The sequence below is a fragment of the Quercus suber genome, unplaced genomic scaffold (genome assembly GCF_002906115.3).
Source record: "Quercus suber isolate HL8 unplaced genomic scaffold, Cork oak 2.0 scaffold_218, whole genome shotgun sequence".
NCBI lineage: Eukaryota > Viridiplantae > Streptophyta > Magnoliopsida > Fagales > Fagaceae > Quercus > Quercus suber.
The window spans coordinates 601501-673589 of NW_027069676.1; the positions used below are offsets into that span (position 1 = coordinate 601501).

General features: G+C 32.8%; 4 protein-coding genes, 1 long non-coding RNA gene and 1 pseudogene across 7 annotated transcripts; 3 read left to right on the forward strand and 3 right to left on the reverse strand.

The window, feature by feature from the left end:
• Nucleotides 1-11065: 11065 nt before the first annotated feature.
• LOC111992618 (U-box domain-containing protein 35) lies at nucleotides 11066-13345 on the reverse strand. Its single transcript, XM_024024487.2, has 4 exons — nucleotides 12731-13345; nucleotides 11845-11963; nucleotides 11633-11748; nucleotides 11066-11517 (listed from the first exon to the last, which is right to left on the reverse strand). Exons 1-4 carry the CDS (start codon nucleotides 13116-13118, stop codon nucleotides 11253-11255), a joined length of 888 nt encoding a protein of 295 aa, XP_023880255.1. The 5' UTR covers nucleotides 13119-13345; the 3' UTR covers nucleotides 11066-11252.
• A 7696-nt stretch (nucleotides 13346-21041) lies between these two features.
• Nucleotides 21042-29236, forward strand: LOC111992606 (phosphatidylinositol/phosphatidylcholine transfer protein SFH2). Of its 3 annotated transcripts, XM_024024477.2 has the most exons (11): nucleotides 21043-21250; nucleotides 21411-21439; nucleotides 24115-24198; nucleotides 24318-24371; nucleotides 25490-25567; nucleotides 25743-25796; nucleotides 25920-25979; nucleotides 26146-26241; nucleotides 27252-27353; nucleotides 27560-27640; nucleotides 28586-29236. In XM_024024477.2, exons 1-11 carry the CDS (start codon nucleotides 21196-21198, stop codon nucleotides 28901-28903), a joined length of 1011 nt encoding a protein of 336 aa, XP_023880245.1. In that variant the 5' UTR covers nucleotides 21043-21195; the 3' UTR covers nucleotides 28904-29236. The 3 variants fall into 3 exon arrangements, with proteins under 3 accessions (XP_023880246.1, XP_023880245.1, XP_065635884.1); XM_024024478.2 differs by lacking the exon at nucleotides 25490-25567 and having other exon boundaries at nucleotides 21042-21250; XM_065779812.1 differs by lacking the exons at nucleotides 21043-21250; nucleotides 21411-21439 and adding an exon at nucleotides 22849-23024.
• Nucleotides 29237-29491: 255 nt separating this feature from the next.
• On the reverse strand, nucleotides 29492-32944 carry LOC111992602 (WEB family protein At1g12150). Its single transcript, XM_024024474.2, has 3 exons — nucleotides 32763-32944; nucleotides 31829-32027; nucleotides 29492-31524 (listed from the first exon to the last, which is right to left on the reverse strand). The coding sequence occupies exons 2-3, from the start codon at nucleotides 32006-32008 to the stop codon at nucleotides 29971-29973; spliced, it is 1734 nt and encodes a 577-aa protein (XP_023880242.2). The 5' UTR covers nucleotides 32009-32027; nucleotides 32763-32944; the 3' UTR covers nucleotides 29492-29970.
• Nucleotides 32945-38421: 5477 nt separating this feature from the next.
• LOC136070202 (uncharacterized) lies at nucleotides 38422-39798 on the reverse strand. Its single transcript, XR_010631486.1, has 2 exons — nucleotides 39591-39798; nucleotides 38422-38817 (listed from the first exon to the last, which is right to left on the reverse strand). It is a non-coding gene; the product is annotated as an uncharacterized LOC136070202 (long non-coding RNA).
• A 15234-nt stretch (nucleotides 39799-55032) lies between these two features.
• LOC111992615 (cellulose synthase-like protein E6) lies at nucleotides 55033-57093 on the forward strand (annotated as a pseudogene).
• Nucleotides 57094-60136: 3043 nt separating this feature from the next.
• Nucleotides 60137-68491, forward strand: LOC111992614 (cellulose synthase-like protein E6). The gene is made up of 8 exons (XM_065779813.1): nucleotides 60137-60412; nucleotides 61119-61440; nucleotides 66218-66358; nucleotides 66464-66595; nucleotides 66740-66952; nucleotides 67060-67284; nucleotides 67378-67725; nucleotides 67818-68491. The coding sequence occupies exons 1-8, from the start codon at nucleotides 60141-60143 to the stop codon at nucleotides 68361-68363; spliced, it is 2199 nt and encodes a 732-aa protein (XP_065635885.1). The 5' UTR covers nucleotides 60137-60140; the 3' UTR covers nucleotides 68364-68491.
• The last annotated feature ends 3598 nt before the right edge of the window (nucleotides 68492-72089 follow it).

Consider the following 72089-nt stretch of genomic DNA (forward strand, 5'->3'; position numbering starts at 1 on the left):
AATTTAATTAAATTTTTAGATTGATCCAATTATAAAATCCAATCCAATATAGGACTTTTTTTTTTTTTGGGAGGAAATTTTCTTATAGTTGTTTATTATTATTATTTTTAAATGTGAATATTTTATTGAAAGAGAAAGAGATACATCATACATCTCTTTCCCAAGCCTCCATAACAACATGAGGAAGGCATACACAATTACAAAAATATGAGATATTAAGTTGAGTACAAAACATACCTGCTTAGTTCATGAGCCACAGAGTTAGTATCTCTTTTTTTATCCAAGTATCCAACAAGGATTTAGTTTACTTTCAGTACTTTTTTAACTGAACATCACCTGTTATTTTAAATATATAATGACAAGTGGTAGTGAGTTTTAATTTCCATATTTTATTTAGTTAATAGTTAGTGTGACAGTTTCTCAATAAAATAAAAGAAGATTTCAATTAAAAAAAAATACTAGAGGTAAGTCACACCCATCCAACAAAAACAACAACCCACAAAACAATTTACCATGATTAATGCATCATTTAATAGCGGCTGAATCTACCAACATGCCTCCTCCAAATTCTTATCTAAGGCATTTCTTATAGTAGTTTAATAATGAGTCATGATGTAACCTTATTCTCTCTCTCTATTTCTCCTGTGAGGGAAATTATACTTTGGCTACTTTAGGAAAACTCAACACACTAGATTGTACTGTAATAATTAATAATAATTATCAATTATATTTATTTCCTACCAATTCTAATATATATTATTAAGAAAGGACTCGACTTGTATCTAATGACCAGTTTCACTGGACACGCTGGGATACGGACATGTGTCCGCATCGCAACGTGTCCAGTAGAACTGGCTACCAGAAACAAGCACAACCCATTAAGAAAAAAAACAAACAGACTTTATTATTAATTATTGAAATCTTTTTGGAATACAGCCTCTAAATCGGTTGGCAATTCTTCCAACCAAATGTTTAAATCTTTGTATAAAACAACTCTTCTAACAAAGGCATGAGCTGATGAATATGACCTTCCTCTTGGTCTGAATATACCGCTGAAGAAAACTCAGCTTGCAATTATATGAGTCTTGATTTATTCAGCAAAAAAATTATATGAGTCTTGATGTTGTATGAGAATTGTGAGACACTATCCGAATGGTAAGAGGAGGATGAGAATTGTCTAGTCTTAGTATTTTTTGTTATTATGGGTCCTTTGACGATACCTATGTTTTTAGGGTACTGTAGTGTTCAAGGGGATGTGATTAAATTGTACGGTCTAAGATGAGTAGACGACCCCCAAAAAAAAAAAAAGGATTGCCACATCACATGATAAGTTTTTTTTTTTTTAGAATCAAATCCTATCACAGTTTAATATGAAAAAAAAAAAATAAACACAAAAAAAAAAAAAAAAAACTACTGAAAAACTGTAATTACTAATGAATGTGACAAAGTTAACCCATTTTATTACATGTACTATACTTGTCATTTGTCATTGTCGATCACCTTGTAACCTATTTTGTTGGTATTTTTTAATGTTTCCAATAAGATATTTTGGGTTCCAATTTTTATACTCTCAACTATCAAATATTTTTAATAAGAAAAAAAAAAAGTAAAATAGACCTTCTAAATTTTTTGAATAACTATATATATATATATATATATAAAGTAACTTGTGCAATATACAAAAAATTTTAATATATAATTTTTGTTCTTTTTCTTAATTTTATTTTTAAATATGAAATATGATAATTATAGTAATTATTAATAGACATTCATGATTGTGTTTGTATATAGAGTTCTATGGTTTAGCATTATTATGATTGTATTCGTATATTTTACTAGTTTTAAAGAAAATATGATTTACCAATATTCTAATGGAGAGTTTAAATATAGAATGAAATTTAAAAATAATTGAAAACTATATATTAGAATAATGACATTTTTTTTAGAAAGAAAAAATAAATTGAAATAAAAATGTACCAGGAGACAGGTAGCATAGTGCCAAAAAAAAAAAAAAAAAAAACCGCATTGTTTAAATACTCGCAAATTATTAATCTATGACATGTTAATTAATTGTGAGATCTTGAAAGCGTATGCGGCAGAATATTCTATGATCAAACAAAAGTCAAATGTCTTAGATTAAATATATATTACTAGTAGCAATATGAGCAATGTACAAAAAATCAATAAAATATCATTTTATCTAAAAGAAACTATTTTTTTCTCTTTTATTTTGTATATAAATATGAAATATGATTTTTTTTTTTTTTTTTTTTGGTGGGTGCGTGAAATTTGCAGCCCTTCACCCTCAATGTTCAAATATGAAATATGATAATAAAAAAAAAAAAAAAAAAAAAAGCACAAAAGGGGTAACTTTAAATAACCATCCTAAGTCTAAAACCCCACCTGGTTTCCCCTCTCTTGTCAGGCAGGGAAAGCCATTGTGCCATTCCCCTAACACGATCAAGAAGTCCTTTTTGAGGCCCTTGTTGGATTTAGGGAGGCATTGAATGAGCCTGATCTCAGGGTACCTAGATTTTAGGTAATATCCCTACCCTGTTAGATGATGAAGGTTGTAAACCCAATTGACATTGTGGTCTATGAGGTTTAAGCCCATCCTCTCATTAGGGGCATCTACAGAACCTAAGATCCTAAACATATTAGGGGCATACTGGGTAGGAGCTAATCTATGGGCCCTAAGATAATCCCTGGTTACAGTGCCCATGGGGATTCTCATCCTGCCCTCTATGAAGGCAATCATCGGGATCACTACCTCACCTTCTTGCCTGTCTTTGTGCCATTACCTCTCTTTACAGTACCTAATGCCTACTCTTGGAGGGATCCTATACTGAGCCCTAAAGCTCTCTATTCCCTCCTCGGAGTCTACCAAACCTTTGAATCTACCCATTTCTAGAAAGATATTGGGGGAATTAGAAAGATTGAGAGGAGAAAATGGAGATGAGGAAAGGAAAAGTACAGAGAAAAGAAAAATGTATGGAAAAACAAAGTGTAGAGATTTATGAAGACTTACAGAAAGAAGAAAGGTGTCCTTGGATAGGCTTTTCGTATTTGTAAAGGCAGGAGTGAGTTGGAAAAGTTGGCAGATTCAGTGTATGTGTGCTAGAGCTAAATGAATACTAAAGTGAGATGAATGATTGATTTGGGTGATATTTATATCAAAGAGAAAGCTACAGAGCGAGAAAATTCCCGTTCAAGCCCTAGCAGAATCCTAAGTCATTGGATCAACATCGCACCGTAGAACGTGGGGGACAGGGAGTTGTAAAAATTTAATGAAGAGCGTGTCCTGTATGCCGAAGCGTCAAAAGAGTGGCTTGGGCAGTTAAAAAGGCGTCTACACAGGCAGAGGTTATGTGTGATGAGCATGGATTATCTAGGGTGACATCAAAATCCTCCTTTCTTCCTAAGGAGCCAGAAAGAAGGATCTTGAGGGGCTATTGTAAGGGTATTGGGCCAAAAGCTCATTATCTATGTAGATAGTGGGCCTGAGGATGAGAGTTCGTCCGAGAGGGAGTAAACATTGTCAAGGGAGCCCGTGTCAGTAAATGAAGAAGTTAGTTTTGATCATAATGGCCTAGGAGGTTGGACCCTGTGCTTCATGCCTCGCGTGTTGCCTAAGAAGGTCTTCTCCGGGTCAGATATTTTTTACTTTTTAATAATAATAATAATAATAGAGCTCTCCAAGATGTTGCAATTTCTAAGACCCTTAACCTTATAAATAACAAACATCTCACTTCAATAGCTACTAATAACCAAGATCAAAACCTTGATTCTTTTGTACCTATTACTCCTTCCATTCCTGATGATTCTTTTGGCCCAATTCAATCCCAAACATCATCACAAAAGAGTATTTGCTCCATAACATCTCATGCTTTAAATAAAGATATGCAAATTCATGATATTCATCCTTGGCAGGATAAAGAGCAAAAATCTTATCCCACTACAATGTGGCGAAAGTTGACTTCTTCGGCAGAGAAGAAGAATAAGGGGAAAGCACCTGCACAGGGCTATCCTCAAGACAAAAGACTCCCAGCAGTGGGAAAATCGTCTTTTGTAATGCATGAAGGCGCATCCTTTAAGGGAAACCAAAGAGGATCAACATCCCTTCAGGATTATGTCCCGGCAGAGGTGACATACTCCAGTGGTGACATGGCTATTATTTTACAGGAAGTTTTATCAAATACACTACAATGGAGAAAAGGTGCATATCAAAACTTACCACCTTCCATTAAATTTATCCTTGATAACCTTCAAGCAGCCTGGACCCTAAACAGAAATACCCGTTTCCAAAAAACCCTTCAAGCCCTAGAAATCCACCTAGTTAACCTTGAAGTTGGAAATGAAGTCTTTACTAGTCAACTCTTTGGCAAAGAGGATATCCATTCAATGGGTAAAAAGACTATCATGGGCATTGATTATGTAAAGTTTAGCCTTAAGGCTCAAACTACCTTAAGAAGTGCTATTGCCAACTTGCCACCAGAAATACAAACCAATATTCTTGGCAGCAAGGCTATGTTTGAATCATTTGACAGATGGTTTGAATATTTCAAAATATTGGTCACTACTCGCTTCCCAGTCTTCAGAGAATCAGATGATGATCCTTTTGAAGTCTCTGTTAATCACGCCCTAACTTAGGCTGCATGGGAAGACTACTTTGGGAGCAGCCATAGGGTTTATGAGAAAAAACACCCTTTCCCTGGTCTTATAGTCAATTATGAAGATGGATACGATGATGATGAAGTGGATAGAAATTCAAGCTGGCTTTCGTAAATGTTTAAGTATGGTTTTATCAGATTAATCAAACTAACTCATCATGGCCAACTCAGTCAATTCCCACAAATCATACAATAGGTTGTCACCAAGATCAAAAGTCCCTTCGTGTCAATCAGATGTTGGAGTACTCTCCCATAATGGGATGGTAGCAATTGGATGGATGTTATACCATCTAGACACCTGGTACTCATCAATGGTTACACCCACCAAGGACCTTGGTATGAAGGAAATTTCTATCTTTCATATAGCGAGCCCCATGATCTTGCTGAATGTTGGAGGAATTACTTCAGTAATGAAATCCTCACAATTACCCAAGACTTATGGAAAGATTACCATTTTGTTGGTAGTACTGGAAGAATTTCAGTGTTTACCACCAAGCCCCGCTCTACCGCTGTAATGGACCTTCGCTGGATTAACCACAATAATGATCCAAGAAGATTTGTTACAAGGGCACCAGAATATGAAGCCCTAGAATGGTGTGGTGTATGTGACAAATTCACCACCTTTCATGAGCATGATTACCATCATAGTCCTCCTTCGGAGTATTATGATACAGATTAGCAACCCCTCTCACAACATGAGTAAAAGATCTTGCCCACTAGTTGCTCCTTCAGTCAGAGAAATTAGAGTCAGTAGAAAGGAATTCTCCTGCCTCCTCAGAAGCCTCAGTCAATCGAAATTAGAGTCAGAGAAATTAGAGGCTTCTGGGTTCAGGACTTCTAAGAAACTTAAACTTAACTGGCTGACTAAAGGGATGGGTAGTGATTCCTTCACTATCCGTGGTGAAAGGATACAACGGACACATAAAGGGATTTCCTAAGATCACTCTATCTGTCATATTCTTAACAAGGACAAATGTGGTTTTGAAGCATGTGTTGTCCTAACACACATGAGCTTTTGGAATTTTGAATTCAACCTGCATTTTTCCTCCACTTGCAGAAGTTAACATTTCTCTGGTTTTTCTGAAGTATTTAAAGGGAATGATTCCTTCTTGAATGCAGTTGAGATCAGCACCTGAATCCATTAAGGCTATGACTTCGAATTCAAAATCTTTGCTAATGACAATCTTGACTTTGGAGTGCCATTTCTGGAAGTTAATCCTACTATTGGCTTGTAAGAAAAATTTATTGGAGGGATCTTAAACCAGATTTCGTTCTTGAACTATATCTGCAGTGGGGTTAATTGTTTCGTTGTCTTCATCATCAGAAGGGTTCTGAAATGAGGTTCCTTCCTCATTGCCTTGATGAGAAGAATTTTCCAAATGCTTGAGTCTCTGATCCAGGAAATTGGGATCAACTTTAAGGATGGTTAGCTCTTGCTTAAGGGTTCTAACCTCAGATTTGGTTTCCTTGATTTCTTTCTGAAGGTTGTTGACAATAACTTCCTTCTTGGACTTGGTAAACCTAGTGTAGATTTTTTCCAAATCAACTTTTGGCTCTTGAAACTTAGGTTTGGGTTTGCTGGTTTCCCTAACTAAGGTTCTCTTGAATTCACTAAGCTTTTTGGCTTTGATGACTGGGTCTTCGATCTGTTCTATGAGATCTAAGAGGAGCTTGATGGGTTTTGTTCCTGCAACAACTATCCATGCAAGGTATGGGTTCATCTAGTCCATTAGAGGTGCTAGAAGAAACTCTAGAGGGTTCAGAGGATGACTGGTAGATCTGTCGGATCTTACTGCTAGAGGACTCACTATCTGAGCGGTCTAGTTCTAGGAGTTTAAAGATCTCATCTTTGCTGAATTAGTCACTAACAAGGGTGTTGATAAATATATATATATATATATAACCGAAACTTTTGAAACTCCGACATTTTTCCACATCAGCATTATTTAAAAAAAAAAACTATTAAAAAAAATAAAACCCTAAAAACCGTAACTATTTCTAACCCAATAACTATTTCTCCCCAAAACAAACCCGATAAAACCTATTTCTTAGCCTTTGTCTCTCTTTCAAACGCAAACTTAGCCCAACTAATATCTCTCTCTATCATTCCCCCCAGTACTCCTCTTCTACCTGTGGCTTTGCTAACCCAACTAGTAAGTTTTTCTCTTTCTCTTGGCAAACACTGTATATCCACCCTCTCCAACACACCATAATCTCCAATTCTCACCATATGACCTCCTTAGAAAATCACCCAAATCTTCAATTGTCAACTAACCCATATAATCAGGATGAGATTTTGATTGGTTTATCATGTTAGGTAATTCTCCCAATTCTTTTCAAATTTGTTTTCCTAAATTATATCCGTTTGTCTTTCTATTTGTTTGTAAACTCTGCCATTACCACGTTGCCTCAATTCTCACCTTTGAATCTCTGTACACATCTATTTTTTCCTCTCTTTTCTCCATATGGATTTTTCTAATTTTTCTTTTATTTCGTTTGGTTCCCTATTGCTTGATTATTTTTCATGTTTTTTTATTTATTTATTTATTTATTTTTTTATGGGTTTCCTTTGGTTTTGGAGGATTGCAAGGAACATAACCTAGAAGGTTTTAATTCTTCTACTATTCCATTTTGTTCCTTTTTCTACTATTAAAAAAAAAATGGGAACAAAGTTCTCCATTGTTCTATGGTTCATTGTTTTAAGTTGTATTTTTTTTTTTTTTTTTTTTTTTTTTTGTTATGGTTTTTTTCCCCTAGCTTGTGTTTATATTAAACCTGTTGATGAAAGGGTGCTTATTTACATTTAAAGCTTTTTTTTTTTTTTTTTTAAATGAGAATCACAAAGACATCTAAAACTGAAAAAGAAAGTATAAACTCCTAGGGCACGTTTGGTACACTATAATGATTATTACATGAGAATAGAAATAAGTATTACAAGGAATACATTATGTTGGAATGTAATAAGTATTACTATTCATTAGTTTGGTGACCATTTAAGAATAGAATCCTATATATGCATCCACAATTTAGTAGAGTATAAAAAGAAAATGTAATTAAATCATTTTTAAGTCAAATTTCCTAAAATAAACTTATTTTAGAGTGTTCAAAATAGAGCTAATAATTAACAACAAGGAAAATTTAGTTTCTTTCCTTTTGATGATGTGACAATTAATAGCTTTTTAGGAATTTTTTAAAAAAAGTTATTACATTAGATGAAGGAATAGATATTTAGTACTTTTGATAAGGAATAGTTATTTCTCATTTTGAAGAATAGCTATTCATAAGGAATAACTATTCATTGTAATAAAAACATAACCAAACAACTGAATAGTTATGCTATAGGAATATCTATTACAATCTACCAAACGTGCCCCTAGAGTTTAATATATAGATTGCTTAAGTTGAATTCTATGCCCTAAGACTTTGGGGTTACACATCAATTTTTTCATCTTTGTTGAAAATCTGAGCTGGATCATATTTTGTTCCTGAACCTATTACTGTTTTAGAATCCAAATTTTGGCTTGGAATCATGCTTTTCTATATTACTTGCAATTAATTTTTTAACTCAAATTTGTAGTTGGATTGTCATATCTTTTGCCTCACAGAATGTTAAATGTTGTAGGTGGTTTCTTTTATCCAAATTTGTGTTGTGGACTGTTATTACCCATAATCCATTCTATGATCCTTGCTTGACACTTTTGAGGTTGGAAGAAAAGGAGAGAGCCCCCTTTTTTATTTTTTTTATTTTTAATTCCGTAGCTATTTTCAACCAGATAAGACTTGGTTTTTGGGCATTAATTGCATGGCCATGAAATTTCTTAAATTAAAGGATTTACATCGGCAACTGTTTTTTCTTAATTTAAATTTGTTAAGATTCTCATCCTTTTTTAGTCAATTTGTATTCTCTTTATATTTTCCCCCATTTTGCTATTGGTTTAACATTATGTACTATTATGGGCTAAAAAAAAATTTATAATATGCTTTGAGCCATAATATGCATTGAGCCAAATTATAAAAATTATCAAGTACATTGCACGGGTTAGTGATTAGTATTATTATTATTAGTAGTAGTATTATTTTTATTGTTATTATTATTAACAGGATTTTATGTTTGAGTTTTAACATTTTACGTACTAAAATACTCTCACACAAATTCTTAAATACTCTAAAATACCCATTTCTTTTAGTTAAATAATTTTAAATTAAAAAACACAAACTATTTAAAAGAATAATTTACTGTTTAGTTAAAAGAGTAATTTACTTTCCCTAAGTTTTAGAATTTTTCCTTTATCTTCTCCATTCAACCTAAAACTTAAAACACTATCTCTATCTCATTTTTAAACATTATTTCACATTACCTTACTTCTTTCTTTAAAAAAAAATTAAAAAAAATTATTTATCTATCACTTTTAAACATTATAACACTAAACAATAAATAAATAAAAATAAATAAAAAGTATTATTACACGTGCAAAGTGTGTGTAATAATAATAATAATAATAATAGTGAGTTCATGTAAATATGACAAGCAATCAATCATAGTTTGTCACATAAGATGTGAAAAAAATAGTAAATTGTTGTGATCGTTCTATAAACAAATAGGTCAATAGTAACACAAATGTGATACAAATAGGGTTTTTAAGACAGGTAGCCCGTTTAGACTTAGAGTAGCTCAAATAAAACCTTAATCTACATTGAGGATTTTGTGCGCGAACGCATGTTAAGTGATTAAGAGAAAGAGATGAGTAGATGAAGTTCTTATAGTTGCTCCTTACATCTTATATATTATCACTAACTAGAACATGTACAAAAGTTTGGGGTAATTTGAATAAGAGAAAAATAGATGAAGCATTGAGGTTTTTCTTACACCTTATTATAGCTTAGTAATGTTGTATATATGTACATATCAGCATATATTTGTAGGTTGTAATAATATGTTAGCGATTTGACTTAATAGTAGAACGAAGAATGAGAAAAAAAAAACAAAAAAATTAAATCGGTATTTTTTGCACTGAAATCGTGCGTGTGTGCAAAATGGTGTGTAATTAACACCTCCTTTTTAGAAATTGTTATCACCAGTCGTTGTTGCTATTGAAATTTATTTTGCCATTCCTGCTTGGTCACATTTTATGTTCATATTTTTACATACGAATTATTCAAGTTTCTATCTTGATTTTTTGAGTTTGAGGTGAGTGTAGATCAAGTAAAGCAATCATACTCGTAGTGTAAATATTAAAACACCTTAGTTACTATGCATACCCTACATTGAGCTTAAGGGTGTCCACGGGTTGGGCTGGGTCAGGTTTGTGCCCAACTTAGACTCAACCCGACATTATCGGGTGGGGAAAATTTCGACCCGCAACCAACCTGTCGGAAGTTTCAGATCAATCGAGTTGGGTCGTATTGGTTTTCGGGTGTGAATTGGTCGGTTTTGGGTTTTTCGATTCCTCGGTTTTTGGCCAAAATCTAGTCGGATCTTGACAGATTTGGCCAAATCTAATGAGAGTTGGGCGAGATTCCTTTGGATCTATGAAAATTTGGCTAAGATTTGGCTGAGTTGGAGTCAGGCTTACCGAAGTTTTGGCTAAGTTTGAGTTGATTTAGGTTGGATTCGCTGGAATTTAGCATATCTGAGTAAGGAAGATACTAGATCTTGGTCGGATTTGAGCTAATCTGAATGAAGGAAGCCCAAACGTGGCCGAATCGGAGCTGAGAAACGCCAAATTGTCGCTGAATCTTGGTGATTTTCGTCGTTCTTTGAGTTTTTGTTGGGCGGGTCAGGTGGCTCGGGTTTTTGGGGACGAAACTCGCTGGAGTCGGGTTCTGATGGTTTGAGACCTGTCACCGACCCGTCGGAGGTGTCAGCCTGGCTGTGACGGGTCGGTTTTGGTCGAGTTGGTTGGTTCTGGTAGGTCTTCGGTTTGCATGGACACCCCTAATTGAGCTCATTGTAAATATGGTTCCATATAATAAAAATGTAACTGTTTTAAGGGGTTTTTGTTGTGGGGGGAAAGTGTTAAACTGAGAGGTCGTTTGGTTAGAGATTTTTAATATCGTTGCTTAGTTTTTAGTGTTATGGAAATACATGTTTGAGACTTTGAGTATTATAGAAATACGTGTCAAAAGCGTTATTATTATTTAAACACTAAAAACTGTTGTTTAAACATTGATACCAAACAGCCCTTGAACTTCATTAATTCTATAGCCGTTGGTCCATGGTGTTTGGAGTACTTACATGTGTTGTATACATACATGGTACGCTCATTTTAAATCTAAGAGAGTGGCTTAAAAAGTCACAGGGTTGTTCCACAAGTTGCTAGTCTAAATTCGATCGTAATCTACAATTAGGGACTACCACAAAAAAAAAAAAAAAAAAAAAAAAACCAAGGAAAGCATATCAAAGCCAGAGGTGGAATTAAATCAATTAATGGGCAATTGGGAATTCCCTGTGAAAAGAGGATTTCAAAATCAAAAGGAGCGTGGTGAGTATAACTTAACTTTCAACCATCAGACATTCATTCTGATTCTATACAACTCTGTTGCAGTTCTGGAAGTGTTTCGTTACAAATATTGGGAAACTAGTTACTCCTTGGGTCTAAAGCACAACAACCATTTAAAGGAATCAGTGCGTTGAAATTTTTTTGAAGTACTGCGTCGAACTGGAGACTTTTGTGCAGGCTTGGGATTGATCTCATCATTGCCTCGCGCACGCGGTGAAGGTGTTGGTGATTCACTCATTAGGTCAATCACTTCCTTTCCTTCACAAATGATCTTAACTTCACAACTTACTGGTGCACCCTGAAGCACTTGATCGGCTATCCCATTCCCTTTTCTAGACTTCAATCTCCTATACATTGGAAAAATATATGCCAGAATTTATTTGAAGATGAGAAAAGGGTTGCTTAGAAAAATCGGAATTGATTTCTTAATTGCTCTTGCCTTTAACACACTTATGATTATACCTTAGGCTGGATTTAGTGGTTCCTAACACCAGCTTTCTTACGTTGACAATAGGAATGAGGTCCAGGATTGCCTTTGAAACCATCTCACTCTCAATAAGAATGGTATCTACCTTAACCTGTTTGATCATTAGTTTTTTTTTGTTCAAATTAAAAAGATTAACCCAGAAACATAAACATGTTCCTTTAAAATGATACATTGGAGGTTTATGTACCTTGGAAGAGGAGCATGCATTTAGAAATTTTTGGAGTAGTTCTCTCCTCTTTTTTCTTTCTTGGTCCATGTAACTCTGCACCTGCTCTGGACTCACCTGATTCTTTGGAATCTTTCCTACTATAATCACAAAGATACATCAGTCATTTAATTTGATCACAATGGCAACCTTTTATTTTATTTTATTTTATTTTTTTTACTAACACAGAGACAATGAAAATGTAACCCAATTATTAGATTCAAACCGATCATGGATAAAATCCAGTAACTCCATTATTTAAACTCAGGCTTCTCAATTCTAATGATCTAAATTATCTAAACCATGGCTTAATTATGATGATGATCTCCATTCGCAAAGAAATAATTTCATGATTTTATCAAGTACTATATCATTGAAAATCCTAAATAATATATCACTCCATACATTATTAGATTCAATAAATAAATAAAAATCTGTCCCTCTTGAATGATCAAACTTGGCTCCTCAAGAGTCAAACCTCATGCCTGAGAGTTGAGACAATCCATTATCCATCTACAACTAATTACATCGAACCTTTCAATGTTGATTCTCATAGAAAAATTAAAGCTAAGCACAAATCTAGGCCCTTAAAAGAATGAATTACAATTTAAAACCAGGCATATGTGATTACTGATTAGACACAAATCTCAATCGCTTTTCCCGTGAATCATGCATGGTACTAGGATTTTGTCAATTTTTTTGTCTTTGTTTGGAAAAAAAAAAAAAAAAAAGCCATTTGGTGGGGGTGGGTGGGTGGGTAAAGAGTAAAGACCCAAGCTTTTAGAGGCCCAGGTTCCAATGCACCAAATATTTGACCATGACTCACCAACCAAAGAGAAAAAGAAGGAGAGAGAGAGAGAGAGCTTACATGGACTGGGTATGTACAGTATCTCAGGGAAGACATGAACGAGATAGACCATGGTGGAGGGAGAGGTAACAGCGTGCTTTAACGCCCAAACTAGAGCTTCCATGCTTGACTCGCTCTTCCCCACGCCCACATACACGCTATCTCCCAAGCTCTGAAGATCCAACGAATACAAACTACCTGCCTCAAACGACTCTTCTTTGATCGTTTCCATGCGTACCAGTCCATGATCGTTGACCTCAGTGATCTCGCTTGTACTACTACTCTCTTCCTCAATCTCGCTCACGCTGCTATATGCGTTAAACTGGTTCCTATACCCAACAGTTGTAGATGCACTGGCTTCATCATGGGATTGGATATGTCCTATCTCTGGTGACAGTGACACAGACATCTTAATTTGGCCTCAAAGAACGATCAACATGACATTGTTTTTGAAGCTATTATATATCTTCTTGTTTGACTCTTTCTCTCTGAAAACTACATGACAATAAAGAATACAGGGGGTTCTGTACTTGCAAACTTTTTGCCATTTATTTCAACGCTAATTTTGGCTCAGCCACCATAATGTACGATCCCTATGAGCTAAAAATCCAGAGACTGCACCTAAAGAATAAGTAAATATTAACCACGAAAAGAGGCTGTTAGTTTCTTCTACTTTGACTTTGCCAGTATGCTCTAGGACAAAAACAATCAGCTTTGTTGGCAATACGTCATGCATTGATATATTTACATGTGGGTCGATAAATGCGGTAAAGAAAGAATGCATATATCAAACACATAAGACCATGCATGGTCGATTCGTAACATGTCCCAACAGTTTCGACCTTACCTTGTTGGCTTATTATAATAATAATCTTCATAACGATTAAGGAAATACAATGATTTCTCTTATATGAGAAATAATTTTAATTTTTTTGATAGATTTTGGAAATAATTTGAATAGAAATGGTAATTAAATGTTTACCCATGTGTGAAATATATTTAATTTATTTCACAATATAAATTAGGGTCATGCTAACAAATGCCCTTAGGATACTTGTTAATAATTTATTTTAGGAAAGTTTTAATACCATTTTTATAAAAATAAAAAAAATTATCAAAATATTAATTACTTTTTTCTCATTTTTCATAAATTTTTTTTAAAATAAATTATTAATAAGTCCACTGGTTAGTATTTCCTTTTATCATATAATTATCATATAATTATAATGATAATGACAATGATAGTGATATTCTTGGTATGGGAAGGCACAATTTATTGAATTCTGATCTACTATCTGAGGTGTGAACAGTGATTCACACTTTTGAATAATTTTTTATTGTCGTCTAACATAATTATTGGAGTGAGAGGAAATAATAATACATTATCGCTATTATATATTTTTGTACATGAACCACGTATGGAATATCCAATATATGTGAAGGAATCTATTGGGAAAAAGATATATTCAAAGCCAAATGTAGTTCTCACACAAAAAAAAAAAAAAAAAGAAAAAAAAAAGTAGAAACATGAAGTATTTTTTTTTTTTTTTTGTGAGGTCAGATTTGGGATATTCGATGGATATTTTTGTTTTATTCTTGGCAGCTTCAATGTCACTCGTTCAGGAGATTTTTATTTTTATTATTTGTTTTCTGCACTTCATAAAGAATTAAGACAATATTGTACGTGAATAAACAAATTGGAGGAAAAAGAAAATTGAGTTCACGCCCTTTTTTTTTCTTTTTTTTTTAATAAATTGTAAATTACACCCTTAAATTAAAGTTTGAAAATTGTTGGATTTTACACTTTGAAATTTTAGAATTTGAATTTTACCTTTTATATTTTAGAAGTGTTTGAATTTTACTCCCTAAAATTTTAGAATTTCAGAGTGTAAAATCTAAACAACTCTAAACATTATGAGGTAAAAATTCAAGTTATGAAATATTATGGTGTAAAATCTAAATACCCAAAACTTCAGGGGGTAAAATATAAATTTTAAAACTTTAGGGTGTAAAATTCAATTACCTCCAAACTTTAGGGGTGTAATTTACAATTTACTATTTTTTGGAGAAACAAACACACAAAAGCCATGGTAGTTCACGCCCTTCAATCAAGTTCTTAGATGTTTATTCTTTCTCAAAAAAAAAAAAAAAAAAATCTTAAATGTTTATCTAAACTCTAAACCAAGGTAAGGTGGGCATAGATATGATAATATTGGACCGGGCCTATTAATCCATCCTGATCCAGATGATAAAAATGGATACAAATAAGGGGTTTTTTTTTAACCCATAAAAATATGGATCAACCTGAACTTGATTCGGTAAAAAACAGGTTGAGTCGGGTTAACCCGTGGGCAAACTAATTGACCCCCTTTCAGGAAAAAAAAAAAAAAAACATTTTTTTTCTTTACTAGGTTTGGCTTTGTTCAACCTCCACAACTTCAAACTTTCAAATTTTTTTCTCTAATTCTCACTGTCTTAGTTTTTCTTTTTACTCTTCTTATTCATTTTATTTGATTAAATTTGGTGAGGGCAATCTCTCTATGCTAACACCACAACTCATTTTTGCTAGACCGATCTCGCATTCTTGCTTAGCAATTATCAATTGGTTAATCTCCGATCTCCCCCACTAGGACTATCACCCACTGATTATCCAATATCCATTTGTCATTACATTCACTCATTAACCTATATATAGCTCATTGTGTAGAAAATATATAATTCACAAGGGCTTTACTCACAATATTTCTCTTTTTCTCTATTTATTCTCAAAATGGTATCAGCCACGTTCTTGTAGCCTTTAATAGTCAATGTTTATCATCACTATACAACCTTGCACATTGCTGCTCAACAGCGTTACCCTCAAACTAGTGCACATTCCTGTTCAACAATGACACCCCAATTCCCAGACCAACTTGCTCGACAACACAGATCTTTGCTTTTCTCTTATCCAAAGATATCAGCCAAACGACTCAAACCAAAGTCAATTCCAAGCTCACACACGTCCCAACTAGTGTTTCCACATGCCTCACGAGCCACCATGCATGCGCCACCTAGAGTTCTCGTTAGTCATCTTTTTTCTCAACAAGTTTGATCAATTTTAGTTTGAAGTATATTTTCTTATGAAACTAATCATTGTGCTGATACTTCATTCCGAATAAGGATGCAACTAGATTGTAGAATTTTTCGTTTATTCTGATTCATTGCCTGAAGTTATTTTGTTATTGAACTAGATGCTTCTCGTTTGTACTCGGACTGATTGATTAAAACACCGATGATTTTTTAAGGTCCAACTAAAGTCTATATGAAAAAAAACAAACACACACGCAAGGAATGATGTGTTTCTAATAAGACCGGGTGCATAAAAATTGCGTGTCAGAATTTGACTCAGACCTGATTCTAGAGTTCGACGAGTCACACTCCAAGATGGCGTATTTATCTTGAATATTTGTGAGCTTCCACTTGACTTTGAATTTTCAAAGTATGTAATGTAGGGGACTCATTTATATATACTGGGGATTGGGGAAGGTTAAACTGTATTGGTGTAAATGATCAGCCCAACTCTTCACGAGCAAACCCATCAAACTATGACTAAATTTGGTCAAATTAATTGTTCCGCTCGCTTGGGCCATTATCTAAGATATATTAACAAGCCAAATAATTCAAGCACAGTTAGCTAGCTAGGCTTGCGAGTCATAATTAAATTGCATGCCTAGCTCGCATTCTTTTCAATCTTTTCCCACTTAAAGACAAAGTTGGGCTTTGAACAAAGCAAGGCTCAGCTTGACTAAAACTCATTCATATGCAGTTCACACCCAAAAGTTGAAGTAAAATTTGTTGGGTTACACGTGTGAGTGAAGTCCCACATTGAATAAAGATAAGAAGAATAAGTGGTTAATATAACATAATTGAGCACATACCCATTGGGCTTAGGCCTTTTGGGTTTAAGTGTGTCTCTATATGTTATATTAATTACTCAAGGAAGCTCCCCAAGGTATTTATCTCCCCAACAAGTGGTATCAGAGCTCATGGTGGTGTGCGGCGAAGGTGGTGAGGTGTTCATGGTCCCTACCCAGCAGGGACAGAGAAAGCCTTAATGGTCCACACACAAAAATCCTAGAGAAAAAGAAAAGCCCAACAAAGGAATATTGCAAATGGTGCTAAAACAATGATGAGGTGCGAGGTTCCCATGGACATGGACGTGCGGAGTTCCCATGGATGTGCGTGCAGGTTGACACGTGTTAAAGTGTGTCTCTATATGTTATATTAATTATTCAAGGAAGCTTCCCAAGGTGGTTATCTCCCCGACAATATGTACAATTATTTTTGTCGGTAAATCAATCTTTGAACTTAAGATCTTATCACCATTCATCTCAAGACTCAAGAGGTGTTTGAGATTCTTTTTTTTTTAAATAAACAAGAGGTGTCAGTTAAATCTCATCGCCATTTGCTTTTTTTCCATTTGAATAGGTTACATTGACAGGAGAAAAAGTCAAAGAAACCAAAACTCACAATAACTTCTTAACAAAGTGTCAAATAATAGACAGAAAGCATTACAAACTTGGCTTTGAATGCTTTTGCAAGAATACTTTTCCCAAAAGTATGAGAACCCCATTACTTTAGGCATTAGACCATAATGCATCCTTTTTCTACGGAGAAACTTCGTCGAACACTCAGCTCTCAGCATTGTCATTCAATGATCTTTGTAATGTAACACATGGAAAGGAGAATGAAAAAGTGTCATCAGAGTTTGGTGTCCAGCAATATGTAGTACCCAATTAGTGACATTATGGTCCTGTATTCCAAATTTCCCACGCTTTGTGGACCACGTAGACATTTCTGGAATGCAGTACATTCCAATGTGCTTTACANAACACCTCTGAGTCTTGAGATGAATGGTGATAGATCTTAAGTTCAAAGATTGATACCGACAAAAATAATTGTACTAATACCATACATAGTTATAAGTAATCATATATCAACATTATACATATCATATTTTTGTAAAATATCTCTGGTAACAATTAAGCCAATGACAATGAGTGAATTGTGAAAACCATGTGAATGGTTGGTAGAACAAACTTTAACAAACAATTAATACAAAATTAAATTATATAACACTTATTTATGATCTTGTTAAATAACTTACTTGATATGTCTGTCATAAAAATATTTTCTCCATTTTTCGTCAAGATTCTTTAAAATAAGGTTCCATGAGCCAAATGCCATATAGCTTAATTGACATCTTTCCACGCACAAAGTGCTTAGGAGTCGAAGGAAAAGAATTCGAGTTATGCAGCATATTGTAATTATTTCTCAAAAGAAGAAAAAGTTCTAGTAATAATTTAGTGGTATTGTATGAGTTTAGTATTCCAACACGTGGGAGGGGTGTCTGAAGAGGAAGAACGGAGTAAATAGAATAGTGTGAGAATTTTTCTCTTTTCTAATAAATATTAATGAATATATTGAACATGTCGGATAGTTTCCATTTTTTTAATATAAAAATGCACTTATACCAAACACACAATTGTATTTTGTTCACTTATGAAAAAAAATGTTATTAAAATTAAAATATGGTACCAAATAGATATATATATATATATATATATATATATTTTGCATTATGAGTACTTTTTTTAGAGGGTTTTATCTTATGGTATTAGCTTCTGATGATAACTCTTTATTATCAAATTAAAATACCAATAAGTTTTTGATGTATTTTCACAACATTTTTTAAACAATAGTTTGCACATCATTTTAAAAATCAATACCTGAACTCACATACCAAACAGACCCTTAATCTTCAAAATAAGGCAAGGTTGAAGAGGAGATAATGTAGGCTATCAACCATAAATTAGGGTGCTAATGACATCCACTTACTCATTTTATAAAGAGAAATGTTATTTCTACAATATTTTTACAAAACACAGGTTTTTACTTTTTACTAATAATTTTAAATTAAAATTAATAACAACGTTGTTACTAATTAGACTTTGTTATAAAAATGCCAAAATAGCACTTTCTTTACGTAAAATTCAAGTCTTACCTATATTTAGGTGTTGGTACAGAAATACTAGCGAGATAATTGAATTTAGCAATAACAGAATGGAAAAGGGACCCCCAACTAATGTACGGATGCATTAGTCTAACATAAATTGAAAGGCTTGTTTTGCAATTTAATACTGATCATGGATCTGAGATTCAAACTTAAACTAATTTACAATTAATTCACTATGTACAAAATAATAAAAAACAAAGACTCAGACTGGCGGACCCATATAGGTAAAGAACAAAATAAGAAGAATAAAGAGTCGGTTATTCGTGGCACCATTTCTATGTTCTTAGGATCTTAGCCTCTTAAGACGGTTCTAGCTGCATGCTCTAAGGCCACTCGATTTTCTTTGTCTCTAAGGGGAAAGTATATTCCAAAGCGAAAGAAACGTTGAAATGAAGTGCTGAAAGAGATATACCGACTTAGGACCACCAATAGGGTAAATACACCATCCAAATACTTTGGTGGTGCGCATTAATAGGAGTTTCGAACTTGGTCACACCTACGAGTCTAAGAGTTATCGAGTTCGAGTCATGCATTTCGCAAAAATGTTGTGCCATGACGCCGATAGTCCTAACATGCTCAGGGATGTCCCACACCATCAATAGCGGGTTTAAGTGGATCAGGTCAATGATCACATATGTGTGACCTTTTTTTTTTTTTTTTTTTTCATAAAAAAGAATATTCTTCCAAAAAAAAGAATAAAAGAAAAGAAAAGAGAATATTAAAAATTGATTTGTGAGAATTTATTTTCAATTTATTTAGTTTGGTACAAATTTTTGAATTTTTATTTTTTAGGTAAAAAAATAATTTTCAAAATTTATTTTTATTTTTTAAACTTTAATAGGCTAATTAAAATAAGTTCTCCCAAGCAAGTGCTAAGTAGTAACTAAATGTATCCATCTAAAAACAATATAAAAGAAAAAAAAGGCAAGCTTAACGGGTTATTATAAATAAATAAATTTAAAGAGTAACCAACTAAGCATGTATAAAATTAAGGATCAAGCGACGAAACCTTATTTTTATGTGATGTAGTTTGGTTGGAGTCAACCTTTTAACCTAAAGTACTTGTTTAATGATATATATTTGTTTTAACTTAGAACTCAAGTTTTTATTTTCAGTCAATTGTTTACCCTCTTTAAAATCCCAGTTTGTTAAATTTAATTTATACATCTCATTGGCAATGGGCTTACCTATTGGCACCTACCCTTTTTAACCAACCCCCATTCTCTTCTTTAAAAGGAAAAACCAAAAAAAAAAAAAATAATAAAAATTTTATTTTAAAATAAAATAAACCAATAAAAATAAGTTCATGCAAACAAAATTTGGCTGTTCTAGGTTTAAAGTTTTTTATCTTTTCATATTTAGTTAGATTTTATAAAAAAGAGAGAATTATAATTTATCTCTTTGTGATTTGGTACTGTCACAATTTATTTAGTTTATAAACTTTATCACAATTTAGTTTATAAACTTTCAATTGTTATGTTTCAACCCAAAAGTTTGGAATAAAATAAAGTACTCATAATGATTTTATTTTAATCCAAAGTTCTAAACCTTAGGAACCAAATGTAGTAATTGAAAGAATTTGTTGAACTAAATTGTGATTGGATCAAATCACAAAAATTATTTTTTGTTGAAAATAAATATAAAAATCAATTAATAAGGAATAATCTAGTTTCATTTGAATCTATACTTTGGTTAATGAAAAGAATATATAACATAAAATTAGATAATATGGATTATGCATAGAAGAGTTCCATTTGAATCTAAACTTTACGGTGATAAATATAGCAATAAAATATTTGTTTTTTTTTTTTTTTGTTGATAATTTGATAGTTGGGAGGAGAACGATTTGAGCTATAGAGACATGAGATGAAACACAATGTTTGTAAATAAAATTGTCATTGAACCAAACACAACTACAATCACAAGGTTTAATTGAAAAAAAAAAAAAAAAAAACCAGCGCACGCAGCAAATGAAAGTTATCTAGGAAGCATGGAAGCTTGTTCTGCTTTTTACAGAAAAACAACATAACTAGTTTAATTACATATAAGCAAAAGCAAAAGCAAAAAAGAAAAAGAGAAAATAATGTTATCATTTTATTTCACAGAGAGAGAGAGAGAGAGAGAGAGAGAGAGAGCTTCAATTTCTAGGTAGAGAGTGAAAGTGGGGTGACTGTTTTGTAGGCCCGCCTTTGTTGACCTCTCTCTCTCTTTCTCTCTCAAGTTATTTTTTTTTGGTTGTTGTGGTGTACTTTTTAGCTGGTAAGTTGCCTCTGTATATCACCAAGCTCTAGTATTAAAAAAAAAAAAAAAATTCCAAAAAGAGTCAAAGAAGAGAGAGATAAATAGAGAGAGAGCGAGAGAGAGCTTGAAAAGTAGTGATTTTTTTGGGGGTGTGCATTTGGCATTTGTGCAAATTTGTGGAAGAGAAGAAATGGGTATTGCTTCTCAGGAAGTGATCAGGCAGCTGCAAGCACTAATAGATCAAGGTCTCTGCTTCACCCAACTTCCTGCTCTTACTTTCTCTTTTTTTTTTTTTTATTATTATTATTATTTTTATTTAAAGATCACTTTTTTATTTTATTTTTTTATTTTTTTTAATGCTATTCTTTTGCATTATTATTATTTTTTTTTTGGGAATAATGGCAGTTGAGGAGCCATTGAAGAAAACATATCAGGTTTGCATTTCCCTTTTCCTTTATTTATTTATTTTTTCTAAAATTTATATTTTTGTGTATTTTGTTTAGTAACTTTCTAGTTGCAATTGAGCAAAAATGAAAGCTAGATATATATTTTTTTGGGTGAATTTTGTGAGCAATAGAGTTTGATCCTGAATTATCTTAATAGTTGGTTGGCTGCTTGAATGGTTTGATCTGGCAACTGGGTCTTCTTGGTGCCTACCAGCTCTTTTTTGTGTGGTGAACTGAATGTGATGTGATTCAGAACAAGGGTCTAATATGAATTAATTCCTGGCAACACAGTGTGATTTGAATTCACCAGCTGAAGTTCATTGCTTCTCTTTCTTCAGAGTCATAACTACAATAAATTATTCGTGTGGAGTTTAGATAAGATTCAATTGCCACACATTCCCATTTGGCTAAATCATTTCATGTTTTATGGGGGGGTGATCAAGGAGAATAAAACCTGAAGGAAATGTGTGACCATTCCCAGAATGTGATATGAGCAAAGAGTACTTGACAAGGCATAAGGTCTGCTTTGTGGTCTGTGTAAGGCTCAATGGAAGTGGTTATGCTATGCCCTTACCACAATGCCTCAAAGATTTTGTCAGCTATGATGGGTGTCCACAGGATTTGGCATATTCTACAATACTTGGTCATCAAAAAAGTAGTTCCTGGAAATATTCCATGGGTTGTCATTTAATGTGGTGTTTGGCTGCCAATTTGGTAAATCTCATTCATATGAAATGGTATTTCTCTAAAAAAGCGCAACAGGTCACAAGCTTTTCTTAATGGTGTCAAGAATTCTTGATTCTCGTATCGAATGTTGGGCAAGTTTGGAGGGTGAAGTTAGAAATGATTGCATTTTGCCTGCATCAAAGTATCTAGACTCCACCCACTGGACAAGGTCATTATATCTTCTCAATTGAGGGAAAACAAACGCTGTACTTTCCGTTAGAATGATTGCTGATTTCTACTTGTTAGGTTTTTAAGTGTTGGCTAATTCCATTACAAAGGTTGTATTCAAATATTTGGATGTGTTTCATTTATTGTAAAAGTTAGTCCTAAGCTGCCTTGAAGATCTCAAGAGAATTGAAAACTGAGAATTTCACTCAAACATTAAAGCATAGCCTGTCACTCGCTTGAGGCTTGCTTGAGCGAGATTGCGTTGATCATAATTCTGTTTCTACTTTCATAAGGGCTTTCATGACCTGCTTGCACACCTATAATAACCATGCCTTGCATGGGCTTAAATAGAGAAAAGTGCTGCTACACCCATAGAAACACAAAACCTTTGCCTTTTTCTTCCTTCAGCAAGACTGAAAAACCTTTATATTCTACACACTCATCTTGTGATCCCAAATAAAGTGATTTAGAGGTTGTTTTGAAAATCTGAGAGCTTTTACAGTGAGTCCACTCCATCAAATCTTTAAGGAGGTCCTTGGAGTTTCAAGGGTTCTGGTTCATGTAGACGAGGTTTGTTTGTGGAGGATTTTGACTTTGGAAGATTCTAGAGGTTCTATGGTTATTGTGGTAGGAAGGCAAACAAGTCGTTTCAGAGGTTGCTGCAGATTCTAGTACCAAGGTTTTGTGAATAGACTATTTGTAACTGCTTTTTCTATTGTGAATTTTCTGCAGAATTGAATACCTGGAGTGTTTTTTACATTGAAGATGTTCTTCACTGGTTTTCCGCTTTGTTACCAAATATGTGTCCTTTTATTGCTTTTTTTTTTCTTGCTAATGTGGTGTCCAGAATTCACCGAGCACCTAAATATTCCTCCGGGTATGTGTAGTCCCCGAGTCCCACAGTAGCTAATTACAGAGAGTAATTCCTTTAGGATTTGGCCCAAGATGTTGGCTAAGAATTTTGAACATATGATCTCATGAGGCTTGGGAACCACTAGACCATTTCCTTTCATTATATTTACTGCGTTTAGATTTTGTACTTGATAACTGTGGTTGAATTATCTATATGTGTGGATTAATTCACAATAAACTTGTCCAATCAATCACTAAATAACTTGTTAAATCCCCAGTGTAAAATACATAACGGTCTGCATCAGATTTTTCACTACTGAATATTTTGGAATAAATTATTGGCCAAAATGCAAAAACACACCCAAGGGTTTGGGCCAGTTGCAAAAACACCCCCCAGGGTTTCAATTTTTCTTTATAACTCCCTGAGGTTATCATATTCACCAAATTGACCTTTGGAACTAACTTTTGTTAGCTCTCATGGACGGAAATATCACACGACCACATTAAGAAGCCTCACCAACTGATTTGCAGCACTGATATATGATGCTCTATTAATTTTTCCATAAGAGCTAATGAAAGTCCCAAGGGTCAATTCGGCAGATATGAAAACCCCAGGGAGTTATAAGGAAGAATTATACTATAGGGGGTGTTTTTGAAATAGACCCAAACCCTCGGGGGTATTTTTGCATTTAGGCCTCCATTATTTATTGAGATAGTTTGTCTTTAAGGGTTGGTGGGGATGGAAGAAGTTTTCTTCATTTTGTTCCTTATCTTTTCATGCAGTTGGTGAAAAATTTAGTGTAGTTTGTAGGTAAGAGATGCTTGCTTTGAGCCTCACTTCATGCTATGCTCTTAATCTAAATTAATTGATATTGGTGTTTATTGTATGGATGGAACAATTATCTTTTTATCTGCAGAATGTTCATCAAGGGTATCCAACTGAAAATCTAGCACGTTTCCTAAAAGCAAGGGAGTGGAATGTTGCCAAAGCCCACAAAATGGTTAGATATTAGTCTTTGGTTGAAAACTTTTGCAAATCTTTACAATTACGTTTTTAAAACATTCAACTATGATTCTTGTTTTAATTGTTGACATACTTTATGCTTGTATGATGTTCCAGTTGTTGGACAGTTTAAACTGGAGGATACAGAATGAGATTGACAACATCTTAGCAGTAAGTTTGTATTTTTTTCTGCTTAAGGTGTCACATTTTCTTGAAGCTCATAATTTATCCAAGGATGTTTAATTGCTGATTATTTTTCCAAATATATTATATCAACTGATCATTTTCGTAAGATCTTTGATTAATTTGATCTATCAAGTTAGAGATCAGCTCATAGAATCCTTTCTGTTCTTTTTGTTTAAGGCAAGGTGGTACCCAATGTCATATTGTGTGATTTAATAAAAGTAAAAAAACTTTTGCGTGATGTAAAATGTATTAATCCCTTGTCTGCAATTTACCTTGTGTACCAATTTCTGGTAATTTTTGCTTTTATTCATAAACTAAATTTATCATTAACTTTTGTGGTTACCTAGCCTGAGTGCCTATATGACCAATATGGTTATTGAAGCTACCATGGGTGGGCCATCATAGTTCTAGAATTATAGAGGCCACATTTTTATGTTATATCCTTTAATCTTTTGGCATAGCAGTGGCTTCTTGATCTGGCCAATGTATAGAAAACCACTATCTATAATTTCCCATGTTATAGATGAAAATCATGTTAGAGCAGCTGGACTGTCAAGTTGTTAGACTCCAAGCACTATTTTTTTATTTATTTTTTATTTATTTTTTATAAGTAATGCAATTGTATTAAAAATCAAATATACTTTATGTTCACAATGATGAACACAAAGTGTCCAAAAAGTACAAAAGTCTCAAAAGGAAAATCTAAGAGAAACTTGAAACTCTAAATTAGAAGAACATTGTGTGAAACCCCAAATCTGGGACCAGTCAAAAAGAGTCTGAGCAACCAAAGTTTTCAATTGATCCAAGTGGCTCTCCATGTCTTCAAAAGTATGCCTATTCTGCTCTTTCCAAACAATCCACATCAAACAAGCTGGCACCATGTTCCAAATATCTGTTTCTTGTTTGCCAAACCAATTTCTCGTAGCGCTAATGTTTCTTACCATTAATTTTTTTTTTTTTTTTTGGTAATACTGATAATGTTTTTGTCAAAAATTGTGTTAGCTTATTGGTTTTGTGCAAAATAAAAAGAAACTATAAGCATAGTATTGGCCATTGCCAATGAATTCTTTTGTTTCTCATGTGGATGCTGTTTCTTTATACAGAAACCCATAGTCCCTACTGAGCTGTACAGAGCAGTGCGTGATTCACAGCTCATAGGACTGTCAGGTTACTCAAAAGAGGTTCTCATTCTCAACCAAAAAATTATATTGTTTACAGCATTTACATTCTTTATTCTTTAGCTAGCATAGTGTTTATGTATTAAATACTGCAATATGTTGCTCCATGGGGATCACCTAATTCAAAGTAATGATTGTAATTGCATTACTCACGTGTTCTTGTCTTATTACTCTCCAGGGACTGCCTGTCTTTGCAATGGGTGTTGGGCTCAGCACGTTTGACAAAGCATCTGTAAGTATTATGATAAAATTCCTTATTTATGTTTCATTGGTACCAGTTCTAATATGAAACTACAATTTCTACTGCCTGGTCTTAATAATGTATTTTTATTTATGATCCTTTTTTATTTTACAGGTAAACTACTATGTACAGTCACACATTCAAATCAATGAATATCGGGACCGTGTAATTTTGGTAAGCATGAAAGTTTGGAATCTCTTAGAAATTTCTTCTGCTGTTGTTTTAGCCTCTATGCTCTTTTTTTTGGATAAGTATTTTAGCCTCTATACTCTGTTATAGCATTTTGCATTATAAAAATATTAAGTCACTGTGTTGATTCATACATAAACTGCGTTTGTAGCCTTCTGCATCTAAAAAATATGGGCGGCCTATTACCACTTGTGTAAAAGTTTTGGACATGACTGGCCTAAAGCTTTCAGCACTGAGTCAGATTAAGGTAAAATAACTTGCCACTGTTGATGTTTTATGTATTTTCTTCCCTGCTGACCCATTTAACTTTGTGAACAATCTTCTTATTACGCCCATAAATTATTATATATATTTGTTTTATTTGGATACTTATAATGTTTTTCTATTAGTATCAAAAACAAAAATAGTTACTGCATTACTCCTGTACTTGGATGGGATGGATTTGTAACCAAGCCTTACACATTATTAATCTACTTTGAATTTTTGACCTACATTCAATGATTTTTGGACATTCTCAAGATACATTAATCAGAGTACACAGGAAGGAAATTAAACACTTAGGGAATTTATGAGTGGAAAGTATGATTGTTGGAAGACAAGCAACATATGATTAGCACTCCGTAATAAGTTTCTGTGTAACATCAAAAGGGGAAAAAAATAATTCAAAGGATGATGTGGCTACTCAAAGAGCACATCATTTATTGGTAAGGGAAAATCTTAGGTATAATTCCTTAAATACTGTACTTTAGGTTCCCAATTAAATTCAAACACATGGCAGCATTGATCAAGGCAACATGAAATTGCTATTTTTCTCAAGGACAATTAAATTCGATGCAGTGATGTGTTTGAATTTAATTGAGAACCTAAGGTACAACACCTAAAGAATTCTTTTTTATTTTTATTTTTATTTGATAAGTAACACCTATGGAATTCTACCTAAGTTTTGCACTATTGGTAATATGAATGTATGTTCTGATACTCATATGTACCTTCAAAAAGCTCAGAATTAAGCAAATGTTTTTTGGCTTTGGGCATACTGAAACAACAAATTTTAAGTAACTAACTATCCCTAAGAGAAGAACTCCATATATATTGTCTGAAGCCCGGGAATCTGAATTAATCTTATATTGGATGACACATATTGCAAGGGCTACATAACAGTCAAGAACCACTGCACTTTTTCTGTTGAGCTTTGTAGTGTATAAATTTTTAAAGCCATGTAACATTTACTTGGTCTTGTGTTTTCTGCTCTTGCAGTTATTGACAATTATATCAACTATTGATGACTTAAACTACCCAGAGAAGACAAATACATATTACATTGTAAATGTTCCGTATATATTTTCAGCATGTTGGAAGGTAAGCCTCAATGTTGTTGATCGATACAATTTAATATTCTGGTTTGCTATAAACCAGTGTTTCCCCTTGATGCATTGGTTCAATTTGAGCACTTGTTTATATATTAAGCTCATTTAGGAGTAAATGCCTTCCATTTTCTTCTTCATCTTCTTTTCCCTGGACAAACCTTTTTGGTATGGCAACAATGTAACTTTAACTATTAGCAGGTTGTCAAGCCACTTTTGCAAGAAAGGACAAGGAAAAAAGTTCAGGTCTTGCCAGGTTGTGGACGAGATGAGCTCTTGAAGGTCTGCCCCCATTATCCAAAATCTTTTGTAATACTTGACTTAGATATCATTTGGATGCTTATGTATAGCTTCTTTCACCACTGACTGTAATTGTCAGTGTTCCTCCGTCTTTAATACAATTAGTTGCTAACCCATGTGATACATAGGAAAGTTGATAAAATGATATTTATTTATATATATTAATGAATTAAAAGTCAAATTACCGAATTTTAAGAAATGATGCAATCTAATTGAATCAGAAATGTTTGTTTAGCAAAGGCCAAATGTAATTTAATCAGAATGTTTAGTGTTAGGTTGCTTTTTATTCTACTAAAACACTGAAAAAACTCACATATTAAAAAAATCAATTGAAAAAAAATATATATTATAATGATGATGTGAAAAAACGTAGGATTCCAAAACTTACGTGGCAACATAACAAAGAGTCAACCAAAAAATCTAGCCAACTACAAAAAATTTGCAAGGCACGGTTGTTGTATATAGAATATACAGATATGGATTTCATGGTCATGGTGTCCCAGAGATCATTATTGGAATACTCTTATAATAACTAGTTGTTTTGACCCAGTATCTTTGCTGATGTTAGCAAAGCTTTGTTCAGATATTGAATAGCTTGCATAATCAATGTTTAAGTAGCATTATTGTTTTAGGCCATGGGATGGGGTGGAATATTCTCCTATTCATGGATGCTGGAGTTTCAGCCTTTTGCTCTGTTTCAGTCAATAATCAAGCCTCCTGTATTCCTCTTCTGACGTCAAGCACTTGTTGAAAGATGTGTTAAAAATACTGGCTACGGATAAAGGATGCAATGGCAAAAGTTCTATGTTTCCTTACCACTAGAACTCAAGTGAATACTGAATATGCAGAATAACTGTTGAATGGTTTTCAGTCTGCTGTTCTCTTGTTTCAGATGACTAATCTTGTTGGTTTTTGTGTTTGATGTAGATAATGGATTATGCTTCTCTCCCACATTTCTGTAGAAAAGAAGGCTCTGGATCATCTCGGCACTCAGAGAATGGATATGAAAATTGCTATTCGTTGGACCATCACTTCCATCAACAGCTCTACAATTACATCAAGCAGCAAGCTTCAAAACGTCAACCTGTTGCGCCCATAAAACATGGTTCCTTTCACGTGGATCTGCCTGAACCTGTTGCAGAAGGAACGGAGATTGCTAAAACCATAGAATCTGAGTTACACAAGTTTGGGAACGGGAACGGGATATCTGGCTCGCTAAATGGGCTCAAGATTAACAATGATTGAAATTGTGTAACTCAATTTCTTTCATCATTTGCAGTGATACACGTGAAAAGCCTTGATGAATGCCCATTCACGTTTTTGGAGCTGTGGAAGAAGGCATATGGTCTTCCTGATCCACCATTCTAGTTATAATACCGTATAAATGTAATAGTAGTGGCTTATGTTATCCCAAAATTAATTCCAATGGGAAAATCTATATGGTGTATGTAACTTGACATATTGGCTGGATAATCAGTTTATAAGATACCCTCAGCCTGACAATTCTCTAGAGAATTGCATTTGTAGTTTGCACAGATTTAAGTCTAATATTAAGGACAGAAGAATCTGTTTCAGAAATTAGCAGTTTGTAGCTTTGACTGTTAACTATTGGTTTGATTTACTTCATTGTTTTGGCTGCTGGCTAATAATTAATTGTTTGAAAATTCGTTTTTTATATTTAGAAAGTCAAGTTTTTGTTGAAAGCAATTTCTTTTACCAATGCAAATGACCATGGAGTGCGCTGCGTTGATTGGTTCTGAGAATGGGAGATTATCAAATAGTTTGGCCCCTACTGGCCCCTCGTCCGGTCTGGTGCCATTCTGTCCTTTGGATTACTGAATGCTTTCAACAGCCATGGGTCTATAGTTTCTATTGATTTATTGACTTCATAAACGGCCATTCTCAAAATATGAAATATGTGTCAACTATATGTCTCTTTTTCCCTGTTATATTCATCTCTTAAGTTCTGTATTGACAAACCTGATGATCCATTAGGGAACACCTACATAATTTGTTAAACATTTAGCTATTGCTACTGAGAATCCAAGAAATTACTATGAAGGATTTTTGGCTACACAATGTCAGGGTTCAATATTTTTTTCCCTGTTTTTGAATCTCCCAAATTTGCACAATTTTTTAAGGAAGACACTTAACTAACATGGTTGCCTCATCTGGGAAATGAGGAGCTCCAGTAATTCTAGTTTATCTTCAAATGCAAAAGTGTCATTGAGACTGAGCAAACGTGATCTTGCAAAGCACATATTTTCTCTTGGTTCATCCTGATCTCTCTAGCAGGTGCTGCTTTTAGAATCCTAAAGCAGTAGGGGGGTTGACCCTGACAACCTCCCTGAATCCTCTTTAAAAGAAGAAGCTTCAGAACTCCCAATTTTTTCTTGCTGTCGCCACCTCCGTAGTTCACCCTCGACCATTGTTTTTGCTGACTCTGCCATCTCTGCTTTTGTCAGAGCTATCTTGGTTGCAGTCTTCATTTCATCAATTTCTTTCAAATTGGCCCCCAACTTTCTATCTGTTTCATTTTTACTTGCATTGATTGCTTCTAACTGAGCCATGGCAGCTAGCTCTTGCTTTTCAGCCAAATTTATTGACTCCTGGGCTTTCCTACTCAAGGAGTCAAACCGCTTCAATGACAACTTGATCGTGGGAGCAGAATCTGAGTTCAAAGAGTTAAGAGTATTCTTTTTCTCAGATAAAATCCTCATCTCATCAAGGGCTCTCTTTTCAGCTGCCTTTGCTTCCTCAGCCTCTCTCAAGGCAAGTTCTAGTATTTTCTCTGCTTCCTCTGATGCAATTGTGGCGGCTTCAGCTTCTTGCCTCAGCACATTAGCATTTCTCTTCATCTCTTCTGCTTCCCGTTCAGCATTTTCAGCTTCTGATAATAGCTGCTGGAGTTTCAGTTCTGCCACTGCCTTGCTATTCTGTACTTCAGTATTCAGTTTAGCAGCTAAGGATTCTTCTGCCACTTCCTTCTCCTTCAATTCAGCCAGCTCTTTCTTCACATCCTCCAGTTCCAGCCGAAGGGAACTCACTGATTTTCGAAGAGAGCTTTCTTCTTCAGCAAGTTTCTGCAGTGTCTTTGTGGATTCGTTGAGCTCTGAGCTTACAACTCTCACACTATCCATTTCAGAAGCATGTGCCTTCTTCATTTCCTCTTGCAGGACTTCAATCTCTGCACTTGTTTCTGCAAACTTAGCCTCTAAATTTCTATCAGATTCGGGATTAACCTCTTTTTTCAAGGACAACACTTTTTTCTCTACTTCTCTCTTCGCAGATTTGAATGATTCTATGCAGGCATCCTTTTCCGCCACAATCTTTGAGTGTTCTTGTTGGGCTTGTGGGGTGGCATGCTTTAGATGTTGAATTGATGATTGCATTGCTGCAATTTCCTTTGAAAGCTCCCTAGCCTTTTTTGTGTTAATGTTTACAGAACGCTTAGCTTCTGCTCCTTGTTGGAATGCAGCCAATTTTGCTTCCAAGGCAGCATCAAAATCCTGCCGAATTTTGTTGAGCTCTTGCTTTGCAGAATCAAGTTCAGTAACAATGGTTGTGTACTCCTTTCTTGCATAATCCAGTTCTTGTTTCCAAGCTTCACGTCCAATTGCATTTCTTGATTTTGCCACTTGAAGGTTCTTGGGTTTATTCTTCACAGCTTCTGCAGCTTCAATTGCTGATTGCTTGGACTCATTTACAGATTTGAGCCTGGTGGTCAAATCTTTCACTGTTCTCTTAGCCTTTTCAAGCTCTGTAAGTGCCCGAGTTTTTGTACATTGTGTCTTCACTAGATGTTGCTTAATCTCGTTTAGTTCATTCTGGGCCAATAGAAGTTCTGTCTCCTTGTCCAGTACATTCTGGCAAATAAGGAAAGAAATAGATCACATCTTTATGACATTAGGCCAAGAAGATGCTACATAAAAGAGAGATCATCATATCTTATGTTCACCATCATTGTCACTTAAGCATTGCAACTTTATAGTTTAGATTAAAGGTTATTTGGGTTTTCATTAAGACATATTCCAGAAAATCATTGGTGGCTATTGCACTATCTTTGCATCACAGGCAATGGACCCTAGCCTCTAATTCACTAATAATAACAAATAGTCCTGGTGTTCAATCTCTAACAACGTGGCTTGGCAATGGAATAATCATATGTACCTCTGAAGAAAGTTTTGACTTCCTGACAGCAGATTTGTCCCTAGAGACAGCTACTTCACCAAATAGACTAACAGCAGCTTTGACAGATTGGAAAGGTGCCCTGGTGTCGATCTCTCCCACCTCTGTCCTCGAAGAATCTAGAGGAACCTTTTGGCGATCTTTCATGCGGATATTGACCATCTCTTCCTTTGGAACTTAGCTGCAAAATCATTTGAAATTAACATCATGCAGAATTGAGACATATATAATAGCAGCAGAAAAGTTTATTACTTTTGAGTTTTCAAGTCCAATATTATAATTTGATTAAGAATTTTTATCCAAATTATAAAGATAATTATATTGAAACCTCATGGCATCCTAGAGTTATTGGAAAGGATCATAATTATAAAATTTCCACTTTATTTAAAAAAAAGAAAAAGTCATTTTGAACATATAAAACTAAAAATTTGTAAATGATTGAGAATGTTTATATAGAATTCAAGACTAAGATCAGAGACAATTGGACAATTCTACAAAAGAACAAATGCATGTCTTCAATAGAGTCGAATAATTCAAACTACATATCAAAAATTGGATAAATGAAACTGTCAAATGCCTTATGATATCCCCAGGCATAAGTTGATGTAGCACAAATTCTTCCATCAATTACCAAAGACAAAGAGAGAAACATATACAATCTATCAGAGAATGCAATATCATATGCCTATTTCTACAGCCAAAACACAATTGATATTATTGGTTGAATTTGGCTAGAATAATAAGATTGTAGCATGTATCATCTAATTTTGCAAAACATAAAGTGCAACATTAACATTAATCAAACTAAGGAAGAACAACATGGTTAATATTACAAACAAAAAAGGCATTCAAAAAATTGAAAACTTTGAATACATGAACATTATTAGATATGAACTGAAAATTGCAAAAGCCTTACATGAATTGAAATTGCATAATCATTAGAAGAAGACCACGCACCCAAAAAGACTTTGAAATAAATTGCCAAGCCTGAGATTGAATTTAAGAGATGCAATTTTTTTTCTTTTAATGAAGATATATACAAATTTTGATGGACCTTAAAAGAACAAAAATGATAATACAGGCTGGATGGTATTTGAAAACAAGAACATCCCAAGATTAAGGTTATAGTTTTTATTAGTTAAAACTTAAAAGCCTTTTTTACCTAGTACAATTAATTGTCCTGATATAGCGGGGAAGACAGATCGCTTTGAGGTGGATTTTTACGGTACATTCCAACCGTTTTGTTGTTTTGAAAAGACGAGATTGTCCTCAACTATAAGAGTCTGCGTCAAACAAATGTGATAACTCTTGGCCCCTTGGGGGCTTTAAGAAGGGCCTATGTGGGAAAGGACAAGAAGTTATGTTGGGCAATTTAAAATATTTTTCAGACAACTACTGCGCACACTCTGGACATGTTGGTCTTTCTATAAATATAAGTATTCGTGAAATAGGGGTACAAGGATTGGGGTTTAAGTCTCCACGTGAAAGTTTCACACACATACAAATGAAGATGCCTGTTTTTTGTTAAGATGACCAAAAACCATCTTGATGCACCTTAGTTAAGAGTACTGTAACTTAACTGGTACAAAATAATAATTACATATATAATGACATTTTTCGGTGTTTCTAATGGGAAAGTCCAGGGTTCAAATCCTCTCATAAGCAAAACTAGAAATTTTGCTTGAGGACAACTATTAATCAATAATACACACACTTTCGTCTTTACTTTAATGTGACAGAGTAATATTTTAGGATTCACAAGAATGTTAAATGATTTCCATGTTTAGTTGCAAATCACACTAGAGAATTAGATGCTAGGGTATTTGGATTCCTATTAACCCTTTTTTGTAGGAATGTGAATTCCTTTTAAATAGGGGTGTGCAGCCAACCTGCCAACTCGCCAAAACCGACTCGACCCAACCAAACTTGCTGGGTTGGGTTGGGCTACAAAATTTTTTTTGATAGCGGGTTGGGTTAGGTTTGAGTCATAAAATTTCAAACCCGCCAAATCCAACTTGATCCACCCATATATTTAATATATATATATATATATATTATATAATTAATAAAAATTTTAAAATAACTAGCTCTTCCTATCCTATATAAAAGCCAATTAGTTCACACAAACCCTAATAAATTACTATTGTTGTTTAGTCATTAGTATTGTTTGCCTTTAAGTAGTTATATTGATACTAATCTTTGGGTTTTTTTTAATATATTTATATTTATATTTTTTCTATTCAATTTAATAATAATAATAATAATAAAAATTTGTCTAACCCATGGGTTCAACTCGACACAACAGTTGGGTTGAATTTTTTTTACCCACCATAATGGATTGGGTCAAAAAATCCTCTCAACCCGATCCAACTTGACTCATGCACACCCCTACCTTTTAAACAGGTAGGTAGCCCATATTCCCAAACTTAAAAGAAATTGTATTTTTTTATAAATTGATAATTTTAGCTATTTTTCCTTATCATTCAAGTAAATTAGATAAAACGCAAAACAACTCGTCAATATCTCTTCTCATGTCTTTATCTCTTTTCGCCAAAACAACATAAATAGGATATACAACTCTATTGATATATTCGAAACCTGAGTGGGTTCCAGTTAGCTCAACTAGTAAAGTTTCTGATGGTTGTATAAGAGATCTAGGGTTCAATCTCCGCCTATACCAAAATCTGATTGATGTCTTGGTTTGATGATAAAGAGCGCTCATCAGGAGCGGACGCTATAAGTTAAAACTCTCTCTCTCTCTCAAAAAAAAAAAAAATTGATATATTCATTAAAAGTTTTTTATTCAGATTTCACGTGTAGAAAAAAAAAAAGTTTGAAGGAACCCTCTATTGTTTTTAGGTAGTCACTTTTAGTGTTGTTGTGTGTGTTGCTTAATAAATTATTAATGAGTCTATTTTCATGGAAATTTGTCAATGTATTTATTCGTATTTTAGATTTTGGTTTTGTTTAGTTGCTATAAATATAGATTTGAATTGGTGGCTTTGTTTGTTTGTTTGTTTGTTTTGTTTTATTTTGTTTTGTTTTATTTTGTTTTGTTTTGTTTTGTTTTGTTTTGTTTTTTTGTGTGTTTTTTGTTTTTAGATTAATGGCTTTGTTTGGTTGAACTTCAGAAGTTCCGAATTTTTTTGAGTTTTCTTAAATGTCAAGTTTTTATTTCTTGAGTATGATTGCAGTGATGACTCGACCACCACTAAATCGTAAAAAGAAAATTTTAGTTGCGTTGCTTCATCAATTAGATTTACTCCGTCAAATGTGAATGATGTTAGTGTATATGTGTGCAACAGAGATTCTTTCTAGGAACAGAAGAGTTAGAAGAATGGGAGATTAATACTCAAACTTTCTAGCGAAAGTGTTTTATGAGAAATGAGTAAAACTAACACCATATGAAGATTAATACTCAATCTTTCTTTCCAACTTCTTTAATTATTTATTTATTTTATTTTATTTTTCGCAATTAATTTTTTAACATTATGAATTTTAATTAGAAGTCATTCTTTCTTGTAAGATTATGTAAATCTCAATAAGAATTAGTCATGGAAAATTGAGAATTTTAATACTTTTATTTTATACTTATGATATGAATGAAAATCACACATTTGTATAATATACTTAATATTTGTATTCTTGTTTATGAGATAATTTTTGCTTCATTAAAAATGATCCTCTTGAATATTAGAATATAAAATATGTAGCACTTATTTTTGAAAGGAAGGAACTCATAACTTGGAGGGGAAGCACAAAATTAAAAAAATTCATCATTTTCTTAAGTGAAAGTGACCTTATTCAAAATTTTGGTCCCACACCCTTGAATCCGCCATCCCCCACCATCGAATATCCCCAAAAAAAAAAAAAAAAAAAGAAAAAAAAAAGAAAAAGAAAAAAAAGGAAAACCCCCCAAAAAAAAAAAGAAAAAAAAAAGAAGAAAAAAGAAAAAGAAAAAAAGGAAAGAAGGTTAAATTAGCTAATAGGTAATTTTAGTCTCATTAAAATATGTTGCATTAAATTAGCTAGGTAGTAGTTAAATTTTCCAATTGTTGCAATAATTGGTCAGGTTTGGCATGAAAGAGAGATTGAAATATTTTGTAGGAACAAACTAGAATCTTGAGATTGCAATATTATATTAATTTTTTTTATACTATTTATAAGAGGATTTCTCTCTTTGGGCTTTTATCTGATTCAAAAATATTTCTAAACCTTAGCTTTAATGGGGAAAAAACTTGAGGACAATTCCGTAAAAATATATTTCTAATTTCATGTAAAATGCTTACAAAATAGAACACTTCCCTATTAATCCATATCTTCAAAATAAACTTATCTATTAAAAAAAAAAAAAAAGAAACCTCATTGCATGTACAAGGCGCATGCGACGAGACAATGGTTACATTCTTAAAAGAGGTTGCATATATAGCTCAACCATTCTCATGTAAGGGCTGGATTAAAAAGATTAGGTGACAGCTTGGATAAAAATTGAATATTACTAGGCCAATATAGGCTTAAAATCATTTTAAAAGAAAGTATAGGCTTGCGATTTCTTGGGCTCTTAACAAGGGGAAATTCTTATTTAGTCCCGTATTACAAGGTCACCAAACTGATTTTGTAGTCCCAACCAATAAGAACAACACAAGTTAAATAAAAATGTTGACATCATTTAAATTATCCAGCTCAGCAACCATAACTAAATGACGTTAGTGTGCTGGTCTTCCGTTTACATTAGGCGTTAGCAAGCTATTTTCAAAAAATTTTGGGACCCGCCTCAATTTCAAATTTCAAATATCAATCCATCACTTGTCTCTCATATTTCATTTCTCCTCTGAAACATAAAAATGAAAATCACTTTCTTGTAGCTCTCGCCTTGCCATTATGGTTATGGAAGGGGATGAGCTCGAAAGTGAAAATGAGGACAGAGAAGATGTCCCTAGAAAACTACCTCGATTTCATTCTCTCTAACAGGCAAACCGATCTCACTATCAAGGTTTTTGTGTGTGTTTTTCCAGTCTTTCACCTTGTTTCTAAATTACTGAACATGTATATTAGTATTAGCCTCTGTTTGATTGCCCAGGAATTGGAGGTGGAATTAATTGTAAATGTCTTAATTAACCACTGTTTGGCTGCCGAGAGAATGTAGCAAAGAATAGGAGATGTTATTTATTTGTTTTTTCTTTTTTTGATGAACATTTATTTGTTTTCTCTAATAATTTTCATTTTGTTGTTTCCATTGCTGTACGATTTTTTTCCCCTTTCAAAAGGTCAGTAAGTGTGTAACACATTTACTCAATTAGGTGTTGTTTTACGTTTCTGTCTTTACTGCTCCGAATTATCGATGAAGTTCTTAGCTGTTTGGTTCCAGAGAAAATGGAAGAAAGAAAAGACGAGATGAACTAAAATCAAATTTATCTTTTTCCATAAAGGAGTCACTTAGCATTAACCACTGTTTGAAGTTGATCTTTGAAGTTAGTCTTTGTCCATATAACAAACTTGTACAGTTTAGTTCTGCTATCTCTAACAAATTTTTTAGAGGGGGATATATGAAATCTAGTGTCTACAAGGTAGTTGTTACAGCGATTGAATTCTATGCTCTTAGTCTGTAGCATATTGGAACCTCTTGGCATTAGTTAATTTATATATTAGAAAATGTTGGATTTCTGGTATTATCCAGTAAGTGGGATTGCTTGCTTTTATTCAACTTTGATTTTATCTAAGTTTATTATTTGTCAATTTTATTTTATTTTTTTAAATGGTCCTGGTTTCCAAACTGTTGTTTTCCCTTATCTTTATTTACTTGTCTTAATTCTTTTCTTTTTGCAGCATCCCATTATCTACAGAAGACCAAAAACTTGGAGTTAAGGCGCTTGCTTGGTCTTGTGTTTTGAGATTATAGTATCTGATGTGAGACTTTGTTAATCTCTCTCATGTTGCTTGGCATTTGATTTTGTGGCAGCGGGAAGCTTCAATGGATTCTAGAGCAAGCTTTGATACCAGGTCAAAGTGAGCTAGCTAAGAGCCAATGGAGTTTGCAGATTAAAAATTGCAGATTTTGGATGGAATGTTTAATCAAGAAGAAAGAGATACATCAAATGTGGAACTATCATATTATTATAGCCTTGTAACAAAAAGAATTTGTATTTTAATACTGTAAGACTCTTGTTATCATGGCATTGTGATAAAAGTGTACATTTTAATAAAATTTTGTTCATTTTTTATCAATATCTTTTATTGTCTACCTTTCTCTTTAATCAAATTTCAATATAATGCAAGACATCAAATTGTTAAACTTGAAGTAACTGTTTATAATACTTCAGGAACTTATAGTCATTCCTTTGGTTTTTGGTTTCTTTAAAACAACACGTTTGTCCATGTTTTCATTTTTCAACTTATAGGGTAGTTACAAGATGTAGAACCATCCTTAATGGTAAATGATAATTTCGCCAAAAGATTAAAGAGGTAATGTCATCAAATCATATACTCAAATGACACTTCAAAGCAACTACAAAGAAAATAAAATACATCTTCATTAAACACATTTTTTCTAACAATTACTAGGAAAAAAAAAAAACTTCTTTGAACATATCTTCATTATGTTAATAGCACCACATCAATGTTTGAGTAGAAGGTACTCAAACCTGTACATATAAAAAACCAACTACAAAAAGTCCAAAACTATCCAAAAAGCGGCTGCAAAGTGTGCAAACAATTGTCTAAATTGTCCTACAAACTAGAAATATCAAATTTGAATTGTTGTTAATAGCCTAAAATTTAGCCTTGCCAACTTCAGGATGCATTGACTTCAATCGATCCTTGAATACTTCAAAGCCTTTCCTTGATGACAAAGGAGCAACATTTGGTACATGATGCTTGGATAACGCTTGCGCTTGACTTCATGAACTATACCTTATATTTAGACCTTTTTTTACAAATGGGCTGCGTTGCTGCACCTAAAAATTCTCTAGTGCCTGGCTTTTCATAATGGAAACCAAAAATAATATTAAATATTTTGTATATAGTAGAGCAGAAGAATTTATAATTCATCGCTCTTCAGTATGCAAGAGGACTAATCCGAAGATATTGTTAAGTAGCAAAGCCAATATGATATTACCATTTAGTAATCTAGTAAACTTTGGATGTATTATCTAATTTTCTGCTACATGGAAGGGAACAGTGCAAACATTCATTCATTAAGTTGCATTTTCTCATATACCTCATTTGCAGAATATTAAACACATGAACACAAGAAAATAAAAGAATACCACTTTGCCCTTTTCTAAACCCCCTTCCCATAGCTCCAGGAAAACCACATAGCTAAAACAATACCACCACAAATGACACCATCCATCAGAAGTGTGAGGGTAAGCCAACAGAGAATTAAAAGCAAACAACGAGCAGTTTCACAAATGCTTTACAGACAATATTTCAACTTTTCAAGAGATCAATCATATGGACTATGCCTATCAATTTGACTTTACATTTAAAATTTTAGAAAGAATCAGTCAAAACTTATATTACCACAGCCATAAACAAATACCCGTATCTCTAGCCCAAAAAAAAAAAAAAAACTCCAATTGACCTTTCTATAGTCATCTATGAACGATTCTAAAGCCATAAAATTTTCCCTACTTATGCAAAATTTTCATCATCTTTTACAAATTTCATTTCTATTATCATTCATAGGTGACTATAGTACTAAGAAACAAGGTGAAAGACTGGAAAAACACACACACAAACAAACCTTGACGATAAGATTGATTTGCTTGTTAGAGAGAACGAAATCAAGGTAGTTTTCCAGGGACATCTTCTCTGTCATCATTTTCACTTTCAAGCTCATCCCCTTCCATAACCATAATGGCAAGGCGGGGGACTGGGGAGCAGAGGCTTTCAGTGGGACTGTGGCTGTTTTGGACTAGGAGAGAGCTACAAGAAAGTGATTTTCATTTTTATGTTTCAGAGGAGAAATGAAATATGTGAAACAAGTGATGGATTGATATTTGAAATTTGAAATTGAGGCGGGTCCCGAAATTTTTTGAAAACAGCTCGCTAACGCCCAATGTTAACGAAAGACCAGCACACTAAGGTCATTTAGCTATGGTTGCTAAGCTGGATAATTAAAATGATATCAGCATTTATTATCTGACCTGTGTTGTTCTTATTGGTGGGGACTACAAGGTCAGCTTGGGTGACCTTGTAATCCGGGACTATGTAAGAATTTCCCCTTAACAAGTTACGTTAGTATAGTAGGTGAATAAGTTAAACTGGATAGTTATAAACTGATTGGGCCAAGATGTCAAATTAAATAATCAATGAAACTATATTTCTATTTTTTTTTTCCATTAATCTTACAGTTTGAGATATGTTTAACCAGTAACTAATTTGTGTGATGCATGAGAATGTATCTCGAAACAATACAGTGTCAACTTAGTTGGAGTATAATATATATTCACATGTATTTAAAATTATATTCACATATAATTTTATAAATCTATCGTATTTTTTATATCAAAATATTGGCTTTTAACATGGCTATCTATTAGAATAGTAAAAAAAAAAAAACCTATATATAACTATATCATCCATGCATTTCAACACCAACGGAATTCGAACGACAAAAACACCAAATTGATACAAATAATTATTGATTATAAACTAATACAATAATCAAATTAAGAGTTAAAGAAAAGAATAAACCCACTTTTTTTTTTTAGAAGAATAAACACACTAATTAGCATAAGTCAAGTATGGAAATTAATACAAAAAAGCTTTTGTAAAATCTAGAGATGAGAAAAAAGAGTTGCAATGAATACCCAATCTATATATATATATTATAAAAGGTTAGATTCAAAAACGGGTGGATGCATGTTATGATGACACATATTCCTTTTCAAAACATACTACAATGACACATGCCAATTATATATATATATATATATATATAATTGATATGACATGGACAATGTATTAAAACAATTATTTATGTATGTAGGGGTGTCAATGTTCGACCTAACCTGCGATCACGACACGAACTTGACACAGGTTTTTGCAGATTAGGGTCGGGCTTTAGCGAATTTGGGTTATAAACGAGTCAACCCGAAAGTGGTACATTAAGAAACGTATTATAAGCGAGTTAAATCCATGTAACTTGCAATAGACGTGTTTGACACTAGCTAGCTAACTTATTTGTGTCAATCCGAAATGACCCATTTAACACAACCCGTTTAATTAGTATAACAAATAAATATTCATTTTATTTTAAATTTGTCAAATACCTTTTATATCCAACCTATATTTTAAATTTAAAAAAAAAGTGAGTAATTACAAAAACTTACAAGTGATATAATTGGAAATTGAAACTTTACGAACCTTAAGGATATTAAATTTTTGTTGAACTATGTTATTTGGGTTGAAGTGTATGCACTTCTTTTGGGGTGTAAAGAACTTATTTTTGGATAGATACTATATTTTTGTTGAACTATATTATTTTGAATGTAGGTTGAAGACTTAAAGTGTATACATTACTTTTGGGGTGTAAAAAAATATATTTCTAGATGGATGTTATATTTAATATTATACAAGTTGAAATGGGTTGTGTTATATTCATATCAACCCAACACAACCCGTTTAATATTAAGCGTGTCAAGTGGGTTAGGTCAGGTTAATCCGCCTTATTAACAAGTTGGGTTAGAGTTGAAGGATCATGACATGATTATTAAATGGATCAGGTTCAGGTTGAGCCATTTAGTCGAATACCTATATCTTGACATGATACAAACCAGACATGCTAACCCGAATTGACACCCCTAGATTACATGTCGATATGTTTGACATGTGTCAATAATAAATAGAAATTAAAAAGAAATGCCCTTAAATGTTCACTATTAATCTGACGAATATTGCCTTAAATGTTCACAAAATTAATATGCCCTTAAATGTAAACTATTAATTTCACCAGTTAAAAAATGAGTTACATGAACCTCTGTTAGGTACGGTTTCTTAGATGAGAAAGGTTGAGCTATCACCTAATCTTTTTCCTTAAATTAATTTTCTTCTATATAAACATTTAATTTCATGCCCATAGTTAAAAAAAAAAAAAAATCAAATTCACAATTAAAAAAAGAAATTATTAGGCTCTCAAAATTTTTTTTTTTTTATTAAAGTTGGTAAGCACATTTTTCATGTTTAAAACATCGAATATGTTAATATATTATTATATATGTACAATTTCAAAGCACTCGCATTATAATTATTCCTATTTATATGATAATGAAAATTCCATTAAATTAATTTGGAGTCATAATTATGATAAAATTTTAGCAATAAATTAATTTCCTCTCATTTAAACCAATTAATTTCTTTTAATTTTCTATTTTTTATCAGGAAAATTTAGTGTAGATTTTTATTCCTTTATTTATCCGAAATTTTCAATTTTATCAACAAAATTTTGTGGGTTTGGTTTCTACTCTCTTATTCTTATACCTTTTTGAATTCCAATTTTTTTTGAATTAAATTTTTTTTATTGTCTAATTAATGGTAATTTGGGTACTTTAGAAGTTTTGTAGTCATTCTTAAACTGATATTTAGATACATGGATATGCATTTTCATTTCCAGATTTGCCTAATAATGATCTATAGAAAGCATAAAAATAGTATTCTCTCTGACTATCACAAGTCTTCCAATGAGCAATTATTCAGATACACCATGAAATGCCCTTCTCTCTCTCTCTCTCTCTCTCTCTCTCTCCTTACTAGATATATAGCTATCATTTGCAACACTATAAATTTATATTAAATTATATGCCTATTGAATAAGTAGTTTTTGTGGTACGGATGATAGCAAGAATGTTTTTAAATGCATTTGGAAACATTACATAATTTGCATAAGGATTAAATTAGACGAGAATGATAAAGTTGTGTTTATCCTATCTACTCAATAGAATATTAATAGTCATTTTATTACACGTATGCAATCTCTTTGATAAAATTGATAACAATTTTTTTTATAGATTTTAAAAATTCTATTATATGGTGTGTTTTTAGGAGGTAGAAATTAAGATGAGAAGGGTAGTGTTGATCATGATAGAATAAACACCGAAATCCGACATCAAATTAATTAGCAATTCAAGTTACAGTTAGAAGGAAAGAAAACAATCATTTGTCATATGACATAAAGTAAGATGTGTGTCAGTGTGTATAATTGTTTGGAAAGAAGAAATATCAATGTATCTTTTAGAAAATAATTTTGAAGCAGTTAATTAACTTGATTCATTTAAGTTTTTAATATCAGTTTAGTTGCTAAACAATAAAATATTGTTAGACTTTTCAGGAACTCAAAAGTTTTTTTTTATTTTAAATAATTAATTACAAAAATTGCAATTTAAAATTTATTGATGACATAGCTATTGATTTTTAATTTTCTTTGAAATTTGCAAACATGGAGGATATAAAGAAGATGCAATCCAATGGTGGATTGTCAAAATTCATCTCTAAAAGTGAGTAGTACAAACTACAATCATTGGCAAATTTTGTCATTGAAGACATGCTAAAATTGTAGTTTAGTACCCTAAAACTGTATTATCGTAATACATTTGTTCAGCATTCATTTGTTAATCGTTTACATTTACTTACTATATATTTATTAACAAAGCATTATGAACATACAGTTTTAATTTTGAATGCAATAGAAGATGCAATAATGGTGGATTGTCAATCTCCATAAAGATTGATGAGTCTAATTTGTCAGAGGCAAAGTTTACTACAAAGTTGCCTTTGGCACATCACTTAATAAAATAAATATTACTGTATATTTTGAATCTAACCGTTGAATTACATGTTCTTTACGTTCTTAATGCACATGTCAATTTTTGTGTCAATTGGTTATCATTTACTATATAATTTATAATCTTATATTTTATACATAATTTTAAATTACAAAACTTGCAATTTAAAATTTATTGATGACGTAGCTATTGATTTTTAATTTTCTAAAATTTTGCAAACATGGAGGATATAAAAAGAAGATGCAATCCAATGGTGGATTTGTCAAAATTCATCTCAATAAAAGGATATTGAGTGAGTTTGTAGCCTAAGGTTACAATCGATTTTGTAGCTAAACTTTGTCCCATTGAAAGGACAAAGTTTAGCTACAAAATTGGTTGTAACCTTAGGCTACAAACTCACTTAATAAAAAAAATATTACTGTATATTTTGAAAATCTAACCGTTGAAATTACATGTTCTTTACGTTCTTAATGCACATGTCAATTTTTGTGTCAATCGGTTATTATTTACTATATAATCTATAATCTAATATTTTATACATATTTTAAATTACAAAACTTGCAAATTTAAAAATTTATTGATGACATAGCTATTGATTTTTAATTTTCTTGAAATTTTGTAAATATGGAGATATAAAAAGAAGATGCAATCCAATGGTGGATTTGTCAAAAATTCATCTCCATAAAAAGATATTGAGTGAGTTTGTAGCCTAAGGCTACAATCGATTTTGTAGCTAAACTTTGTCCATTGAAAAGGACAAAGTTTAGCTACAAAGTTGGTTGAAGCCTTAAGCTACAAACTCACTAATAAAATAAATATTACTGTATATTTTGAAAATCTGACCGTTAAATTACATGTTCTTTACATTCTTAATGCACATGTCAATTTTGTATCAATTAGTGAAATTGAACTAAATGTGCTTAGTAGACTCTGTTGGGAACATTTGGGTCAACAAGAAAGTGTTGTGTCATATTTTGATCGAGTTTTTAATACTTGAGTTAGATATGATGGATTTTCAATAACGGTTAAGATTTGAGCATGGTTTTTTTCAATTTAAAATAACTTTATTTTTCTAAGGTAGGTTATTTGTTGACTTTAAACCAAAAACTAATATATATATATATATACATATAAAAAAAAGATTAAATTTTTATAGAATATAAGGATGTGTTGTATCCTAATATGCCACAATCATCATGTCACGTATGAAGAATAGGTACAATCACACACAATCAATTTTAATACACATTTGAAAATCCAACCTAATTGAGAATTTATAAAATGTTATTTGGTATATGTAGTAGAGAGTATTAAATTTTAAGTAAAAAACCGATATAAACAGTTTTTTATTGAATGGTGTAAACCATGGATTTTACACACCCATTCTTACAAATTCGAACTCATAAAAAAAAAAACCTCTAAATGTTTGAAAAACTAAATGGTTAGGAAGAAAAAAAATATCCATTTCCCTCTCCTTTGTGTGTATATGTGTGTTTGTTTCCAAAAAAAAAAAAAAAACAAAGGAAGAAAAAGAAAATCGATTCAATGGTAAAGGAGTAACCAACTTTACAAAGTCTCACAATGAAAGCCCACTACTACTAAACATAATATTAAAAAAATATTAGGAAGAAAAAAAAATCGATTGAATGTTAAAGAAGAAAGCAACTTTACAACGTCTCAATTTAATGAAAGCCACTACTAAACTTATATATTNTGTTAGACTTTTCAGGAACTCAAAAGTTGAAAAGGTTTTGCATGTGTAAGTATGGAAATTATAAGGAGAAAGTTTATCTACAAAATTGGTTATAGTTTTTAGGTTACAAACTCACTTAATAAAATAAATATTACTGTATATTTTGAAAATCTAACCGTGAATTACATGTTCTTTACGTTCTTAATGCACATGTCAATTTTTGTGTCAATCGGTTATCATTTACTATATAATCTATAATCTTATATTTTATACATAATTTTAAATTACAAAAACTTGCAATTTAAAAATTTATTGATGACATAGCTATTGATTTTTAATTTTCTTTGAAATTTTGCAAACATGGAGGATATAAAGAAGATGCAATCCAAATGGTGGATTTGTCAAAATTCATCTCTAATAAAAGGATATTGAGTGAGTTTGTAGCCTAAAACTACAATCGATTTTGTAGCTAAATTTTTGTCCATTGAAAGGACAAAGTTTAGCTACAAAATTTGTAGATTTAGGCTACAAACTCACTTAATAAAATAAATATTACTGTATATTTTGAAAATCGAACCGTTGAATTACATATTCTTTATGTTCTTAATGCACATGTCAATTTTTGTGTCAATCGGTTTATCATTTTAACTTATATAATCTATATTTTTATATTTTATACATAATTTTAAATTACAAAAACTTGCCAATTTAAAATTTATTGATGACATAGCTATTGATTTTTAATTTTCTTGAAATTTGCAAACATGGAGGATATAAAAAAGAAAGATGCAATCCAATGGTGGATTTGTCAAAATTCATCTCCAATAAAAGGATATTGAGTGAGTTTGTAGCTAAACTTTGTCCATTGAAAGGAACAAAGTTTAGCTACAAAATTGGTTGCAGCTTTAGGCTACAAACTCACTTAATAAAATAAATATTACTGTATATTTTGAATCTAACCGTTGAATTACATGTTCTTTACGTTCTTAATGCACATTCAATTTTTGTGTCAATTGGTTATCATTTACTATATAATTTATAATCTTATATTTTTATACATAATTTTAAATTACAAAACTTGCAATTTAAAATTTATTGATGACGTAGCTATTGATTTTTTAATTTTCTTAAAATTTTGCAAACATGGAGGATATAAAAAGAAGATGCAATCCAATGGTGGATTTGTCAAAATTCATCTCCAATAAAAGGATATTGAGTGAGTTTGTAGCCTAAGGTTACAATCGATTTTGTAGCTAAACTTTGTCCCATTGAAAGGACAAAGTTTAGCTACAAAATTGGTTGTAACCTTAGGCTACAAACTCACTTAATAAAAAAAATATTACTGTATATTTTGAAAATCTAACCGTTGAAATTACATGTTCTTTACGTTCTTAATGCACATGTCAATTTTTGTGTCAATCGGTTATTATTTACTATATAATCTATAATCTAATATTTTATACATAATTTTAAATTACAAAACTTGCAATTTAAAAATTTATTGATGACATAGCTATTGATTTTTAATTTTCTTGAAATTTTGTAAATATGGAGGATATAAAAAGAAGATGCAATCCAATGGTGGATTTGTCAAAAATTCATCTCCAATAAAAAGATATTGAGTGAGTTTGTAGCTAAGGCTACAATCGATTTTGTAGCTAAACTTTGTCCATTGAAAAGGACAAGTTTAGCTACAAAGTTGGTTGAAGCCTTAAGCTACAAACTCACTTAATAAAATAAATATTACTGTATATTTTGAAAATCTGACCGTTAAATTACATGTTCTTTACATTCTTAATGCACATGTCAATTTTTGTATCAATTAGTGAAATTGAACTAAATGTGCTTAGTAGACTCTGTTGGGAACATTTGGGTCAACAAGAAAGTGTTGTGTCATATTTTGATCGAGTTTTTAATACTTGAGTTAGATATGATGGATTTTCAATAACGGTTAGATTTGAGCATGGTTTTTTTCAATTTAAAATACTTTATTTTCTAAGGTAGGTTATTTGTTGACTTTAAACCAAAAACTAATATATATATATATATCATATAAAAAAAAAGATTAAATTTTTAAAGAATATAAGGATGTGTTGTATCCTAATATGCCACAATCATCATGTCACGTATGAAAGAATAGGTACAATCACACACAATCAATTTTAATACACATTTGAAAATCCAACCTAATTGAGAATTTATAAAATGTTATTTGGTATATGTGAGTAGGATGTATTAAATTTTAAGTAAAAAACCGATATAAACAGTTTTTTATTGAATGGTGTAAACCATGGATTTTACACACCACATTCTTACAAATTCGAACTCATAAAAAAAAAAACCTCTAAATGTTTGAAAAACTAAATGGTTAGGAAGAAAAAAAATATCCATTTCCCTCTCCTCTTGTGTGTATATGTGTGTTTGTTTTCCAAAAAAAAAAAAAAACAAAGGAAGAAAAGAAAATCGATTCAAATGGTAAAGGAGTAACCAACTTTACAAAGTCTCAAAAAAAAAAAAAAAAAAAAAAACCCAAAGGTCAGTTAACACGACAGTTTCAAATTTTGACGCGAGAATGACTAGAGCACAACTACAATAATAACTTGAAAAAAAGAAGAAGAAAAAAAGAAACAAAATATGCTAATAAGTAGGGTTAATTTTTTGTGCAACAGGGCTTTCCTTCATGGAAGAAGTATCGCCACTAGGGGTATTAACAGGGAGGAGAAAAAGGAAAACAAGCATCCCTTTTAATTTACATTTTCATATCAATAGGGATATGAAGCTATTCCTCATAGTAGTGTGTTTGTTTCAATTTCTAAGAGTAATACCACCTTTATATAGAGTATGGTACCCTAATTAGATTAAAATATTCTAGACCTTGGACATGAAAGGAGGCTGTCGATATTTAATTGGGTAAGGCATAGTATACTCATTTTCTACAATAATGTTAACAACAAACATATCACACTAAATCACTATCTTTAAGACAATATTTGCTCACACTCGAAAGATATCCTGAATTATTTCTAACAAATTATTTCTAAGAGAATTCCAGAATTTCCTTGTATATGTATATTATACAGAAAAAAACCGAAAAAAGATTATATAAAGTCAATGAAATGACACCAATGAAGAGATACAATTGAAGAATTACAACCTTCAAAATATTGTTAAAATTGTTATAAGAAGTTAAAATAGTCATTACTTGCTTAATTAAAGCACATTTATTTTGTGTAATTTTATAAAATTTTGAAACCTTAAATTGTTTCTCTCGACTCTTCACTCGAGCGAAGTTAATTGAGAGTGAATTGATTTTCACTTTAGCGGAATGGCTATTGAAAGTTTCATTTTTGTGTAAGTAGAATTCAAACACAAGTTTCTTATTCAAACACAATTTATTTCAACGTTATTGGCTTGTAGCCTAGTACAATAGCCTCATATTTGTTTGCAATATCATTGCCACCATCATTTTCCTGCCATTTGGTTCTGCCTCTCTCTTTCTTGTTTTAAAAGTTTATCAAAATTGATAGTATTCAACTTTGACTTCAACTAGCGCTAGCTATCTCACAAAAGTTTGTACTTGCTCAATCTAACCTGGTCACTTCGTCAATCAAACCTACTCTTCTGCTTGGCTCCTATCATACTTTTCTCGGCCTTTTTTTTTTTTTTTTTTTTTTGATGAAGGAAAAGACTTTATTAACACAGAAAGAAGACAACAAAAGCACACTAGTTGCCACAATCCCGCTCAACAACAGCAGCAAAAATAGGGGGGCAGCAACCTAAATCAAAAAGAAAAAGATTACAAGACAAGGACCACTTAGCAAGAAGATGGGCAGCCATATTAGCAGACCTATTTACCCAAGAGACAAAACATGAGAAGAATCAGAAAGCAGCACTTGCGTCTCCATAACTATAGACCTAATCCTCCATGGGAAAGTTTGGCAAGGATTGACAAGAGCATCACAACAAATCTTTGAATCAGATTCTATAAAAACACTCACAGTTCCAATTTGGCTGCCAACACTAAAGCCCATCTCACTGCTTCAGCTTCAGCTTGAAGAGGGAAGGTGGTTTTCACCTTTTGAGAGCAAGCAAAGACCAACCTTCCCCAATCCCTCGCCACTGCAGCAATAGAAGAAAATAAAGGCCCATAGCAACATCCACATTAATTTTAAACGAGAATCTCCCAAGGGGGGACCAAGCAAGAAGCCGCTTCGTAGGTCTCACAGGAACCGCTCAGCAGCTCTAGAATTCTGAAATTCAGCAAGAAGCCTCCCAATTCTAGAAGATAAGTCCTCAATACTTAGGGAGGTATTTTCAAAGATAACTTGATTCCTCAACTTCCAAACTCCATCAAAAAGAACAACTCCAAACAATAACAATTCATATTTCTGACCAGGAGATAAGTTAGACATGAAAGGGGGGAAAAAAAGGAAGTGAATAAGCTCTAAAGTAGAGGAAAGCCCAAGAGCTTCAGACCTCACTCCCCACTTACTATTGAACCATAGAGCTTTTGCCACCGGACAAAGAGCAAAGAGATGGAATGAGGACTCAATTTCTGAATTGCAAAGAGGACAAAGCGCCTCTCCAATATCCAAACATCTGGCTAAATTGGCTTTAGTAGGCCAACAATCCACTACAATTCTCCAAATTAACATTTTAAGCCTTTCATGTAGATTGGATTTTCAAAGTTGACGCCAAAGAGGCGCAGGTGGCTGATTAGCTGAGAAACCCCTACCAAACCAATAGGCAGATTTAACCGACAACTCCCCAGAGTTTGTAGGGGTCCAAATCCACCCATCCTCAACAACACAAGATGATACTGGGATTTTTAAAATTAATTCAATATCTGAATCCTCAAACCAATGCTTCAGCATATGGCTGTCCCAGGCATTATGATCAGAAGTTAGGAGTTGAGAAACCAACACTATTTCATCCGAATTAACCCCAACCTTGGGCTTAGGAATAAAACCCTGAAGATCTGGAATCCAAGGGTCATCCCAAATTCTTATGGAATTACCATCACCAACAGTCATACAAGCTGCATTAGAAAAAAGATGCTTGACACCTTCTAAACTTTTCCAAATTGGAGAGGAATGGCCTTGAGAACTATGAGACAGCCAATTATTTCTAATCTTATATTTAGCTCTAAGAGCCTTAACACAAAGATAGTTCTTACCAGACAATAACCACCAGGAAATCTTCGATAGAAGGGCTTGATTGAATTCCCAAGATTTCCTGAAACCCAAACCACCTTCCTTCAAAGGTCTACAAAGTGAGGACCACGAGATGGGAGTCCAAAAATGACTAGACTCCGTTTTAGGATTCCACCAAAACCTACGAACCACCGCATCCAATTGATCACAAAAATTCTTGGGGAATTGTAAGGCAGCCATGGTATAAGTTGGGATGAACTGAGCCACTGATTTAATTAAAGTTGCTCTTCTAGCCCAAGATAAATTTTTACTTTTCCATCCACTAAGCTTGCCCACTAACCTGTCTTTTACCAACCTGAGATCTTGGGACCTACTTTTAGTTAAAAACAAGGGAACACCAAGATAGGTGGAACATTGAGGAAGAGAATTAAGACCCCACCAACATTTTATTTGGTTGAGAAACTGAGAGCTAACACCTTTGGAGGGGAAGACACCTGATTTCTCCACGCTAATTAATTGACCAGACCAAGAACAATATTTTTCTAGGCACATTTTCAGCGAGACCAGCTCAGAATTCTTAGCTTTGCAAAACAGAATGATATCATCTGCATAGCAAAGTTTTGAAATAGCTGGCGCATTGCAGGCCACTTTCACTGGAGAAATATTCTTCTGATCCACCTCTCTATTAATCAGCCTCATAAGCACCTCACTACCAAGAATAAATAAGTATGGAGAGAGGTGATCCCCTTGTTTGAGGCCACGACTAGGCATAAAACATGGACCAATTCCCCTGTTTAGCAGCAAGGAATACTGAACAGTGGAGATGCATTGAAAAATTAAATTAGAGAACTTATCACTAAAACCAAAAGCTTTAAGCACCTTCATTAAGAAACTCCATTCCATTCTGTCATAGGCCTTCTGAAAATCTAGTTTTATTCCCATGTAACCTTTCTTCTTCTTCATAAGCTTGAAACTATGAACTATCTCTTGAGCAAGAACCACATTCTCTGTGATCCATCTATTAGGAACAAAGGCAACTTGGGCTGGATCCACTAATTTGTTCAGTAAAGGCCTAAGCCTATTTACAAGAATTTTTGTAATAATTTTGTAGCACACATTACAAAGACCAATAGGTCTGAAGTGATTAAAATTGCAAGCCCCAGATCTCTTAGGAAAGAGAGAAATATATGTATGATTAAAGCTTTTTAACATCCAGCCATTACGGAAAAAACTTTGCGTTGCAAGCACCACTTGATCCCCCACAACTCCCCAATAATGTTTGTAAAAAAGAGCAGGGAAGCCATCCGGGCCTGGGGCCTTTAAGGATTTCATCTCAAAAACCACCTTTCTAATTTCATCTCTAGAAGGTATTCTGCAAAGATCAGCATTATCTTCATCAGAGATACAGGATTCAATTAAATTCTCCAACTCTCTAAGAATATGAGGGTTACTAGATTGATACAGAGAATTGAATTTTCTTTCAAAGTAATCTTGGATATCAGCACTATTATTGATCCAGGAGCCATCCTTTAATTTAATTTTTGAGATACGATTTCTTCTCCTGCGATTGAGGATAGATAAATGGAAGAATCTTGACTTCCTATCACCCTCTNTGTAATTTTCTTAATTTTTATTGTTGGGCTAATAATTTTTGTATAGCATTTAAAAATATCAATAATATTGTTAATGGTGCAATATACAATTGAAACAAATTGCTAAAAATAATATATTATATATATACTAATTTTTTTTTTGAAAATCTGGGGGTGGGGGGTGCAGTGGCCCCCCAGGTCCAAGAATAATTCCGTCCCTGGTAAAAAGTGTACAATATTTATTACTTTTTGCAAATGTGTTTGGTATTTGTCATTCTTCATATGATAACAATATAAACATATAAAATATTTATATACTTTGATAGTTGTGAAGAGCTTTATAACCTAACTGACAGTCATCATGTTTTCAACCGACCATCATGATTTAAATTCATCCAACCTCAACTTAAAAAAAAAAAAAAAAAAAAAAAAAAAAAAAAAAAAAACTGTAGTTACTAGTAGACTGGTGAAATACCGTGCGTATAAAAGCAAGGATGCAGCTTGAGCAATAAGCTGCAAATACAAGTCGAGTTTTGTCGCTGCGGTCTCCCGGGTGTATGTCCATTTTTATTTTTATTTTTTATTTTAAAACCCATTAATTTTATCAGTATTGTGCTCTCTCCATCTATTGGGAAAAGTATCATTGTAGGGTACAGATACAAAAATTGTCTTCGGGTTCAAAAATCTGATAATTTTCATTTCATTTTCTTTCTGTATGTTCTTGAATCTTGGCCCATTTTTGGAAAAAGCTACAAAAACAGTGTCACCACTCACCAGTTAGTAGGTAAGAAAGAAAAAAGAGCATACGATATCATTCAATGAGACCCTCCAAAATTCAATGGGACATCATTCAGGTCAGTTGTCATTGTGCATTAACTTTTAGGTGTTGGCCTCGTTTCTCTGTCCAGAAACAAATCAAAATATAAATACCACAATACCTGGATGCTTTGTCCAGAGAAAATACGGTACATTGGTACCTACCCCAAACATTTGCGTGGAAAACTCATGGGAGATAATTAATTTTTAATGAATGCTCACCTTTTAAGTAGGCAGGGTTGAATGATGGAATTTTCGCCTTGTATGATTTTATCTTATTTTGTCTTTGTCTCGTGCTGCATGGTGGGGTAAATTGTCTTGCACATCCTTGCCTACAAAATTTTACTTTGTGTTAATCTGTCACACTCCTTCCGCACACTTATTATAATTTTTTTTTTAATAAAACCTGTTTTATTAATATAAACATACTTGAAATTGAAATTAAAATTAAAATTATTATTTTAATCAAACTAATTTTGAGTATGAATTGAATAATATTACCCAATTAGTGTTTAACAGGATAAAATCAAAATAAGACAAAAAACCTTAATATTCATGCATTTAAATACTTAATAATAAAAATTAAGTCTTTATAACACTAGTAGAGTGAGCCGGAACGGGGATGGGGTAGGGCTAAAAAGCCGAAACCCATCCCCCGCCCACCACCTTAATTTGCGGGGCAAGAAAAACTCTCACAGGGTGGAGTGAAATGGAGTAGGTCAAGGCAAGATGGGAAAAATTGTCATCTCAGTAGCTTCTTGATGATTGTTTGTTTATTATTATTTTCTACAATAAGTCATGGTTTGGAAATTGTGGCAGCTCAAATTATTAATATACTTGGAACTTTGGAAGTGCAAGTTGAGGCAACTCAAAGTTACCATAAACACAAACAAGGGGTAGGAATTATGATTTTATTTTTGGAAGAAATGGGTATCATGACCATGTGCCTATCTCTTTCAACGATGGGTATTATTGAATGTAATACATTACCTTTTTCATGAGATCAGTAAAAGTAGTACTCTAGCATGAAAAAGAAGAGGTAAAACTAATACTTTCACCATTCTAAAATGGATACCTCTTGAAATATGTGAGTACATTGCAAGTTCATATAAAATATAATTCATGTATAATACTTATTCATTATATTATATTTGATAATTATACCACGACATTAAAAAGAGGAAACATAAATTATTGTGCTTAATATAATTCATTTATATATGAACATGTTTTTGAATGAATTCACAATTATTTAATTACTTTGATTAAATTAATTACACAACATTTTATATCTTTAGCTTTTTGCTAGTTTTTGTTTCAATTGTTACTAAAAAAAACTAAATTTGAACATGAGTGTTATATACCAAATAAATTTTTTTTTGATATAAATCTTAAATAATAATCACATATTTTTTCAGTCCACACCTTTGTTTACACACACACACACACACACACACACACACACACATATACATTGCTAAATAGTTGTTAGAAAATTTTTTATAATTGAAAATATAAAAAACTAATTAAATAAAATTATTTATCTTTGAATACAAATAAATAATAAAAATTAAAACATTTACTTAGTTAAAAAGGTTAAAATGAATTAATTCATTAAAACCTTTACTTGGATGGAAGGATAAATGAATAATACCTATACCCCTTTCAAAGAAGATTGATACATAGAACTAATCAAAAAATGAGGTGGAATATCAAATGAGAGAATTATAAAAAAAATACATCATATAATGGAACCTTATGTTTTCATTCATGAGATTTTTACTTTTATACATATAAAAACGATGTTTTGATTGTAAATCCATCTCAAAACATATGAAAGCAACCAAAAATAAAATCATTTATCTACTTAACTTAATTTCCATATCATCCTTCAATTACAACCCACCATTATAAACCCATCAAAAGGCTTCTAGGAAGATTGTTATATTTATTTTGTATCTTTTTGATACCTCTCATTTGCAAAGTCATCTATTTATTTTGTACCTATTTTGGGATTAGGTTGAAAATCAATAGACAAACATCTTGTAAATTTTCTTCTTTACTTTATTTTTGAATTCATGTACGTGTGCTAAAAACTAAAATCGTATTTCATGTTGTATGTAGATGTTATATGAACTATTATGAAGACATGAAGAAACGGATTGAAAACATCACAAAACTAGGTCGAATATCTGAAGAGATAAGCAAAGAACACAAGGGATTCAATGAGTGGATATTGGTTGCAAGCCGACGTGACCATCAAACAATTCTTCAAGTACATACTTATATTCTCTGTCTCATGAATTGAATATACTTTAGTATTTAAATTTTATTCGATTGCATGGCTTAGTTAATTAATTAATAATAAATAATTTGTAGATACTTACTGATGGGAGAGACTCCGAGGCTGTCGACATTCAAGGACAACCTTTACCTACCTTGGTATACTTCGCACGTGAAAAGAGACCCCAATACCACCACCATTTTAAGGCAGGAGCCATGAATGCAATGGTAAACCATACATCATATCTGCATGCAAAATGCTTCACCAAGCTAATTCTTAGTTTGTTAGTATGTTATACTCATAATCATCTTTCCTAATAAAAAAAATTAGATAAGGGTGTCATCAAAGATAAGCAATAGTCCAATAATTCTTAACGTGGATTGCGATATATACTCAAATAATTCAAAGTCAGTTAGAGAAGCTTTATGCTTTTTTATGGATGAAGAAAAGGGAAATGAAGTTGGCTTTGTACAATTTCCACAAGCATTCGAGAACTTAACAAAAAATGATGTTTACAGTAGTTCCTTGAATGTAATAATGGAGGTAAGCATCAAAAAATAACTTTTAGTGATTTCAATATGTTGAATTGAAAAGGCATACCCTTGACTAGAAAAGATTTTAACGAAATTTCTATCGTGCTACACATTGAAACAAAGATGGAGATGCCAGGATATCATGGGAATGGAGGATCTTGCTATATTGGTACTGGGTGCTTCCACAAAAGAGAGACTCTTTCTGGGCAAAAGTATAGCAAGAGAAGTGTAGAGGAGAGTACAAGTGTACTAGAAGAGAAATGCCAAGTCCTTGCAAGTTCTAGCTATGAAGAGAACTCTAAGTGGGGAAAAGAGGTGTGTGTGTGTTCAATCATTTGAACCACCTATATGCTTATTTGTGATGTGTGTGTATGTGTACAATTCATTTGAATCTTCTATACACTTATTTGCAGATGGGTTTGAAGTATGACTGTGCAGTGGAAGATTTATTAACAGGATTAGCCATCCAATGTCGAGGTTGGAGATCCACATATTTCAATCCAGAAAGGAAGAGCTTTCTAGGAGTTGCTCCCACAACACTACTACAATCACTTGTACAACACAAAAGATGGTCTGAAGGTGATTTTCATATATTTGCCTCCAGGAATTGTCCCTTTGTGCTTGGATATAAAAAGATTCCCCTAAAACTTCAACTTTCATACTGTATCTACTTGCTATGGGCTCCAAATTGCTTGACTACGTTTTACTATGTTACTGTGCCATCTCTATGCTTGCTTAGAGGCATATCCTTATTTTCACATGTAAGAGACTTTTATTTCTTGAATTGAAGTTGTGTATTATTGTTGCTAAATTATCTTCTAAGAATATATTGTTCTTGCACTAGCAGATTTCAAGCTCATGGGTCCTAGCATTTGTATTTGTCATCTTTCTTCACCGTAGTTACAGCCTTGGAGAATTTATTCGGTTTGGGGGCACGTTCAAGGGTTGGTGGAATGATCAAAGGATGTGGCTATATAAAAGAACAACTTCCTACTTCTTTGGCTTGTTGGACTATATCCTAAAACAACTGGAGTTTTCAAAGTCTACCTTTGTCATCACAACAAAGGTGGTTGATGATGATGTGTCACAGAGATATGAGCAAGAGGTCATGGAGTTTGGTACTTCTTCTCCAATGTTTACCATTTTAGCAACCCTTGCTTTGCTAAACGCCTTTTGTTTCCTCGGTGCATTGAAGAGGGTCATTGCAGATGTGGAAATTTTGTTTTAGGAACGATTTGCATTGCAGATTCTTCTATGTGGTCTGCTAGTTCTCATCAACCTTCCAGTTTACCAAGGTCTTTTCTTCAGGAAAGACGTTGCTAGCCTGCCCACCTCAGTAACATTCAAATCAACTATATTTGCTTTATTGGCTTGTGCAATAACCCTATATTAATTTCTATGTTTGTGTCTCGCAAAACTTCTGTTGGTTAAGATATGGTTAATTTGATGGAACCATATATTGTCAAAATAATTATTGGAATTGATTAGAATTTGATTTATGTACTTTTCTTTTTGCTTCATTATTCAAATCTATCTATTAGTACCTAGAAACTGAAACTTAGTATTTATTGTTACTACGTTCATATTGAGTCATATCAACATAGCATTTCAATCTATTCAATGCATTTTGGTTCATTTCGGTCTATTTTAGTCCACTTTTGTCCATTTATTTAAGATGGTAAGGGAAAAAAAAAAGTTTAAGTTGAGAATACTTAATCTAAATCCAAATTTATTAAAAACATATATATATAGATCTCAAATTTGTGGCACTAAAAAATCAACAAATAGAACTAAATGCTGAATTTGGCTGGCTAGAGTTGGAAATCTTGCAAACTTTAGTGACTAGTATCTCCTAAAATACTGTAATGGCAGAGAAGACAATTTGTGTTTTAAGAGAAAAAGTACCATAAACTTTTATTAAGAAATTATCCATAATTAGTCAAAACTATATTAGAAAGGTGTGAAGGAATATTTGTTTTCCACTAACATATCTTGCAAAAAACCTGATATTGCGTATGTAATTGGGGGGGCATGTCAAATGGGCCCACAATATAGCTCAAATGGGTCACCATGCCCAATTTATACTTGAGCCTAATGCCAACCCTCGTCCCTAGCTATTGGCCTAAGCATTCCATTGTGGGGTGTCCTAGACCCGCTCAACCCGCCGGAACCGCTCGACCCTCCGCCACCCGAACTAAAAGCCGACCGATCCAAGCATCGTCGCGGTCGGTGACAGTTTTGTCCAACGAAACCCGACCCTTTTCAGTTCGAGTTTCGGTTTCACTCCTCTTAACTCGCCGGAACCGACCCGACCGAAGAATAGGTAGATTTCGCGAGATTTTCCTCCTTTTCTCTCTCAAATCAGCCCAGTTTTAGTGGAGATCTCCCTTTCTATGCCCAGATCCAGTGGAGATCTTGAGTTCTTCGCCCAAATCCGGTGTAGATCTTGCGATTTCCGCCCAGATCGAGTGGAGATCTCAAGTTCTCCGTCCAAATGCGGTGGTGATCTCGTTATCTCGGCGATTTTCAGTGCAAATGGAGTGAGTTTTTGCAGATTCCGGTGAAGTTTTTGCAGATTCTGGCGAAGTTTTCGAAGATCCAGGCGACATTTGCAAGATCTGGCGACTCTCTCCACCGACCGAACCGACCCGATCATCATCGAACCCGTAACCAACTCGATCGATTGACGCCGGTGGTTGGTTTCGGGTCCCTCCGCCTCCCACCCGACGTCGACAGGTCGGGTCCGGGTTAGGTCCAAAACCGACCCGGCCCGACTCGTGGACAGCCCTTAATTTCCACATATGCAAGGTCTACCCAAAGAGACATACATGGTTCAGCCAAACTAACAAAGAATATCTTCATGACCACATGTAAGTAGGTCGTCGAGATTTTCGTAGGGCTTAGTATACACATTTTCTACAATAATGTTATCAACTATCATTGAGTAACTATCTTTAAGACAATATTTGCTCCAAATCAAAAGATAGTTAGTTATAAGGTTCCTAACAAATTATTTCTAAGAGACAATAAGCGCCTAAATTCTACAAATATCAATAGCTGAGAATTCTAGAATTTCCTTGTATATGTGTATATTATGAAGTAAAAAACCAAATATATTTATATGAATAGTCAATGAAAAGATACCAATGAAAAGATACAATTGGCGAATCACAACTTTCAAAATATTGTTAAAAACTGTTATTAGACATTAAAATAGTCATCCCTCACTTAAAGCACATTTATACATAATCTTACAAATTTTTTAAACCTCAAATTTTTTGCGCTCTACTCTAAACTCGAACAAAGTTTGAGTGAAATATGGCCTATTTGGTAGTAGATTTCAAATAACAGTTTCAGTGTTTTTTATTTTTTTATTTTTTTTAAATGTTTTATTTTTTTATTTTTTATTTTATTTTAAGTGTATGGTAAGAATGATATATAGAGAGTATTTTGAGTTACAATTTTCAAATTATGGTATTTAAAACATGTATTTTAAAAACTTATCCATATCAGTTTTTAATGTTCAAGTAACATTGTAGAATACCCTTTTTGTAAATAAGTTGAAAATCGTAAGACTCACTTGACAAGACCAAACATAATTGGAACTCTCACAGGTTTTCATCTTTTGTCCTTCTCTCTCTCTTTCTCTCTTTTTTTCCTTAAATAAAATAGTATACTTTTACTATACATGTTATCACTTAAAAAAAAAAAAAAACACATCCACATATCAAACACACAATTTGGCATATCAAACACACAATTTGGTTGAAACATGGTTATAAACATATTTTTTACATTATAAGTACTTTAAATGCGTGTTTTCACGCTACTTTGTAAACAACAATTTTCACGTTATTTTGAACACCAATACTTAAATACATTTACCGAACAACTACTTTACTCTAGCAAAATGGCTTTTGAGAGCTTTGTTTTTGTGCAATTAGAATTTGAACGCAAGTTTCTTATCCCATGATAACCCACACAAACTCAAATTTATTTTATCGTGATTGGGTTGAACCTTGTACAATAGCCTCATATTTGTTTGCAATATCGCAGGCACCATCATTTTCCTGTCATTTGAACCTCTCACTCTCTCTCTCTCTCTCTCTCTCTCCTTGTTTTGTTAGTTTATCAAAGTTGATAATATCCAACTTTGACTTCAACCAGCTCTAGCTGCTCCCATTTAAATCTTTCCACAAATTTTTACTTGCTCTAGCTGTCCTGGTTATTTGTGTGTACGGTGTGTCGTAATAAGGTGTGCATTAACAATTACCCTTTGGTCAATCAATCCTACTCTCATGCGTCTTATCTACTTTTCTACTTGGCTCCTATTATACATGCCTTTTTCCCCTCTTTTCTTTTTTTTTTTTTTTAACTTTTGGCAGTACTATATACATCCTGTGTAACTCACCTAAAGCACCATAGGAGAAAGAGCGAGGGATGGCAAAAGATGAAAATCTTCCTCTTTTTGCAACAAAGTTAGCAAAGGGACGAATCCTTTTCCAATTCTATTCACTTTTAATTTTCGTGGGTATATGCTTCATCTTTGCATATAGACTGAGCCACATACCAGCGAAAGGAGAACCGGGAAGATGGGCTTGGATGGGATTGTTTTTCTCAGAGCTTTGGTTTTGTTTTTATTGGTTTGTCACTACGGTTGTCCGATGGAACCCCATCTATCGTAACACTTTCAAAGATCGCCTCTCTCACAGGTATATCTTTCTGTTTCACATGCCTGCCTAGCTAGCTTATATATATTGCATGCAAACTTGATTTTAACTCAATCAATTCTAATACCCATATATAAATCCAACCAAATTGGGAATCTATCGAGATGTTATTAGGTGTGGTAGGATGTATTGAATTTTAATAAATTTTAAGTAAAATGCTGATGTGGCAATCACTTATTGGATGGTGTAAAACATAGGTTTTACACCCCATCCTTACAGAATTTAATCTCATATATAAATGCAGTGTAACTCATTGAAAGCACCATAGGAGCTAGAAAGAGTGAGAGAGATGGCAAAAGGTGATAATCTTCCTCTTTTTGAAACAAAGTCAGCAAAGGGACGAATCCTTTTCCAATTCTGTTCACTTTTAATTTTCGTGGGAACATGCTTCATCTTCGCATAAAGGCCGAGTCACATACCAGAAAAAGGAGAACCAGGAAGATGGGCATGGATGGGATTGTTTTTCTCAGAGCTTTGGTTTTGTTTTTATTGGTTTGTCACTACGGTTGTCCGATGGAATCCCATCTATCGTAACACTTTCAAAGTTCGCCTCTCTCACAGGTATATCTCTCTGTTTCACATGCCTAGCAAGCTTATAAATATCGCATGCAAACTTGATTTTCTATGTATGCGTTTGTGTATTACATGCTTTTCTTGCTGAGTGTGATTGTATATATATAATAAACAGATACGAAAAAGCTTTGCCTAGCATAGACATATTCGTGTGCACCGCAGACCCTGTGATAGAACCACCAGTTATGGTGATAAACACAATCCTATCAGTCATGGCTTATGACTATCCACCTGAGAAGCTAAACGTTTATCTATCAGATGATGTTGGTTCAGATTTGACGTTTTATGCTATGCTAGAGGCCTCACGTTTCTCAAAGATTTGGCTGCCGTTTTGCAAGAAGTTCAAAGTAGAACCAACATCGCTGGAGGCTTATTTCCGCACAACTGTTGAGCCACTTGGGGAGCCTGTCTTGGCCAAGGAGTGGTCAACTGTTAAGGTACATCTCTTTTTTTTGGGTAAAATTAAGGTACATCTCTTGCTATCATGCTCTCCTCATTATTTGCAAAACACCATTCATTGTTGGATAAAATAAGACGACCCTCATCATTTTAATTGAAAAAAAGAAAAAGAAAAAAAAAAACCTCCACTTTAAGGTTATTAACATTTTACTATTTCTTAGATCATATATATATATATATAAATGCTAGAGGCCTCACGTTTCTCAAAGATTTGGCTGCCGTTTTGCAAGAAGTTCAAAGTAGAACCAAGATCGCCGGAGGCTTATTTCCGCACAGCTGTTGAGCCACTTGGGGAGCCTGTCATGGCCAAGGAGTGGTCAACTGTCAAGGTACATCTCATGCTATCATGCTCTCCTCATTTGCAAAACACCATTTATTGTTTGATGGTACAACCCTCGTCATTTCATATGAAAAAAAAAAAAAAAGAAAAAAAAGAAAAAAAAAAAAAAAGACACTTCAGTGTTAAGATCTTACTATTTCTTTGATCATATAAATTAGCTTTATAGCATAACTGGTAGATACATTTTGGTATTTGTAACATAGACATCTGCGGTTTAAATTTGTTCACCTTCAACTATATATATTTAATAGACCTTGCTAGCTAGAGTAACATGACTAAGGAGAATAAAGTGAATAACTGTTAAAAAAAAAAAAAAAAACTGTAGTGAAAATTATTAATTACTAGTAGACTGTTGAATTACCGTGCATAGAAGCAAGGATGCTACTTGGGCAATATGCTGCAAATACAAGTCAAGAGTTTTGTTGCTGTGGTCTCCCGGGTATATGTCTCTCTTTTTTCTTTTTCTTATTTTAACCCATTTTTAATTTTATCAGCATTGTGCTCTCCCAATCTATTGGGCATAGGAGTCAAATAAACTTATACATATTTCCCTTCGTTTTCCAATCATATGGGGTGTTGTATATTCTAGGAAAAGTATTATTCTCGGGTACATGGAGTTTAATGTTCTTTTGTTGAGCAATAATTGGCATTTGAATATTGATTCCCGTGATTAAGATAGAAAATGCAAGGGAAACCCAAGGATTTTTTTTTTTTTTTTAAAAACAAATGAAAAATGAATTTTTAGTGTGAATTTATAGATCTCACACCACATGACAGTAAAGATAGTACCATGTGTATCACAAGGAGGCTTTGATGAGTCTATTATTATGGACACAACACATTCATTAAAGTGCTACTACTCAAACTACTCAACCCCGGTCAAATATCATTTACAGCAATTAGTAATTAACCAAGAATTGGTATTTACCGATTTAGATTCTTCTGTTGTTTATTAAAATAAAGAATAAGACCTTTTGTGGGTGTGGGGCCCATCAGCTACATCAATATGAATGTAGAATGAGTCAGTATTTATTTCAGCCACACAGAATTTCAATGTAGCTAAGATAACTGATACTTCTTGTTAAAATTGTTGTGTGATTATGATTGAATAATAATGTTAACAGAAGTAAAGGAGAGATAGCACATATAAAAGTTTACGTGATCCGGCTTGACGACCTACATTCACAATGAAAAAGCTCTTATATGATTATATATTGACACTAAACATTTTGCATTACAATGACCCCAATATAAGGTCTCCACTGTTGGAAATATATAATATATGTCTAACACTTCTATTTATGCGGGGTACTTGTCAAAATCAAATTTTGTCATGATTTGTCTTACAAGCACAGCCACACACACATATACAAAATTTGTCTTCCGTCTAAAAATTCTGATCATTTTCAATTCATTTATTTCTATAGTCCCTCCCTGTCCATGTTTGGAAAAAAAAGTTACCAAAACAGTGTCACCAGTTAGAAGATAAACAAGAAAAGAGAGCATACGACATAATTCAACGGGACCCTCCAAAATTAATACCATCAAAATCCTCCAGTCGGTTGTCACTGTGCATTGATTTTTTGGTGTTGGCCTTTGCAACTTGTTCAATCCAGAAACGAATCAAATATAAATATCAGGATGTTTTTTTCTAGAGAAAACATGGTCCCAGCTGCCCCAAACATTTGCGTGGAAAACTCATTGTTAATGAATGCTCACCTTTTAAGTAGCTTCTTGGTGTTTGATTGTTTGTTATTATCTTCTACGATAATAAGTCATGGTTTGGAAATGGTTTTGACTGCTCAAATAGTTATTATATATCGGAAGTGCAGGTTGAGGCAACTCAAAGTTACTATATATATAAACAAACAAGTAGGTAGGAATTATGATTTTTCTACGTATATAATAGCTAGCTAATTACTGACTTTGAGGAAGAAATGGGTATCCCCATGTATAATTACTACTTATTCCTATCGTTTTACTGTCAAAAAAAAAAATTATTCCACATATTATATTTGATATTAATAGGTGATGCTAACGAATGCCCTTAGGACAATAATTAATCTGTTTTAGAAAAGTTTTGGCACCACCTTTATGGAAAATGAAAAAAACTGTTAAAATATTAATTGCTTGTCTTTCTCCCATAAATACTTTCTTTAAATAGATTGTTAACCATTACTCTAAAGCATCCGTTAACATTTCTTTTATGGCATGTTTAGATGTTTAAAAAGGGAGGGGGAGTAGAGTAGAGGGAGGGAGAGTAATGCAATTACCTTATTTGGAAGTTTTTTAAAGAATGAGGGGGAGGGGTTCGGAGGAGTTTGGAGGAGTTTGGAGGGGTTTGGACTCCCTCTAGCCCCCCAATTTTAATTCCCCCAAATTGGAGAGATTTAGAGGGGGAGTAGAGTATATAAACTATTGACCAAGTAAATTACCTAATTTACCCTTATTATATTAACAAAATTACACAAGGGGAAGGGCTAATTACTCCCTTCCCCTTACTAATTTTAAAAACATCCAAATAAGGTGGAGGTGAATCATTCTCCTCTACTCTCCTCCCCACTACTCCCCTTCCCTCTACTCCCCTCTACTCTCCCTCCTCTCTAAACTTCCAAACAAGCCATTAATTATATACTAGATGTCATTAAAAAAGAGAGGAAAAATAGAACTGTGAATTATCAATAATTCATATAATTCAGTTTATGAACTATGAACATGTTATTGAATAAATTCAAATATTTGTTTATTTTTACTGACGTAATTGCACAATATTTTCTATATTTTGCTTTTTGTTTTGCTAGTTTTTGTTTAAATCATTGCTAAAGCAACTAAACTTGAACATGAGCGTCATATTTCAAATAAATTGTTTTTGATATAAACTTAAATAATAACCATATACTTTTCCAGGAAGAACCAAATCTAAATCCTCCCTCCCCACTTTTCGTGAGAAAAAGAAAACATATTAAATTTCTTTTATATTAATTTAGTGGACCACCTACAAAAATAATACATAAATGAATGCAAATGTTTCTAAAAAAGAAAAAATAATATTAAATAAAACAATATTATTTTTTGCTGAAAAAAAAAAAAAAAAAAACTAAATATAGTTAGCAAATGATTAAAAAATTTGCTAATGTGAAAGATTAAATGAAGAGTATCCAATTTTCTACTCAATTAACACCCCAAATGACAAAGTTTGAGGCTATTGTACCTTCGAATGAATAAACGTGTAGAACAAATTATTAGTCGGCAACTTGAGAAAACACATGCTAGACACCTTTTATTTTGAAAGTAATTTATCAGTCAAAACATTTGTTCACACACGTGGCATTTGCACTTTGGCAACCATTTATGGTGCACAATATCTATCCCTGCTAAGTCGTTGTCCAAAAATTTTATTAAAATATTAACACTAAAGAAATAAATTATTTACCTTTGAATACGAATAAATTTTAAACTTTAAAAATTATTAAAATCTTTGCTTAGGTAAAAGATTAAATAAATTAATTCATTAAAAACCTTTACTTGGATAGAAAGCTAAATGAATAATACCTCTATCTCTTTCAAAGAAGATTGATACATAGAACTAATCGAAAAATGAGATGGAATGTCAAATGAGAGAATTATAAATAAAAAATATGTTCTGTGATAGAACCTTATATTTGCACTCATAAGGTTCTTACTTTTATATATAAATACGATGTTATAATCATAATTCGTCTCAAAACCTATGAAAGCATCCAAAAATGCAATCATTTATCAACTTAACTTTTCATATTATCCTTCAATTAGAAGTTTAGAACCCGTCATTATTAACCCATCTAAAGACTTCTAGGAAGATTGTCATACTTATTTTAAATCGTTTTGATACTTGTCTTTTGCAAAGTTATCTATTTAGAGCACTAGTATCGGTAAGTGCAAAATAGTGCAAAATAGAAAAAGTATTGAGATAAGCACATTTTGACTGAAAAAACACCCACACCAGTGGGTGTAAAATTGTGCATAAATGCACAAGTATTACAGTAACTGTGCATATATGCATAGTTACTGTAGCTTGTGCATATAATATTTTAGCATTTTTTTGATAGTGTTGGGTATGGGAGAGAGGGGTAGTGAGTGAGGAAATAATAAAAATTTATAAAAGAATGAATATTTTATTGAATAAATGTGTAGAATAGATAGACTGATGAGGATGTTTTGTAAGGGTGTGTAAAATAGAAAAAGTAAGTTTTTTTGTGTAAAATAAAAGAAAACTTTTACACTTACTGATGTGGTTGCTCTTATTTTGTATCTATTTTGGGATTAGGTTGAAAATAAGCTTATAAATGTCATGTCAATTTTCTTCTTTTCTTTATTTTTCAATTCAAAAACGTGTGCTAAAGAATAAAATCATGCAAGTTTCATGTTGTATGTAGATGTTATATGAAGAAATGAAGAAACGGATTGAAAACACCACAAAACTAGGTCAAATATCCGAAGAAATAAGCAAAGCACACAAGGGATTCAATGAGTGGATATTTGTTTCAAGCCGATGTCACCATCAAACAATTCTTCAAGTACATACCGTATATAAGTTTTTTTTCTCATGAATTGAATATACTTGAATGTTTTTAAAAATATTTATTTCATGGCTTAGTTAATTAATATTAACTAATTTGTAGATACTTATTGATGGGAGAGAGTTTGAGGCTATGGACATTCAAGGACAAACTTTGCCTACTTTAGTATACCTGTCACGTGAAAAGAGACCCCAATACCACCACCATTTTAAGGCAGGAGCCATGAATGCATTGGTAAGCCATATATCATAAAATGCTTGACCAAGCTAGTTTTATTTTTTGTAGTCTCAACTCTCAATAGCCATAAAATCCATATGTTATTATTATTTTTTAAGTATTTTGTAATCATAATTATTCTTCATAATAAAATAATACTAGATAAGGGTGTCATCGAGGATAAGCAACAGTCCAATAATTCTTAACGTGGATTGCGACATGTACTCAAACAATTCAATGTCAATTAGAGATGCTTTATGCTTTTTTATGGATGAAGAAAAGGGAAATGAAGTTGGCTTCGTACAATTTCCACAAGCCTTCGAGAACCTTACAAAAAATGATGTTTATAGTAGTTCCTTGAATGTATTAATGGAGGTAAGCATCAAAAAATTGATTTCAATTTGTTGAATTGAAAATGTGTACCCCTAACTTGAGAAGATATTATAACAAAATTTATTCCTATGGTATACATTGCAACAAAGCTGGAGATGCCAGGATTTGATGGGAATGGCGGGCCTTGCTATTTTGGTACTGGGTGCTTCCACAGAAGAGAGACTCTTTCTGGGCAAGAGTATAGCAAGATATATAATGCAGATTGGAAGAGATGGAGAAATAGAAGTGTAGAGGATAGTACAAGTGTATTAGAAGAGACATGCAAAGTCCTTGCAAGTTGTAGCTATGAAGAGAACACTCAATGGGGAAAAGAGGTCTCTATGTGTGTTCAATTCATTTGAACCTCCTACATACTTATTTATGATGTGTGTACAATTCATTTGAACCTCCTATACACTTATTTGCAGATGGGCTTGAAGTATGACTGTGCAGTGGAAGATGTATTAACAGGAATAGCCGTGCAATGTCGAGGATGGAGATCCATATATTTCACTCCAGAAAGGAAGGGTTTCCTAGGACTTGCTCCCACAACTCTTCTCCAGTCCCTTGTACAACACAAAAGATGGTCTGAGGGTGATTTTCATATATTTGCCTCTAGGCATTGTCCCTTTGTGCTTGGATATAAAAAGATTCCCCTAAAGCTTCAACTTACCTATTGTATGAATTTGCTATGGGCTGCAAATTGCTTAGCTACATTATACTATGTTATTGTGCCATCTCTATGCTTGCTTAGAGGCATATCCTTGTTTCCTGAGGTAGGAGATTTTTATTTCGTAAGACGAAATTGCCTATTATTGTTGTTAAATTATCTTCTAAGAATATAATCATCTTGCTCTTGCACTGACAGATTACAAACTCATGGGTACTAGCATTTGTATTTGTCATCATTGTCCATCGTGCATACAGCCTAGGAGAATTTGTTTGGTTTGGGGGCACATTCAAGGGTTGGTGGAATGATCAAAGGATGTGGTTATATAAAAGAACAACTTCCTACTTCTTTGGCTTCTTGGACTATATCCTAAAACGACTGGGGTTTACAAATTCAACCTTTGTCATCACAACAAAAGTGGCTGATGATAATGTGTCACAGAGATATGAGCAAGAGGTCATGGAGTTTGGTACTACTTCTCAAATGTTTACCATTTTAGCAACACTTGCATTGCTAAATGCCATTTGTTTCGTCAGCGGATTGAAGTGGGTGATTGCAGATGTGGAAACTTTGGTTAGGGAACAATTTGCATTACAGATTCTTCTATGTGGTCTGCTAGTTTTTATCAACCTTCCTATTTACCAAGGTCTTTTCTTCAGGAAAGACGTTGCTAGCCTGCCCACCTCTGTAACATACCAATCAACTATGTTTGCGCTATTGGCTTGTGCTATAGCCGTATACTAATTCCTAAGTTTGTCTCGCAAAACTTTTGTTGGCTAAGATATACTCTGATGGGACCATATCTTTTCAGAATAACTGTAAAAATATATTATGATTTTATTTTTATCTTTATTTTTCAATTCTCATGTTTGCCACTTTAGTTTTGTTGGATGGATACTTTGTGTCATAGAATGTTATTTTTCTATTACCACCCTAAAAGCCTTGGTGGAACTTAAAATTTTCTTTTGTCATTAAGTTATTGAATTTTGTTGTTCCATGTTTCATAAAAGTTTAAACATGGTAGAAACATAAGTAGTGTGCATTTGTTTCATCTTATAAGAACACAATATGATTATTTAAAAAAAAAAATGCATATCTTTGTTTCATATTATAAATATCGAATAGTGAAGATATCTAACAACTGTTAACTATCCAGTGCATCACACATGTTAACAACTAGTCTATATATTACTAAAAGCTGAAGCATAACATTTAATGTTGTTACATTTAGACTGAGTCACATCAGCAGCCATGTCATTATTATTTTTTCCCTGAATTTGTCCTACAATTTGAAAATAATTTTCTAAATTTAAAAATCCTAATAAAAAGAAAATAATTCCCAACCCTATCTCTTTCCTGGTTACAATTTCAAACGACAACCCTTTGTATTCCACAGTTACAATTTCAAATAGCAACTCTTTGTGTTCCACAGTTATAATCTCAAATGGCAACCCCTCAGCTTCCTAACGCCAAATTTTGGCTTTCTAACTCCATCTCTTCCTCTCCTCACACTATATTAAAATTGAAAATCTATATCTATCTATATATAATATAAAACACCACTCCTTATTGTTTGCAATTTAGTATTGTTGCTAACAGTCCAATATCACTTTTCTTCTAATGCATGCATAAGTTTAGTTTCCATGTATAATATATTTTAGATTGTGTTTGGCAGGGAATAATGAAAAATTAGCTGTTTGCAAGGATCGTGGAGCTAATGTTTGCATCAATTACAAGATGGAGGATTTTGTTAAAAGGGTGAAGGAAGAATTTGGTGGAAAATGTATTTTCTCTAATATTAAAACTTCACTTTTCTTCAACTACGGATTAGTGAAACTAAAGAATATGATTATTATTTTGTTAAGTGGACATTTTCATAGGGAGGTTTTTGTTATTATCAAGGAAGTTAGTAAGTTATTTCCTTTTTCAAGGCATATAAGCTGCACTTTTGGGAGTATCTACGGTACCATGGAAAAGAAAAAACACTACTACGAGCCTGAAAACAACTTTTTGTTGCTCTTTGGGGCCATGTTTAACTTTGCCTTGAGGTGAAAAATGAGACTACAACATACAAAAATACAATCCCTCTGCAGAATGTACAACAATATAAAGATACAACCATATACAGTAATGAAGATTTCCATCCATGAGAAGTGGAAGCATACAAGCATAAACAAATTATTTTCGAATTTTTTTTATGTGAGTTTTTGTTGTTATATTATTGCAATTTTAATGTAGAAATTGTTATATGAACCTATGAAATAATCATCAAGTTACTATTAACCTTGATTTATTTGTTCATATATACTCTAGAGATAACATATATAATATTATATCATGTTAATATGAAATTAATTGACATTTTTTGATTTATTAGTACTTAATAAAGAAAAAAAAATGTATAATATATTAAAATAAAATTGCCAAAATTTCCGTGCATACCACGTGTTAGTGACTAATTTCTATAACACTCAAATACCTATTTTCACAATATTGAAAACTGAACAACAATACTTAAATGTGGCTAACAGATAGGCCCTAAAACATTCTTTTTTATAAAAACTTTTTTTTAAGTAGATGAAATTTTACTATAATCTAATTTAAGTATATATGTCTAAAGTTCATTCCTTGAAAACTTAATCTCAAACCTGGGGAATGTTCAATAAATATTATTTTTCTTTTTCTAATTAACAAAGATTATATATTTCTCCTTAGGCACGTGCGAGTAGAGGGGTATACATACAAAAGAAAGAGAAGGAAAGATTAGAGGACAGAAGTGTGGGAAGTACAAGTGAAGTATAGGATGATGATGATGATGGCGTATCAAATTCAATCTTTCAATCTATAAATCATACATACTTCCTTAGTTCTCTCCGAAGTCTTTAAGGTTGTCTGTTGTTGTTTTTGTTGTTGTGTTACTTGTGTCAGCTCCAAAAATTTTGAAGTCCAAAATAGGAAAAAAGCAGTAATGAATGCAGTAACAGTGTCAGTGAGTAATATAGCACTATTACTACTCGAACCCATTTCGATTTACAGAGCTCCTCAAGTTTCAGCTTGCTCTCCCAACAATAAGAGCTTAATCAGTGTCAAATTCAGCACTAGTAGAAGAAGAAGAATAAGAAGGAACCTATGCGTTTGGTCCCTCTCACTCGTTCATCATCGTCATCTTCATCTCCAACAATTGAGACAGTGGAGGGCCAAGCTCTCTCTGAATCTGAATCTGAATCGGTTACTCGTAATACATAATAGCTGAAAAAATTTGAATTTTTTTGGACTCTCTCATATTATGCCACATAAGTTTTGGTAGCCTCTCAATTTTTCACATAATTTTTATTTTTTTAATTCTTTATTTATTTGAAACATAATTTTTATTTTTTTAATTCCTTATTTATTTGGGGAAATCTAATCAAATGTCAACAATTCCTTTCAATACCCAATACGTACCTTGTATTTAGACTCTTATAAGAATTTTTTTTTCTTAGAGTGGTGTGCAAGTCTTTGACTTGCTTCCAAAGCATGTTTGTTTGCAATGTAAATTCCTTCATAGAAATTGATGTGTTGCTAACTTACTTTCCTACAAATCATATACGATTAAAAGAACTAGGCTAAACTCAACCCGTACATCTATATAAGCAAGAACTCTCATAGAAAAATTAAACTACATTGTAGTTGTAGTTTCAACTTTCAAGTCATGGGAAACCCGCCGTTGAAACATCAGTGAGACATATAGAAGAAGAAACAGACCATTACCAAGTACATGAAGATTATCCAATCTTTGCATGCCAAATATGCGTAGAGGCCATGCAATCAAACCAAAAATTCAACTACAATAACAATTGTGTGCACCTTTTTTATATTTATTAATGATGAATGAATTGCATGTTTAAATAAGAATTAATAAATAAAACATAATATCATATATATTCTATATCTATATTTGCTACCTTACTTTGATGGCTTCACAACATTATTATTTTATCTATTTGACTTTAAACCAAATTTTACCACCGCAGACGTGTTTCTATTATATTTCTCTTATAAGAAATGAATAAACTAACACCATATGAAGATTAATATTCAATATTCCTTTCAAACTTCTTAATCTTATATTCTTTTTTAATACATAACTTTTTAACATTATGACTTTTAATTAGAGGTTATTCTTTCATATGAGATTGTATCACTCTCAAAAAGAATGTATCATATGGGAATTTTTAACTCTTTTATTTTATAATTATAATAGAAATAAAAATCACACATTTGTATAATATACTCAATATTTCTATCCTCATTTATGAGATAATTTTTGCTTCTTTAAAAACAATCCTTTTGAATATTAGAATTTAAAATAATTAGCACTTATTTTTGAAAGGAAGGAAGATCATAATTTGGAGGGAAGCACAAAATTAAAAAAATTCATTAATATTCTTAAGTAAAAGTGACATTTTTCAAAATTTTGGTCCCCCCACC

Bases quoted from the DNA above. Each gene is read 5' to 3' on its own strand.
- LOC111992618 (XM_024024487.2), bottom strand. From the start codon at position 13,118: ATGTCTGTGTCACTGTCACCAGAGATAGGACATATCCAATCCCATGAT. The intron at 11,964-12,730 runs GTAAGCTCTCTC...TTGTGATTATAG, and splicing joins ACTGTACATACCCAGTCCAT to TAGGAAAGATTCCAAAGAAT. The intron at 11,518-11,632 runs GTATAATCATAA...TCCAATGTATAG, and splicing joins ACCACTAAATCCAGCCTAAG to GAGATTGAAGTCTAGAAAAG.
- LOC111992606 (XM_024024477.2), top strand. From the start codon at position 21,196: ATGGGTATTGCTTCTCAGGAAGTGATCAGGCAGCTGCAAGCACTAATA. The intron at 24,372-25,489 runs GTAAGTTTGTAT...TTCTTTATACAG, and splicing joins AGATTGACAACATCTTAGCA to AAACCCATAGTCCCTACTGA. The intron at 25,568-25,742 runs GTTCTCATTCTC...ATTACTCTCCAG, and splicing joins TGTCAGGTTACTCAAAAGAG to GGACTGCCTGTCTTTGCAAT.
- LOC111992602 (XM_024024474.2), bottom strand. From the start codon at position 32,008: ATGGTCAATATCCGCATGAAAGATCGCCAAAAGGTTCCTCTAGATTCT. The intron at 31,525-31,828 runs GTACATATGATT...CTTATTTGCCAG, and splicing joins AGTCAAAACTTTCTTCAGAG to AATGTACTGGACAAGGAGAC.
- LOC111992614 (XM_065779813.1), top strand. From the start codon at position 60,141: ATGGCAAAAGATGAAAATCTTCCTCTTTTTGCAACAAAGTTAGCAAAG. The intron at 61,441-66,217 runs GTACATCTCTTT...TGTTGTATGTAG, and splicing joins AGGAGTGGTCAACTGTTAAG to ATGTTATATGAAGAAATGAA. The intron at 67,726-67,817 runs GTAGGAGATTTT...TTGCACTGACAG, and splicing joins GCATATCCTTGTTTCCTGAG to ATTACAAACTCATGGGTACT.